The 72,089-nt window shown below is 36.0% G+C and overlaps 2 protein-coding genes across 2 annotated transcripts; both read right to left on the minus strand.

Annotated features, from left to right (window-relative positions):
- Window positions 1-19,871: 19,871 nt before the first annotated feature.
- LOC131032052 (disease resistance RPP13-like protein 4) lies at window positions 19,872-22,707 on the minus strand. The gene has a single exon (XM_057962962.2). It carries the CDS (start codon window positions 22,641-22,643, stop codon window positions 19,920-19,922), a length of 2,724 nt encoding a protein of 907 aa, XP_057818945.2. The 5' UTR covers window positions 22,644-22,707; the 3' UTR covers window positions 19,872-19,919.
- A 4,815-nt stretch (window positions 22,708-27,522) lies between these two features.
- Window positions 27,523-40,219, minus strand: LOC131032072 (selenium-binding protein 1). Its single transcript, XM_057962995.2, has 7 exons — window positions 39,632-40,219; window positions 33,292-33,487; window positions 32,754-32,981; window positions 29,449-29,680; window positions 29,176-29,283; window positions 28,724-28,996; window positions 27,523-28,095 (listed from the first exon to the last, which is right to left on the minus strand). Exons 1-7 carry the CDS (start codon window positions 39,747-39,749, stop codon window positions 27,814-27,816), a joined length of 1,437 nt encoding a protein of 478 aa, XP_057818978.2. The 5' UTR covers window positions 39,750-40,219; the 3' UTR covers window positions 27,523-27,813.
- Window positions 40,220-72,089: the final 31,870 nt, after the last annotated feature.

Below are 72,089 nucleotides of genomic sequence, written 5' to 3' on the forward strand. Positions count from 1 at the left end.
ATGTTCTAGAAAGCCTTTTGGTTACCGGTAAGGGTTCTACCATCAGTGCTTTGATGAAGATCTTTTGGTGAATCTGATAAGTGGTGTTGGTGCGGCTTCTAGAAGGTTATCAAGATGCTGATGGTTATCATGTTCGTGTTCCAGTTGATCATGGTGTTTCATTTGGCTTATGGCGACCTATTTTGGGTTTGGTGTTATTTTGTTAGGTTATGGAGTGGTTTATGTAACGTGTTGGTTGATTCTCTCGATGCATCACTGGTTGGATTTATTGTTTGGTTTATTTTGTTACGTTCTTAGGCCAGCTTGGTTTATCATTAGTTTGCAGGATTATGTAACGGATCTATTGTATTATCTTTTAGGTGTCCGACCTAATTGTTTAGGTCCCGAGTTGGTATAAATATGATGTAAGATCTCTTTGTAGATCGTGGGATTAAAGTTACAGGATTATCTATGTGCGAATAAAGTTGTAATCATATGCAGAGGTTTTGGTTGATCATAGGTGATCGAATTGGGTTTGGGAAAGAGGTTTAAGAACTCCGGTATTGAGCTTAACTGGAACTGTACTCAAGCATTGGAGATGTTATTCTTGTAGTTCATTCATCTTTCCAGATTGTAGTCCAGATTTATTTCGTAGTTAGTGAGGCTCCTTTTGTGATGAGTAGTGCGCTCTAGGCTATTGACCTTCCTGCATGTGCATGCCCCTCTTATTGTAATCACATACTTGTTGCAAAAGTATTATCTGACTATGAGTAGGCTTCCCACCATGGTTTTTCCCTTTACCGGGTTTTCCATGTACAAATCATGGTGTTATGTGCTATGGATGGTTGGTAATTGTTCTGTGATTTATGTTTATGCTTAATTGTTATATTTTATATTTTGGTATTGGTTTGTGCATTTTGGTAAAAGATTTTGTGTGCTTAAAGTTTTATAATCTATTGACACCTGATTCACCCCCCCGCAGTTGTCCACCGATTATCCTAACATACTCAATGTAATCAAAACAATGTGGGGAATTGGACAGAGGATGAGAAGAAGTATGTTATGGACTGCATCAAGAAGACGGGTGAAGGGGTTGATTAGCTAAAGAAAAGGCTGGAGGATCACATTACCCATGTTGAGGAAGGCTATAACAAGATCTAGGACACCCTCAAAACTATAATGGCAAGTAGTCACAAGATTGTCAAACAGGCTGTGGCTATTATGAACACTATGGTGAATAGTCTGGAGCAGTAGGATAGGGTTGTTGTCATTATTGGGGATGATATTGAGGCGACTCAGGGTGGAGAAGGAACCTGCAAAAGGATCTGTGGGAATATGATGAAAAAGGCGGCTATTCAGAATGTGGATTACAAAGCTATGAAGACTGTTGTTTATATAATGAATGTCCTTGAGGCTGAGGTCACTGAGACCCTCAAAAGCCTTCTATAATTGGGTCTGTGTTGTTTTCTAGTTGTTGGTTTTGTCTATGTCTGGGTTCGGTATCCTTGTTGTCTTTTTGTGCCCAGCTGGGCTTTTGTTGTCTCTTTGATAGTTGTTTCTAATGCTTTTCCATGCATCTCGTTTTGTTTTGGATGTTAATCTCTGATTCTATTCCTCTTAGAATCATTTTGTAAAGGGTTTCGAGGTCCCTTCAAAAGTTGTTTTTGCCTTAATCCAAAACATCATTTGTTGAAAACATTAGTTTGGGTAGGTTGTGCTCTCATGGATCTAGTGTTACATTTGCAATCATTGATGTAGTAGATTATTTTAAGGGGTGAGGTCATGATGGCAAGGATGAAGTATGTTTTATTCTTTGAACAAGAAGAAATGATAAATACCATTATTGAGATTTTAGGTAGATATCTTGTTGAGAGTGAGCTATGTGTTAATTAATTTCTAAGTTATCTTCTATCTTCATTCATATTTTGTTAATATTAACAAGTGATACATATCTCATGAAAGGTTTAAGTAGATGCTTCATTTGGGAGAATTTTGGAGTTGATTTGGAGTAGGAGATGGATAAATGTCATTTGAAAACCTAATCTCCCTTCTAGTTTTGGGTTATGAATTTCATGGGCTTGCCTCCATTAGTTTTGTTAGGTAGGAGAATTGAATCAAGTTTGAGAAGCTAGTTTGTGAAGTGAATACAATTCAAGGTTTTCTCATTTGTGTGAATGAGTTGAAGGAGTATTGGACTAGTTTCTATATGCTCAAGATCCTTCAACCAATTAAAGTCTCTCCTCAATAGGAAAGATTCAATGTGGCCAAGGATGAGAACTTGGTCATTTTTTTAGTAATGAGGGAAATGCTAGTAAAAATGGTGGATGGTTCTTATAGGGTTGATGTTGTAGTTCAAACTTTTTGGGTGCTTTAGATTGAAAAGTGTAGCATCGTAAATTGTACGCACTTGCTAGGGTGGTACAATTTCATACTTGGTTTAGCTCTCGCCTTGGCGCATCTTGCACTTTGCATCGCATTTTCCCTTTAGCACTTAATTAATTAAATTAATTAGGTCTAAGGTTCTATTTTATCATAAAGTTGGGTCCTTTTCATTAAAGTGTGCCCTTTTCATTTTATTCTTCCAATACATCATTTAATCAAAAACCCTAATTAGGTCCTATTTTGAACTTTAAGGCTTGATTTCGGGGGTCAAAACATCTCGAAATCACCTGTAACTTCGGGATTCGCTCTAAAATCATCATATCCGACGGCCTTGAAAATTTGGTGAAAATTTGTCGGGACCATGGCGCCCGGAGTGCACACGGTCCCAGACATTTTTCCCAAAATTTTAGGAGCGCGATCCAATCATAAAATAAAGCTTAACCCCAAGAAATTGGCAAGAGATTCAATCTCTAGGTCGGCCAAAAGTTGAAATTAAGACCTAGGGTTTCATATATAAGAGCTCTCTTTCTTCATTTGAAGGGATCCGAATTTTGGTTTCAGGGATCCGAATTTTGGTTTCAGGGACCTTCTATGCAGCGAAAGAGCAGATCTTTGAAGACTTCAACAACATTCGACATCCACCCATCAAGCATTCATCAATTTCATTCATCCATTTAGGGCTTTGAAGACATTGAAGAGCAATAGGGGATCACCGACTGAAGATTGCCTTGTACCCCTCCCTTGGGGTTGGGTATGATTTCATGTTGTTTCCATGTCTTTGCATAAGCCTCATTATATCATTTGTATTCATGCTTTAGATCACTTTCCATCTTGATTTGGAGCATTTACATTATCATTTACAAGCAATTAGGGTTTACTTTCTAGGTTGCTCTAGTTTGCTGACTTGCATTTTAGGATCTTGCACACACACTACTTTTACAATACAACTTGGCTATTCGTGGAGGTGGAAATCACCAAAGCGGGGGTTTTACTAAGGCAAAACCCTATATAGCCGCCCACCATACCTTTTCAGATATAAGTGCAGATTTCGAGATTCAGACAACGCCGCAAGTTGCAGATCCGGTAGAAGCAGACGGAAACTGAGCTACACACCAAATTTTAGGGCAAAAGACCAGGACAGGGGTTTGGGGCGCCCTAGTCCTACCAGGACAGGGGCACTGGGCGCCCTGGTCCTTCTGTCAAACAACAAGTTTCAGCATTTCCGACAGCTTTTCAGGTTGCAAAACAGCAGTTTCAGGAGCAGAATCAGGACAGTGGCGCCTGCGCCCCCATCTCGAACATTTTCACTCAGATTTTAACTCCGGGTACACATCTGCATTCTTATCTTGTCCTTGTATTTACAACTTTCCATTGTTTAATCTCAATTCTGCAATCTTGTTATTAGTTCATACTTGTACTTTGGGGTTAGGAATTGAACTTGCATTGCTCTATCTTTCAATTACAACAAAGGAATAGAAACCCTAATAGGTAGCCCATGGCTCTCTCTTCCACAAAAAGAAGTAGCCAATTGTGTGATACCTCTAGGCTCTTTCGTATTCCACAATGTGTGTCAAAAGGTAGGATTAGGGCACGTTAGCCTAGTCTCGCTTTTTCCCCTACACATTTTGGTGAACCTGACGTGAACCTATTATTGCTTTCTCTTGCATTGCATTTGTTAGATCTAGATCTAGATTTAGTGTGTTTCATTTAAGTTTCATTTTCATTAAAAAAAAGAAAAAAAAAAAAAAAGGGAAAAGAAAGAGTGTGTTTCTTTGTTTCTTTGCATTGTGTGTTTAAGTTTTATGCAACTTTTATTTCAAAATGTCGGATTTTTATTTGCAAGATGTTCATATTTATGATGATGTATGCAATTATGTTGATTATGAGTATAGCCAAGATGAATTAGATGAAGCTCTAGATGAGTTTTTGAACCCTAAAGATACCAAACCTTCATTTTACCAAAAACTCATAAACATTGTGATGTCATAGAAATGGGGACAAGGCAACAACAAAGTTCAATGTTAATAAGTTAGTTTCAACCATAAAAACAAAACAAAGAACTAAAAACCATTCCAAACATATCAAGAGAGATTTCAAAAAGCATGAAAGAAGTTTAACAAAATAAAAGAAAGGAGAAGAGCCTCCCTAAGATGCTTCCATGATGCCTTTTGATGCTTCTCCCTTGTTTCTCTCCTCTCCAAGTCTCAAATGAGTGTAGCTCTCAGCTTTTAGCACTAGCCATGGATGCCATATGGAGATTCAAGATGGTTGAATATGATAAGCAAATACTATGCAAGAGTAGATAGTGATGCTATGAAAAAGCTCTATGCTAATGCCAGTATAACAACAATACTCTAAAATGCTTTTCTTTTGCTTGAGGAGAAGGGTTCTATTTATAGAAGAAATGGGGAAATGAAGGGTTAAGATTGAATGGTTTAATCAAGAGCCAAGTTTGAAAGTTGGGGATCCATGTGCACAATTGGCACCAATAAAATGGTGACAAGTGTCAACATAGGATTGGGTTGAGAGAAGAGGTTGGAGGCATTAAAGGCCTGAGAAGACCTCATGGTTATCTAGAAGGTAAGGGTCAAGTCTAAATTAAGATTACCCATTGGATTAAGAGTTAATCCAAGGATAAACCTTTGTGCAAATGTTTAAGAGATAATCATGGTCAAAGCATTAATGGCCTGATGAGACCTTTGGGTTGGGTAGAGGTTGAGTCAAAACAAATGTTTTAACCATGTGGGAGGGTTGAATTAACCATTAATGGTTATTGGAGACTTTGGAGATTAAGTGGTTGAAGGTTGAAAGCTTTCAAAGGTTATCCAAGACTTTGAGGGTTAATTTGTTGAGCACACAAAGCATTAATTGCTTTTCAAAGACTTTGGAGTCTTTGAGAAGTGACTCCAATTTGCTTAGGAATGTGACAATATTTAGGGGATGGATTAGGCTAATTAGGAAGGGTTTAGAAGAATCTAGAAGGGGTTTAGGCATACAAATGGATTTTGTAGGAAAATGCAAGTGGGAGAAATTTTGGTATTTTCAATTAAAATAAAATCATTTATTTCAATTAAATGGTGTAATTTGCATTTGGATAAATATTCAAATAAATATTAATTTATTTAAATGAGAAAAATGAAGATAAAACATTAAAATGCTTGAAGACTTTGAGGGAAACCATTAAAGGCTTGAAGACTTTAAGGAAAACCATTAAAGTCTTAAGAAGACTATAGAAAGAAGCCATCAAGTTTGAAGACTTTAAAGCCATCAAGTTTGAATACTTTAAGGGAAACCATTAAAGGTTTCAAGTGGGTGAGGATAAATAGGATTTTAAATAAATAATTTATTTAAAATAGTTGTGCAACTTGCTTTTGTAGGAAAATACAAGTGGGTGGAGGATAAAGGTGATTTAAATAAATTATTTATTTAAAATAATTGTGCAACTTGTATTTGTAGGAAAATACAAGTGGGTGGAGGATAAAGGTGATTTAAATAAATGTTAATTTATTTAAATGTGAGAGGTGGGATTTTGGGGGATTTAAATAAATATTAATTTATTTAAATGTGAGAGGTGGGATTTTGGGGGATTTAAATAAATATTAATTTATTTAAATGTTAGAGAAGATTTAATTAAACAAATATGATTTATTTATTTAATTAATGGTATGAATTTGGTTAAGTGAATTAAATCAAATAAATTGAATAATTTATTTAATTAATAGGAGAAGAGGGTTAAGATGAATTAATTAAATATTAATTTAATTAATTATTGATTGATGGTTAAATAATCAAATAAATACTAAATATTCATTTAATTAAGTGGACAGATTTATGTGACTACACATTGTTACTATGCCATTTCGGTGTGATGAGAAAGATAAGTCGAATGATTCCTCTCAAGGGTACATTCCTATCAACTCTTCCACTAAATCTAGTAACATGGTTGTTTTCAATAATCCCCTCTATGAAGAAATGTCTCCTTTTGAATCTAAAGATAAACCTTTTAATAGATATGATCATGCTTTGTTGGATGATGCTCTTGATGACTTTGTGGCTTTATCGAAATCTTTAAACAAGAACAAAACTTCTAAATTAGTTAACATGATAAACCTGAAAGAGCATAATAAGCCTCTCTTTGAAGTCCAAGGTGCTTATCCTTCTCCCGCCTTTCAAGTTCCTAAATCACCTCTCCTTACTGTCCAAGGAGGGTATGGTCATGATTCCTTTCTTACTCCGAATAAACCTATCATCACTGTGCAAGGAAGAAAACCTATAAGTCCTTATAGTTATGCCAAGCAATTAACTAGAGAGAGTTATCATGCGGTTGCCCATACTTATAATACTAGAAATAATAGGCAGCCTAATCCTCCTCTTATTACTCCAGTTTCTCTTCCTAATCCTCAACCAATTCTTCCGCAAGCTCCACGTATTTCACAAGTTCTTGGTAAGGAATATGATCTCATAGAACAACTTAAAGCTACCCCTGCTAAGATATCCCTTTGGGATTTGATTCAAACTTCTTCCGCTCATCATGGAATGTTACAAGATGCCTTGAAAGATTTGAATGTTCCTCCATCTAGTAATATAGTGTCTTTGGTTAACTCTGTGATGAATCCTAAAGCTCAAATTGTGTTCACTCAAGATGAGTTGTCCACTAGTGAAATTCAACATCAATATGATCCCTTGATGATTGTGGTTATCATAAATGACACTGCTATAAGACGAACACTGGTAGATAATGGTTTTGGCCTTAATGTGTGTAGCATTAATCTATTGCATAAGATGAATGTGGATACATCCCTTATTGAGCTTGACTCTCATCCCATTCGAGGCTTTGATAATGTGGCTAAGTCTTCATTAGGTATTATCACCTTACCCATCACAGTGGGACCTGTTACTTTGCCTACTCCTATCCATGTTATGTCGGGAAATCTAACATACAACTTGTTATTAGGGAGACCTTGGATTCACCGTATGCAAGCTGTCCCCTCTACATTGCATAGACAAGTTAAATTTATTTATAACAATAAGACATATACCTTGATAGGTGATACTAATTTTCAAGCTTGTTTGCAAACATCTACTTCCAAAGGGAGTTCTTCTAAGCCTTCCTCTTCTAGTGATGACTCTTTAAACAAGATACCTATGGATGAATCATCACCCTCTGATAATCAAAATTCTTTGGATGAGTCTGAAGTTCCTGAAGAAGATTCTTCTCAACTTTAATCTACACATGAAAAGGCTTTTGATCCTGAGAAAGTTCTCGCAGAAGATGATTGGGGATCTCTTGATTTTAATCCCACCTTTGTAGGTGAGTATAGGGTTCCTCCTAGAGAGATTAAAGTTAAAGAGAAGGAAGAAACTAAAGATCAATCAACCTTACCTGAACCTATGAGCAATAATTTTGTGGCCGCTTCTCAAACTTCTTCTCCTCACACCTCTAATTCTGAAGAATTTGATTCTTTGTCTTATGAAAAACCACCTTCTCTTTCTGAAATGGCTAATCGTTATGGTCGTGGTTTTCATATTTTAGCTAAGTATGGGTATAATGGAAATGGTTGTGGCACTCACGAACAAGGGATAAAGGTTCCCCTAGGGAATGATCTTTATGATGAGACCTTTGGACTTGGTTATAATCCCTACAAGCGCACTAAAGCTTCTAAGAGACCATGTATTAGTGTTAATGTTATTTCTACGTCTCTACCTATGAGACACCCTGAGTATATTGATGGGGATCCTTCATGTGCCTATGCTTTGGATGTCTTTCCTACCGATGATGCTTTAGCTGAGTTTTTGGGAGCATATGACACTCTTCCTCGTTATCATCACAATAGGGGATTTCCTTATTGTTTGAACACTGAAGCTTATTTTGGAAGAGAGATTGATAATGATGAGATTGTGGAAGAATTCCCTCAGTTAAAGGATATTCCTCAACAAAGTAATCTTCTCATAAGTGACACCATTGATGTTAAGATGGATCCTTGCAATGAAGAAAAAGTTATTAAAATTGGAAAGTGTTTGGATGAAGAAGAACAAAAACAATATGCAGATCTATTGCATGAATTCCCTGAGATCTTTGCTTGGACATACTTTGACATGCCTGGTATAGATCCTAAGATTGTTACTCATAATATTGTCTTAGTTCCCAATGCTAAGCCTATGAAACAAAAGATTCAAAAAATGAATCCTAAGGTAGCGTTGCTTGTTAAGGCTGAGATTGAAAAATTATTGGAGGCTAGATTTATCCGCCCTATTGATTATTCCCCGTGGATTTCAAATATTGTCGCTATGGCTAAATCAGATAATAAAATAAGAATGTGTACCAACTTTCGAGATTTAAATAAGGCTTCTCTAAAAGATGATTTCCCTCTCCCAAACATTGACATGATAGTTGATTCTACAACAGGACATGCTTTGTTATCCTTCATGGATGGTTTTTCAGGATACAATCAAATTTTCATTAATCCTCAAGATCAATTCAAAACTGCTTTCACCACTCCTTGGGGTACGTTTTGTTGGGTGATGATGCCTTTTGGACTTATAAATGTCAGCGCAACTTATCAACGAGCGATGACCCTTATCTTTCATGATTATATGCATAAGATTTTAGAAGATTATGTTGATGATATTTTAGCCAAATCCATTCTTCGTATAGATCATATTAAGATCCTTCATCAAATCTTTGAAAGAATTCATAAATATCACATGCGCTTGAATCCCCAAAAATGTGTTTTTGGTGTGGATAGTGGAAAACTATTAGGATTCATAGTTTCACATCGTGGGATTGAGGTGGACACTAAGAAAATAGATGCTATTGTCAACATGCCACCTCCTAGAAATGTGTCTCAACTCAAAAGCTTACAAGGAAAGATTCAAGCTATTCGTAGGTTCGTATCTCAACTTGCGGATCGTACCTTTCCTTTTACTCAACTCCTCAAAAAGAATATCACTTTTCAATGGAACGAAGATTGTCAGCAAGCATTTGAAGATTTAAAAGTATATTTGGCTAATCCTCCTATCCTTCAACCCGCCGAACCTTCTAAGCCCTTTCTTCTTTATACAGCTGCTTCCTCTCATGCTCTCGCAGCATTATTGGCACAACATGATAAAGATGGTAAGGAATGTCTAGTTTATTATATAAGTCGTACCTTACTCGATTATGAGACCCGATATTCTGCGATAGAAAGACAATGCTTGACTGTGGTGTTTGCGACTCAAAAATTGAGACATTATCTTTTGAATTCAGAAGTCCACGTCATGGTAAAGTTTGATCCATTGAAGCATCTTTTCTCTAAAACTGATTTATCAGAACGCCTAGCTAAGTGGGTTATGATGTTAACTGAATTTGACCTTAAATTTGTTTCACAAAGAGCAATTAAAGGGCAAGCGTTGACCGATCACTTAGTTGAGGCCCCTTCACCTTTCTCTTTCCCTAACCCTGAGTCTTTTCCCGATGACTTCATTCTTTGTATAGAGAAAGATGAAACTTGGGAGTTATACTTTGATGGCTCTAAGTGTCGTACGGGATCGGGGGTAGGTGTTGTTCTAATTTCTCCTACAAAGAAATCCATTCCCTTATCTTATCGTCTCAATTTCCTATGTACCAATAACATTGCTGAGTATGAGGCTCTTATAGCAGGAATAAAGGCAGCCTTGGCTTTGAATATAAAGCACATACATATTTATGGAGATTCTCAATTGATTATAAGACAAGTAACAAGACTGTATCAAGCAAAACAAGACAAATTATCACAATATAAAGACCTTGCTATCTCTTTGTTACAAAAATTCAATTCTTATACCATGGAACCTGTTCCTCGAAAAGATAATCGACATGCAGACGCAATGGCATGTGTGGCTTCTCTTGTATCTTTAGAGGACCCTCTGGTTGATCTTAAATTTATTATTCACAACCTTATTTCTCCAGCTATTGTAGATGATTCTAGCTTGGTGACATGTTGTGACTTTATAGACTCAGATGAATGGTATTCGCATATCGTAAGATACTTGACCGATGGTACCTTTCCTGATTCTGCCAATAGGAACACTAGGGCTAGAATCCGTAAGCTGTCTGCTAGATATATCATTCTTTCTAATGTTCTTTATCGAAGGGGTTATAATGGTCTTCTCCTTCGCTGTCTTAACAAATCAGAAATCCCTATTGCTCTTGAAGAGGCAAATTCAGGTGCCTGTGGGGGGCATTTTGGAGGCAAATCCTTGGTTTAAAGATTGCTTCGTATGGGATATTACTGGCAAACTATGCAGAAGGATTCTTTTTCATTTGTTAAGAAATGTCATCAATCTCAACAACACAATAATCTGATTCATGCTCCTGCCCAAGAACTTCGTTCTCATGTAGTTTCTTGGCCTTTCTCTGCATGGGGGTTGGATCTCATCGGTAAAATCTCTCCTCCTTCATCTCAAGGACACACTTTCATTATAACCGCAACAGATTACTTTACAAAGTGGGTAGAAGTTGTTCCCCTTCGCTCTCCTACTACTAAAGTGATTTGTCAATTTCTTTTAAAAAACATTATTTCTCGATTCGGGATACCTTCCACTATAATCTCAGATAATGGGACATCATTTAAGAACAAGGATGTGAAGAAATTCCTCGAGAAATATCATATCAAACATCGATTTTCTACACCATACTATCCTCAATCAAATGGTCAAGCCGAATCATCCAATAAGATAATTGAACAAATTCTTTGCAAAACCGTGAATAAGCATGGTAAGGATTGGAGTACTCAGCTAATCTATGCTCTTTGGGCCTACCGAACGAGTGTACGAATTGCTACAGGAACTACCCCTTATAATCTTGTTTATGGTGCTGATGCTATTATGCCTTTAGAATTATAAATTCCATCACTTAGAGTTTCTCTCAAAGGTATAGCAGATGATGACTCTTATAGAGAACAAAGACTTCAACAGCTTGAGATGCTTGATGAATAGCATATAAATGCTCTTGAGCATATTCAAGCGTATCACAAAACTCTACAACGAAACTATAATGATAAGGTTATTCAACGTTCCTTCTCAGTAGGTGACTTAGTTCTCTATGAGAATCAACGCAATGTGAATACCTTACTTGAAGAAAAGGGAAAATTTAGTCCTAATTGGCTTGGACCGTATATTGTTATTGAAGATTATGGATCAGGTGCTTACAAAATAGCGGATGTAGACGGTACGCCTCATAAAGAACCTATAAGTGCTATGCACTTGCATAGATACTAGGCTTAATTTCTCATTCCTTACCTTTCATCTATCTCCTTTTCACTTCTTCAAAATTGGATAATATGTTAGCATATCTTTGTTAGAGCAAATAGAATGATATTTTGTTTAGTCTATATTGCTTTGTTCTTGACAAGCGCACTTCTTTATTCTATAGTTTGTCTTGAATTCGTTTATGTAAATTGCAAAAGATTTACATTTCCATTATGCTGGCATATTATACAATGTCTTTATGTGTTAAGTAGAATTGTATCATGTTGTGTTTAAGTTTAAATTAAATCACATTAGTTATATGATTCTTAGGCTTAACACATATTTCTTCTCTATCATCAATGTAGTACTTGATTAAATATTTTATTTAAGTCACACATGTATCAATTTAATCATGGAGCATTGAAAAATCAATCACATGGAAATTAAATTCAGAACATACATGTACATCTACCAAATGTATTAACTTTAATCAAAATATACATTGTTTTAGGCATTAAAGATAACACGTTTGAGACAAAGAGAAGCATGTGTATATATATATATATATATATATATATATATATATATATATATATATATATATATATATATATATATATATATATGTGGATCATGTTTTCGTATACAAAAGTAGGTCACTATACATCCAAAATGTGACCTATCCTACATCATGAGATCATCTCCTATCCCTAGGGCTAGTGGCTGGAGAATGACGACTAGACGCTCCCTCCTGATCCGGCCGTGAAGGTGGACCCATAGGTGTATAGCATGATATAGACCGTGAATGACTCTGAGAGGAACTCCTACGATTCCTATCCATAAGGATTGCGCGATACGAGGTAGCCTCGACTTGAGCTGCTGCTAGGTCACGCTATGCCCGCTGAAGGTTCTCTGATAGAACTCTCTCTCTCTCCCTCCATATTTCCACCTATACTCAAAATGGGGAAAACAAGTCCTCATGTCGACCCGCGTTCCCCTAAGGACTATAAGCAACCTGTGAGGAACTAGGGATCTGTGCCATCATGGAAATATCTATCATTGCTTGCTGGATCAAGGAGCGCCACTCCTGCACATTAGCTGTAGCAGTAGAATAGATTTTGTATTAGTACCATTCTATATCATCAAAACATTAATCAATCAATATAAACCTACTATACCTGGATCTCCCTCGTGCCAGTAGGGATTGTGATATGGTAGCATCTGTGACTGGGAACTACTAGGCTTCCCACGCTCAAATGATCTGTGCACGATGGGTACAGGTCTTCGTATCGCCTCGTGTTCTCCCTTTTGGGGAATATGAGGAGGATCCAAGGCTATGGTATCATCTCCTGAATGGTGGGGAGCTGCATCTGACTCCTCCTCATCATCTCTATCCTCCTCCTCCTCATCATCCTCATCCTCATCCGCATCCTCGTTCTCCTCATCATTATCTCTATTTGTGTCATCCTCCTCTCCTTCCTCCTCCTCCTTGGCACTAGGCTGATCTCCTATGGGTGGATCAGGATCTCCTGCCTCCTCATGACCCTCTCCCTCCTCTGGCTCCTCCGATCTGGATCCCTGATCCTCATCTCGGTCTCCATGTCTCCATGGACCTGGATGGCCTGTCGGGTAATCTGGTGGAAAGATAGGCCCTGGGTATGCCCTCACAAACCATGAGAGATACCTGCGCTGTGCTCTAGGATCTGCGGAGTAATCAATGACCACATCCTGATCAGACCCCTCTATATCTGTAATCTCGATATCATCTGTCGTAGGTCTCGCTACTGCTCTGGGTCTGGGAAGGACTCGTGAGTGTCGAGTATAGATAGGTACATCGGCTGGAACACACTGCTCTAGCCCAAACTGCCTCCGTACTCGGTCAAAGTAGAATGGGACTATGATATGTGAGTATCGTCCTCTCAGTAGGCGGTTCCTCTGTAAGCATGCTAGCTGCCTCTCCATTCCATCCCATCTGTGCATCCGCAGATATGGTCTCCATACTGTCACCTCAGCTGTCAATCTATCGAATGTCACTCTCCAATATAGTAGATCCCCAAATCTCCACTCGCCGGTAAGTGGATAAGCAAACACCCTAGGTCGCTCGCTAGCCGCACTCATCGGATAGCCGACAGGCCTGGTGCATGTGAAGTGCTCAAATATCCACACCTGCAGAAGTGTGCATGTCATCAAGCTACAACCCTGGCCAAACACATACTCCTCGAGGTCGTGATAGAGATGTGCAAGCATACTCCGACCCCAAGCATATACTCTCCTATGTCTCTCCATAGCCCTGATGCACCATGTGAGACCCCCATGCATGTGCGTACCTCACCCATTAGGGCAGACGGCTAGTGCAATGATGGCAATCATAAGACGTCTCACGAGGGGCACCTCTCCTGTAGGATGTAAGAGCCAACTGACCATGATGCGACCTCTCATCTCATTCGGCATGACTCTCCCTATGCAGTACACCTGCTCCCTTTGATGGTCCTCCGCTGACCGATCGGTCGCGTATGTCACGGTAGCTCCTCTGATAGGTAGGCGAAGTATGCGGTACACATCCTCAAGTGTAACCATCATCTCTCCTACTGGGAGATGGAATGTACATGCGTCAGGATCCCATCGCTCCATAAGCACCATCAACATCGCAGGATGGAATCGAATGGTCGGCATGAGGATCGCATACCATAAACCAACTATAGATAATGTATCCCTCTCTGCTTGGGTTAGTCGGGGAATCTGATCTCGCAGACTGCGAAGAATCTGCCCCACAGTATGCTCTCTCATGTATGGGAGACCCTGCAATGCAAAAACATCAGTGTAATCAGTACTCAATCATCAAAATCATCTACGCGAAAAACAAAAACTGTCGAACATCGAAAGCTAACCCTGACACCCCTTGCCAAGTCCTGATTGGGACCATGGCGCTCTGTCAGGGACCATGGCGCCCATCGGGGACCATGGCGCCTTGGGTGGGACCCAGGGTCAGATTCTAGGGCCCGCATTCGATCACAGAAACTCAAAGTCAATAGAAATGCAGAAAGTCAAAGTCAAAGTTCAGTCAACTCACCTCGTCCAGTGGCTCGTCACCGATCACGGCCTGTCGCATTATCTCCATCCTAGTGGGACGCTCCAGTCATCGTGAAGGCATGATGATGGCTATGTGGGCTCCGCTGCAATGAACAATACTCAGAAATCAACAAAGTGGCAAATGCAATAGTCACTTTCAAGGTATATATTTTCACTTTGGTTTCAAAACCCTAATTTTCCTCTATCACTCATTCCATCATAACTTGGGTTTGGGAGATGCGATTTCTGAACCGTTTGTTGCGTAGGAATCGTATTTTTGTTCCCTTACTCCCTGGATGTTCCAAAACGTGCTCTGATGAAGCCTCTTCGGTGAACATCTCTCATCAATAATCTCTCACACAATTTGTCGTAAGTAAACATGCTATCCTGTTTCACCTCCCTAATAAGCAAGCCGAAACAGGGGGGCATATAGCTACTCGTAAATTTCATCACTTTCCTTAGTAAGCATTAGGTGATTTTGTGATCTAACATGTGTTTTGCAGGGTGCGGTTCCTAACTGTGTACTGCAGATACCGCTGGGGGCTTCGTTTGACAGACTTATGGATATATCCTTTTTCAAATAATGTTTACTTTCCTGTACTTTAGCTTGCATATGCACGTAGTACTCATATGACCGCTAAAGTGGGGGCTAAATGTAGCGTCATAAATTGTACGCACTTGCTAGGGTGGTACAATTTCATACTTGGTTTAGCTCTCGCCTTGGTGCATCTTGCACTTTGCATCGCATTTTCCCTTTAGCACTTAATTAATTAAATTAATTAGGTCTAAGGTTCTATTTTATCATAAAGTTGGGCCCTTTTCATTAAAGTGTGCCCTTTTCATTTTATTCTTCCAATACATCATTTAATCAAAAACCCTAATTAGGTCCTATTTTGAACTTTAAGGCTTGATTTCGGGGGTCAAAACATCTCGAAATCACTTGTAACTTCGGGATTCGCTCTAAAATCATCATATCCGACGGCCCTGAAAATTTGGTGAAAATTTGTCGGGACCATGGTACCCGGAGTACACACGGTCCCGGACATTTTTCCCAAAATTTTAGGGGCGCGATCCAATCATAAAATAAAGCTTAACCCCAAGAAATTGGCGGGAGATTCAATCTCTAGGTCGGCTAAAAGTTGAAATTAAGACCTAGAGTTTCATATATAAGAGCTCTCTTTCTTCATTTGAAGGGATCCGAATTTTGGTTTCAGGGATCCGAATTTTGGTTTCAGAGACCTTCTATGCAGCGAAAGAGCAGATCTTTGAAGACTTCAACAACATTCGACATCCACCCATCAAGCATTCATCAATTTCATTCATCCATTTAGGGCTTTGAAGACATTGAAGAGCAATAAGGGATCACCGACTGAAGATTGCCTTGTACCCCTCCCTTGGGGTTGGGTATGATTTCATGTTGTTTCCATGTCTTTGCATAAGCCTCATTATATCATTTGTATTCATGCTTTAGATCACTTTGCATCTTGATTTGGAGCATTTACATTATCATTTACAAGCAATTAGGGTTTACTTTCTAGGTTGCTCTAGTTTGCTTACTTGCATTTTAGGATCTTGCACACACACAAGGTCTGCACACACACTACTTTTACAATACAACTTGGCTATTCGTGGAGGTGGAAATCACCAAAGTGGGGGTTTGACTAAGGCAAAACCCTATATAGCCGCCCACCATACCTTTTCAGATATAAGTGCAGATTTCGGGATTCGGACGACGCCGCAATTTGCAGATCCAACAGAAGCAGACGGAAACTGAGCTACACACCAAATTTTAGGGCAAAAGACCAGGATAGGGGCGTGGGGCACCCTGGTCCTGCCAGGACAGGGGCGTTGGGCGCCCTGGTCCTTCTGTCAGACAGCAAGTTTCAACATTTCCGACAGCTTTTCAGGTTGCAAAACAACAGTTTCAGGAGCAGAATCAGGACAGTGGTGCCTGCGCCCCCATCCCAAACATTTTCACTCATATTTTAACTCCGGGTATGCATCTGCATTCTTATCTTGTCCTTGTGTTTATAGCTTTCCATTGTTTAATCTCAATTCTGCAATCTTGTTATTAGTTCATACTTGTACTTTGGGGTTAGGAATTGAACTTGCATCGCTCTATCTTTCAATTACAACAAAGGAATAGAAACCCTAATAGGTAGCCCGTGGCTCTCTCTTCCACAAAAAGAAGTAGCCAATTGTGTGATACCTCTAGGCTCTTTCGCATTCCACAATGTGTGTCAAAAGGTAGGATTAGGGCACGTTAGCCTAGTCTCGCTTTTTCCCCTACACAAAAAGTTTTTTGTAGACTAGTTTAATGATTTTGTAAATTTTATATATGAGATTTTTTCATTTTATAATGTTTAAGTTGGCCCTATGGTAGATAATCGAGTTGATAGTCAATCTTTTGCATTCAATTATGGTCTATTTTTTCCACTAACTAGGATATACTATGTTAATAATATTATATATTTTATAATTAATATATGGGAGAGGGCACAAACTCCTCACTTGAATGATCAAAAAAATATTGAGATCTATATCTAAGAAATTATGAATCAATCTTATTTTAAAAAGAAGTTACATATGATATAAAATATCACTCATTCAAAATACTAAATGTATAAGAAATAAGTTATACTTTGTTAACAATGAAATAAAATATTAAATATTTGTAAATATATATATTTAGAGTCTACACATGAAATCTCAACAATTAATAGTTTACATTGTCTTTGAATTCTTAAAGGTTTACTTGCTATTAGAGATAGAAAGTAAAAAAATGACAAATGCATATTTGACAACCCTACTTAAATCAAATAGAGGAACACACCTTTATGTTTTCAACCTTTTATTTAATGAAATATATTTTGTATTAGATAATTTTTTACAAAAATATTAGAAGGTTATTTGAATGAAATAGGAAAATTTGACAAATTTCCAAACACATGTAGCAACATTAAAATGAATATCTTCTAATGAAATCTATCTAACATCATACTTTTGAATCATAAATAAAACAAATTGAATTGAATTTAGAAATTGAATCATAAATAAAACAAATTGAATTGAATTTAGAAAGGTTAACACTCAAACATTAGACTATTACATATTAATAAATTTATTTGAATTTTAAATACATGACCAGATTAAACTTAAAATCAAATGAAAGTTTAGCTTCTCAATATGGATAACAAACAAACCACTGGAAGACTAGGCATCTCAAAATGTATAAAAAATGCCTTTATTTTCTAGCTTTAGAAGATTTAAAGATGATTGATCTCAATCATTGAAACCTCATTGATGACAGTATTTTGAATAACATAGGATAGGAACTAAATAATAAATGAAGTTTATAAATAAACAAGGCTTTCAATTACAACCACATGACAATGACTTGTGACAGGAACTAGAACTCAAAAATACAACATTCCAAATCTATTCTAGATTCATAAGAAACAAAATCAGAATCTTATTCGCTATTAACTCAAGTTTGTTTACAAAGAAAATCAACCCTTCAAAGGATTGAACTTTTTTCTCCAATCAGTCTTGTCATTGACCCTTCAAGGCTCTGCTTTCTTCTTCTCTTCAATCAACTTGTTGTACCATATTGTATTCCTCCCCATTTTATCATCGGCTTTGTAATTGATCAATTATGCTTGGTCTCAAATTGGTTATGGTCAATCTATAACTGTTGACCAACTAATTTAGGAACCAAGTGTTTGCCTTCTTGCCCAATGGAGATAGGAAGCCTATTCCATGATTCACCAAGGTTAAAATGACACTCATTATGGAGAGTGAGTGCCGACAAACTAAGAGAAACTAATAAACCTCAAACCAAAATTAAAGGATTGCTTAATATATAACAAACAAAACACAACATAAGAATAAACCAAAAATTAGAAAGAGCAATGCTCCTACATCACTCATAGATATTACTTCCTTAAAATTCTTTGGAGACCAAAAGAAGCCACCATGTAGTGTTCATCAAGCATGAAAAATGAAATCCTTAATGCACCATTGGCCACTTGTAGATTTTTAGATGGACCTTTTTAATTTTTTAATTTTAGACTTGATGCAAGAACATCATGTTGTTTCTCAAAAGGAGAACTTCTAGACAATTGAATAACATATAAATCAACCTTTAAAACACCATAATAAAAGAACATGAAAATCAATATATCTATGTAATTATAGAAAACAATGGTAACACCTTCTATATAAATCTACTTTATAAATTGTAGGAGCATTGACTTTCCTTGACAATAGGAATTTGAATATCTTTATTGCCAAATTCTCAAATTTGAAATGAAGGTTCATTACATATAATTTTATTCTAATTCTATGAATATGAATTTGCAATATTTGACTATATGATATATCCAAACATAGTAAAGCACAAAAAATACATTTGTAAGACACGCTAGCTCTATTTTCCAACTATATTTCAAACAATGATTGTAATTAGATATCCATGTGTGTCCATATAAGCCCACAAACCCATAAAGAAATTGTAATAGAATATAAAAAATAATATAAATACAAAAAAAGAAACTATATAAAGCATTTATTGCATTGCAAACAAAGAGAATATAAATAAATATCATAGGCATCTTTGGATCATCTACTTAAACAATAAAAATATCGAACTCGACTATATGACTATGCAACTTGTGGGAATTCACCTATTAGACCATTTGACTATGCTATATTAATGACATAGATATTGGTAATTTATTTTTTCCAAAATCTTGTTGTAGGTAGCAGTTGAAAACACAAAGAGGCCAAGTGTAACTAGGGCACGTCTATTCTCGCTCCAAAAAGTGGTATGGCGCGACGAGCACGCGATGTTAGTCGTAAATGTCAACCGTAGATTTTTTATCTGACGACGAAGAATGCATAACACGTCTTGTTAGTCTAACATATTCGTCTTTTTTGACACAGTTGTGTAACTATGTGGAGTCTTCATTCTATAATCTTTGTTTTCTTAGTCTTTGTTTAGACATTTTGGGTTTCTTCTTACAATCTTTTAATGGAGTGCTATTTTTTAATGTAATTCAACTTTGATCAATGAAAAAAAAATATTAATGACAGCAAAATTTCTTAAAAAAAAAAAGATGAAACTAAAACCTAACTTCTTACCTACTTGTAGAAACAAATATATACTTGAATAATTTTATTTAGATCAAACATTTGATAATAAAGTGGGAATCTACACTGTTAAAACGAAATTATTAAAAAAATCCATTTTGAATTTCATTGTTGTTCACTTAGCAACTAGGCTAACCCAGATAGATGCTCTCACTGGAATTATTGACTTTAATTTTATTCCATAATTCCTCATCCTCCTCTCGAATACTGGGTATACTTATTCCCGTCCATATAAACTCACACTCTTTCAGACTTTTCAGGAGCCCTAATCCAGATGGAACTTTCTTCAGATAGGGACATTGAAATACCTCTAGTATCTCTAAATGTGGCATCGCTCCATCCTCTAAATCTGGCAACTCCTCTAACACTGGAAAGTTCAAAATTTTAAAAACATGCAGTTGAAGGAATCCCCTGCGCTTCCCAAACCCTTTTGGCAATGCCTTGCAATTGTCATTAAAATTTAACTCCAAATTTATCAAGCTGGGCATCAATTCTAGTGCTGGATATTCAGCACAGTGGCAATTGTATAACCTCAACTGCATCAGATTTGAGAAACCACATATCCAATTTGACACTGCAAAGCTATCTAGACAAAGGAATTCAAGGTTCTTCATAGCTAACATTTCCTCTGGTAGAGATGGAAGATTGCATTCATCAACATGGCCTTCACTTGCATTGCATATGTTCAGACTACGCATCTTCACTAACACAGCAAAGATCCGGCCTTTTTCCATAGTTTTCAATTCAGCCTCGTGATGAATAACTATTGACACTTCACGGAGATTGATCAAATAGACATAATCTTCCAGCTGGAAGAACTCATTCTTCTCAATAGATAGTTTACAGTTGTTGAAATCTAATCTGAGTACCTGTAAAGACACAAGATTTGATATTCCCTTAGGCATGCTATTGATCCCACTTATGTCTAGATGTTCCAGACAATTAAGTTCACCAATCCATTGAGGCAACTGCTGTAGACAATGGCAACTAGAAATGTCTAGGAAGCGGAGATTCTTATTACTTCTAATACATTTTGGTACCTTGGTAATTTTGGTCCCCCTTAGATTCAAAACTTTGAGGAGCCTCAAATTTCCTACACAGGTGGGCAATGATGAGATGTTAGTGTCACTCAAGTCAAGAATGCGTAGAACTCTCACGTCGCTAAGCAACATTGCAGGAATATTTTGAATCCCTATATCTTGTGAGAATGATAGAGTGCGAAGACATGATGCAGAGTATCCCCTGTTTCTTGCCATTACTTCTACATCATCATCACCAATGCTTTTCTTGCCCAGTAAAATCCTGCGGTACCTGCTACTTGTTTGCATGCTTGGACCTCTGTTCAAAGTTTCCTCCACACTAAAAGCACATTTACTTTCCCTTGATATACTAATAGCCAAATCAAGCATTAAATCATTCAATTTGAACCTTTTATCTACTTGATCATAAATGTCACCTGTTCTCTCAACCAAACATAGATTGTAAAGATCATATATATAACTTAACCCAATGTCTAGCTGGTCCTCCCCTTGAGGAACATATCCCTCTGCTGCCCACAAGTTTATGAGATAATGGGGGTCTATTTCTTCATTTTCAGGAAAGAAAGAAAGAAATGCAAAACAGGGTTTGAGATGAGCAGGGAGAGAATCATAACTTAATTTGAGAACCTGCATAATTGGATCTTTGGTATAAGATGGCACCCTTATCTGCCCCAATTTGGATTCCCACACCGTTAAGGATCGCTTGCGTGCCAGAGATGCTGCCACTGTTTTGACAACCAAGGGCAATCTCCCACATTCCTCTTCAATTTGTCTTGCAATCCCTTCCAGTTGCTCTGGTGGTTGATTTTGGTGGCAGTCGGGGAAGGCAAAAGCACAAAACAGGGTCCAGCTCTCTTCCTCTGACAAAGTGTGCACCTCATAGACATGGGCATTCATGTTTCTGCACACAAGTCTGCTTCTTGTGGAGATCAGAATTTTACACTGGCTATTTTTCCCTCTTGGAAGGCCAAGTGAAGATATCAAATTATCTTCCTCAGTTGCCCTCCACACATCATCCAGCACAATGAGAGCTCTTGTGCTTGCTAAACGCTCATGAATTAACTCTGTTGCCTGTATCTCACTTACCCCTTTAACAACCTCATTCAACTTTATATTTGAGGCTAAATCAGCCTGCAACTCTCTAAGGGAGTAAGTCTGAGAAATCTCAAGCCAAATTGAATTCTCAAACTTATCCTTCACTCTATTGAAAACATTTTGCAGTAGAAAAGTCTTCCCAACCCCGCCCATTCCAACTAGGGCAATGACAGGGGCAGCAGAGTTGTCTAGCAGGCGGAGGATTTCTTTAACCTTGGGCTCAATACCCACTGGTTTTGAATCCTTCTCCATTAGATTTGTCCTCTTCCACTTTACATTCCTAGATGTACTTGTCGAGGGTTGGTCTGAATGAATCAGATCATGAAACAGCTTCAGCTCTGCTGCAGCTTCCATTATGGACCTCAATCTATCTTTCACTCCCTTAATCCTATGTGCCATTTTAAAACGAAAGACTAACTGGGAATAACTGAAAGCACAGAGACAAGACAATTGGGAGATTTCATAGTTAGTACCTTTAGATTCAACAGCACATTCGTCTAGTATGTCCTCTGCATCCAAAGCAAGCTCTTCAACATCCAGCAGCCAGCTTTTGGCATTCCCATTTTGTGCACTTTGGATATCTATTTCTCTGAGATAGCTTCTTAATCTTCTGAGCTTCTGCTTCAGCCATTCAAGCTCCTTTCTGAAGTTAAGGGCAATTGAAGCCTGGTTATATTCACCAAACTTTCCAACAACAACATTAACCAATCCATGTTCCATACTTGATTTGTGAAACCAGAGAAACTGAAGCTTGCTACTGAGTTATTGACCAGTTTAAACCAAATGCAACTGACTAAACTGCAATGAATATGAGTAGAGCAGAGAAAGAAGTAAATATATAAGAGTGCAGATAGAACTTGTTAGGAAGGATTCCCAGACTTCTGAGGGCCAAAGGTATTCTAATTACTTCTAGATTAAGTATTCTGTTCTTCTTTTTGATTCAGACTATTTAAAGTAGTTGAATAATTCTCTTCTCCATCATCTGGTTTAAGAGTTATTCCCTCACCTGTGGCTTTACAAGCTTCAATGTTATGGGCAGAACACAGTAGGCCATCTAAATCGACTTGTCTGAGTGCCTTCTTCTTTTGTCAAACTCAAGGAATGAATGAATTCTCATAGTTTTCTTCTTCATACAACCTTCACTTATTCTTCATGTGAAATGTATTAAAAGTTAATCTTAGCTTTTACTTCTCCGTGGACTTCATCAATTCAGATACTATGTTTATCTATTATGACAATCTTATTCATATGCTTTCTTCGAGCATCTTTTTCTTATTAATTTAATTTCTTTTATACATTTATTAGTATTTTATTTATTTATTTTTTATTTCATTGTAAGGTTATTGGTTGAACATAATAGATGAAGATGATGGTATGTTGTTTAATTACACTTTCCACCATAGTTCAACGTTCTTGAAGATACACTAATAAAAAATGAGATTGGTATTCTACCCCAAACAACATTAGTGAAATGGATATCCCTCAATTATTAGCTCTAAATTGAAGAGGCGTCAACATAGACTCATGCTCTCATATTGAGTTGTAAAAAGATCTAGGTTTGACATAAAACCCTCCAACTAAAAAAAAATCTTATTTTTCCATGTGCTCAATAAACATCTTTAATAATAAAAGATAATACTTGTAATGGTTTAAAATGGATAGCCTTCACTTTTTCACTTTATTTTAGGCTTTTTTTAGTAGGTTTATCCTTTGTGTGATGATTAGTGTACAAGTGTATTTTAGCATAAAAGTTAGCAAAAACCATGAATTTAATGTAATGCCATCTACACACATTTTTAAAATTGATTCAAATTCTTGAGTCTTTCATTACTTTATCAAGTTAGTTTGATAAAAGATAGAAATGACCCAAAAAATTCAAAAATCCAAACATAAATTTGAGTCATTATTAACTCCCTCCAACTAGCTATTATGTGGTGACTTAATCACAGAATTAATTAACTTTGTTTATTAGGGTGTTGCATTAAATAGCATATTGTAATTCACTTTAGACCTTCAAACATCAACCTACAAGCTCATATTCACATTGCATCATCACATAGAGCACATCATAGAGAAACAACATTACATCATCAATTTACATCAACATCCTAGCATTAATTCATGCTTGTTTGTTATCTTCAATCTTTTTTACCAAACCATTGAATTGATAATATATAAGGGCTTGACCAAAGGAGAATATTTATTGTCTAAAAAAATCTTAAATGATGTCAATCAACACTACCACTTTTATAGATGTTGTAGACATCAAGGCAAGTAGACTCCATCCATCTAGAATTAAGATCCACGAAAAAATATTAAATTTATAGACCCAAAGATTATTTCCTTACATATAAAACTAAACTTAATGAATTGGATATGGAAGATTTAAACTAATTTGAGGTGGTTATCTTATAAATGATTTAACCAAAATAGGTTCCTAGAGTTGTGTCAAAATGATCAACTGGAAGGGGGGATTGCAATGAGGCAATTGATTGATGGGTTAAAAACTAGCCTAGACATTTTTCCTTATAGATATACCCTATAAGAAGATTTTACAAATTGAATTGAAAAATTCTCCTTAGTTTTGGAGAAATCTAGCCTAGAATTCACAAATTGAAAAACTATACGTGAGTCAAACATGTTAATATGACTAGCATAAAATTAGTAACGTATGTTTCAAATAATGTTGTGTTTTGTTTGACTAATGTTTTACAATAAAACTACATGTATTTCAATTGATCTATACATATATCTCAAATTCAAATTGCCTATACTTAGATTAGTGTATAGTGAGGAAAAAGGGCAATGCTAGGCTAGGGTGTGTTTGGTATGTGGGCTCTCAAATATACTTGTCTCATTTGTGAACAATGAATTGATCTGGTATTTTAATACTCTAACTACTAAGGATTCCACCATCTTGTACCCACTCTATCTTGTCTCCAAGGTATGATGAGAGTAACTTCATCATGCTAACTACTATTAAGTGCACTATAGATTTCAAATAGTTGACGACTTCCTATGGTGAGGCTTCTCCTAAACCTAAAAGGTTCTTTCAACAATATAATTGAAGGTGCATCAAAGTTTAAATCCATATACAAATGTAGTCTAAGGCCTAGGTATTGGAGTCAAAATACCACTCACTTCACTAGCACATTTATGGGGAATCTAGCTCAATAAAGTATGATAGTTGTTTTAAAACTTGACATAGGGCTTTTAACCTAGACAATCTACTATAGAGATTTTTTTTTTGAAAAAGAGTATGCACCCCACTACTTTCACTATTTTCTAAGCATAAAGATCCCATAAAGGTGAGGTGAGAGCATATGGTGGGTAGTTGTACTTAGCTACTAACTCCTATTATTGAACATAGCCTAACCTCTAACACCACTTGCAAGGAACCTACAATGAAATAAAGGCAATACATGTATATGTGCAAAAAACAAGAGTAATATAAGGCTTGTATATTAGCTCACATTGCCACTTTGAGGGGGCAATCCCTCCAATAGAGCATAAACTCTAGTTACAATATTCAATATAATTTACATTTGATAAGCCATTACAATATATAGAGTTGTGGTAAAAATAATTACTACTATTTCATACATCTTGGACAAATAGTATTCTAATTTACCATATGAGTGAATTACAAAGCATGTGCACCCAACCTAATCCTAACCAAAGCCTAATTCATCGTAATGGGGTACCTAACATAGTAGTTGTTAGCATCTCCCTAGGTTCTTCTATTGGATTAAGAAAGTTGTGGTGGAGGTAGACTCTTTGAATGTTATCAATGGTTTTGACAAAGGTGATTGTTTTAAGTGAAAACTTTAGTTTTTTCTTGGAACCAGTGAACACATAATTATCTTCCTTTCAAAGAATGTCTCTTTGCATTGTTGGACATAAAGGTGGATTCAATAATGGACCTATCAGTCAATTCGAGTGCAGAGTATACAAGTCACTTGCTAAAGCTTGGCTAGGCCTCCCAGATAGGTTGACCTTTAAGACACCTTGAAGCTCCTTATTCTGTCATTGGGGTATAAAGATGTTTTTGATTTATTTCTAATTTATAGTAGTTAACGTTGGTGGCTTATGTGGTGATTCTTTATTGGAGTGGTGGGTGGTGGATAGACTTATGTACAAAGGATTCTCACATTTATTTCATGTCATAATTAGAGATGGCACACTCAAATTTGAAGCAAATGGTAAGGTTCTTGGTCTATTTATGCTATGTGTTATCATTTAGGTGTTATGTTAGTAACGTGTTTTTTAATTGCGAATTGATGGTGGTAGATGTTGATTAGTTGAGTGGTCATAAGAATTGTGTGAATTTGTTAAATTGTGTTGTATGTGTTAATTTTCATGGTCACACATCCCAACTTGGTTAAGATGGATCTCTTTTTAAAAGGGAAATAATTTGATAATAGATTGTGTGCTATCTTCAAATGTAATGATCATGCAAACTCCTGGTTTCATCAAGTGAATATTGAATGTTGAAGGCATAAGAAGATGGCCACCAAAATCAAATGCTTCCATTCATAATGATTTTGTTCAAAAACTAGCATTTGTAATTTGAACTATGACATCACTCCTAATTTTCAAACTTGTGAGAATGCATTGGGGTGATTTCAATAATAAAGGGGAAGTGAACTTTGGCATTTAAGGAACAAAATTGTCACTATGCGCAAGGATCAAGGAGTGCAATATGGTTCAAGGCTTTCTTTAGACCTTAGTTATGTAGTGAAAACTTGATGGTCATCCATAATTAACACTCCTTAAAGGTATATCTGATATGTATATTAGGTCCACTCTGGATGTTGCTTGGCTAGTTTGGGTCAAACAATGGGCACAAATCTTCCATGTGCTAAAGTTTTCCGATCTTGTTGCTTTATGTTCATCTTTACTGAAGCAGTTTTAGTTGCCACTTCAAAAACATTCTGATGTCCTGCCGACTATTTCGAATCCAGCAGATGTTCCATGGCTGCCCTAATTCTCGCTAAGGAATCTTCGTCCATTTCTTTGGTGAGTGCCCACATGCGAAGCATCCAAATTCTCATAGCAAGGTTGATGATTTCGTTGGAAATGTATTCTGCAAAGTATACAGACACATTTGTTGCATTCAGTATCACCAAGTGTTTCGCTCTATTCTCCTCTTCAAATACAAACAGCTTCTTCCCATCTTTCCCAAGTTCTATCTTTGAACTTGCCACCATGCTTCCGCTTCGCAGTTCGCAGAGTGTAGAGATGCTACCAGTCTAATAGAGCAAAACCCGAGCAGTAGCTTAGCCAAATGCATTTACCAAAAAAACCTAAACCTAAACCCCATTAGTGAGCTACAATCCGAAGTTTCAAATACATTGCTTTATTTCACAATGTACCGTAGGAATGATTAAGACATCCATTTATCATTAATCTACTAGCGCTGTGAAATAATATTGATAAAATCATTATTAACCATTAGCCCCTTCTGGGGCCACACATAAGAATGATTTTAATTTACTCATTTTGTACTAAACTGGAAATTACAGTGGATTGTTGTAGAATCTACCTCATACGATAATATAAATCATAACAGATTCCAATCCTCCAAGAAAAACAAAGATTCTAGGGAATTGCCAGCAAGGCTTATCAACCGTGTAGTGCTCACACGGAAGAAACTTAGTACATTTTTTTTATTCACCACATAAAATATAACAGTTCATTTGGAATATCAGTTCATTTATTTATACAATAATTATTATGAATTTGATCGGTGACTGAATGGTTATGACCATTCTTTACATTTCAAATTTATTGGTAAAGAGTCACCAGTATTGGATGTGTAAGCCATCTTTGCATACCGTTGAACCACAGCCTTCATATTCAAAAACAATTATTGAGATGCGGGAGAGACTTAAAGCCATATGTCTGATGTGCAGTCTCCACCAGGATACCTCATCTCATGAGCAAGAGCAGGGCCTTGTGGCTCCTCTCCAAAGTCAACCAGGAAGTCTGGATTAATTGATAGCCCACCCTTATGAGTATCACAATCCATAACAAGCATGTGGGCACCTTTCTCAATCAGTTCAGGGTAGAATTGATTGTCCCAACTACTGAACAAGGAATTCGTAACATAAAGCCGCTTCCCATCCAAACTTAGCTGGATCATTTGTGGTCCTCCTCTCAACTTCTTTCCCTAAGAAATATGTATTCAAACAATATGTCATTGCCATATATACACATACTCAAGCCATAAAGCAAAACAATGAAAAAAAACCTTTCTTAGACACTTGTTGAAAACCTCTTTCGTTAGATCTTGATATTCTGTATTCTAAGGAAGAGTCACTTACCTAAAACTTGTGAAATTTTTTAGATAAATGTGGTATGAAACCCCAACTTTGTGGTCCGTCATCAAGATGAGGCGGATTTACAACAGATTGAACATTTTATATTTGTTTTTCTAAGGAGCATAGGGCTCAAACATTATCCCAGATTCCCAAGAATATTAGGTTGCCTGAGTTCAAAGATTGTCTGTGGAAGATGTCCAAGTATGGTCTAGATAGCTACTGGTTCTTTAAAGTCAAGCAATTGTGATGATTAAGGATTACACCTAATTGCAGGAAGAATCACCCCAATTATGCAAAGTAGTCTCGAATCACCCCAACTATGCAAATTAGTCCACCTTATGTATCTAGCAAGAATGTTTTCACCGCCCATTTGCTCAATTATTCTACCAAAAAGTTAGTAATCACTTAGATCTGAATCTCCATGTTCATGATCAGTTAATGAAGATGTATTCTAGATAGAGAAAAAAGTGTAATCACCAGAACATCAGGAACATCAGATTGCCATGTATGTCCATCATCCTTCTCAACAACCACTGGGCTTCCCCTTCTTACAAGACCACCTACCCAAACTTGACCAGTCAAGACAGGATTTGTAGGATCTTCAATGTTGTATTGTCTAATATCTCCATGCAACCAGTTGACAAAATAAAGGAATCGATCATCCAAGGAAATAAGGAAATCGGTTATCAATCCAGGCATCTCAGGCAGAATCCAATTTTTGACCTTCAAGTTTGGTACTGATACTGCAACCTAACAATGCCAGCTAAACCAATGTGTATAAACCTCGAGTATAAATGGCAAAAGAAATCAGATTTAAAAGCATATTCAACTTCCATAATGAAACCCCAAACACCACTAAATCATATTATTCGATTGACAAACAAAAAATTTATTGAAATTCATGAGATTAGAAAAAGAAAATATTATACCTCGTGGTTCCATGTTCCATCAGATGACTTGAAAAAACGCACCAATGTGCTACTTAAAGCACATGCTACATATCCTATGTCTTTGGAAGGATCATGGAGAAACCTCACCTAATTGCCAGGAAGTTAGAATTTGCATCAAAAGTTATCTGATTAGCTGCAATTACTTTCTGTCATAATATTTTTCTACTTACAAAACTGACGTGAGTTCAACTTTGATTAATTTGTGCTTCTTAGTCCAATTGGTATAGAAAAAAGAGCAGCAAACAAGCATACCTCCAATGGTATGAGTCCCGTGTTTCCCAAGTCCAATGTTTGTTTTAATATACCTTCACCCCAGCTATAAACAAACAAATGTCTTCCGTATAAGCCATCTGCAACATCTTGAAGACTGAAACCTTTTGAAAATGCTGCAGGTGCTCCCCATGATGAACTGATTAATGTATCATGTCGTGGTTGGTACCAGAAATCATAGCCAAAGCTAGGACTTTGACCTGGCTTCTCCCATCTGAAAACACATATGTAGAAAATTAAACATGCTAAATGCTTCTAAAGGTCTTAGTTTAGAAGTCATAAGCAATGTCCCATAAACAATCTCGACCCTGCATATAAATAAGCTTATTAAAGATCTGAGTAACTACTGTCAGATTTTTGTAATGTCCCATTTCTAGCACATGTTGTATGATGTTGCCGTTAGCCTATTTCTCCATGGTCCCATAGGCTAACCAAGACATTTAAGGGATCTTGAGAATATTTGGCCTAGACAGTTTTAGTTTCAGGCGATTCTGAGGTGTTTCGGTGTGGTTTTGGGATACTTACTATTTATAGTAAGTCAGTTGGGCCAGGTTAGGATCATCAATTATTCATGGATAATATCTTGTCGATGGTAATTGTTGATATCCACTAGACATTTTAATAATCTTTTGTGATTATTAACGTATTTATCAATAAAGTTGAGTTATAAAGTTAAAATTAAAATATTTAACTTTATTGATATGGGGACTTAAGTTAAAGGAAAAGTTATTTAAATAGTAAATGTTCCCCGTACTTGGAGACTTAAATGTAAAAAAGGAAATATTTCAATTTATCCTACATTGGCTGGAAAAGTGTGTAGGCTCTCTTGGAAATGTTATAAAAGACTCTTAAGAGTTCATTTTCAGTATGCTTGGTTGGAGAATTTGTGAGTCTATTTGTTGGAGATAATTTCTTTGAGGTTTTTAGGACAAAATAACATTCTTCACACTATTGAGAGATAGTGTATGAAGAAGAAACACATTGTGCTTCATAGAGATTAAAACTTGCAGTTAGAGGATTTGATTGGCAACCTTTTCGAGACTATAGAAGGCCGATTGAGGAAGCTCGATGAAGCCGTCCCATTTTATGCATTTATTTCAGTAAAAAGGGCTCAAATCTACTGTTGTTGAATGTTTTCTTTGTTGCTATGATTGTTTAGTTCTAGCCATACTATTGTTGGGTTGCTGCTGTGAGCGCCTAGGGTTTGGTGCACTATTATTGTGATATTTGTTAAGGAAAAACCTTTTTTTCCAGCACAGCTCTTCTGGGTATGTAAGAAATTGTTATGTAATCTCTTTCTAATATAAATAATGTTAGAGTGTTTCTTCTGAGTTTTATGAAGTTTAATGTATTCAAAGAGCTGCAGTTATTTATGTATTTGCATCACTATTATGGTTGAATGGACTAACAAACAGTATATCAAAACATTACTCGAAAAATCAGAAAAAAAATGTATCAAACTAGACTGCATATTACAATTTTCCTGATATAAGATAGGAAAACCATTTATATGAAATGCAAATTAAATTTCAAATAATTATATCAAAACGGTACCCTTTACATGTTTAATTCGGCCTTCAGAAAACCTTCCCAAAGTTTGCAGGAATTTATCTTATTTTAAAACAGATTAATGTGCTGATTCTAATAGAGCTAGAATATAACTAAGAAGACAGCTAATAGAGAGGAGGTCTTCGTGGTGATAGAGGCCCATTGTCCTCATCCATAAATGCATTTCTTCGTATTACAGCCCAAACTGGAAGATATCATACGATCAACATATCAGGTTGTGCTATCATGGCAGCAATACCATGTTGAATGGTCAAGGTGTTATAGGATCAATATATGTCAAGGCAATAATCATACCATATGCTATTCATCCATTGATGCTTCATAAAATCCATTTCAAGAACACTTCAGAAAGTTAATGTCACACATACTACACTTGATCCATCTAGAGTTTTATAGCTTGGAAGATTTCATCTTAATGTCCAAAATCTTTTAATGGTTGGAAAGTGAATCATTTCATCTTCCCCACCAGTTATACCTCTCTTTTGTAATGGACAAGAACTGTGAAGATAAATACTCAGTTTAAATAAGAGATAAGGGCTTTAAGATTGGACATTTTGAAATTTGTAAAGGGGAAGATTTAAATGGAGTGAGTGAGTGCAGCTTGCATGATAGATTACCATAAAAATTCCAGAGTCAAGATTGCTGTTGTGTTTGTAATTTTAGTTTGACAGTAGATCTAAAAAGAATGACGTGTTTATATGTTTCTGCCAAATACTTGTTGTATTGAGTTTTTCTATGAAATAATGAAGAATCCCATATTTTTCCTTCTAAATGTAATCATGTTTTCTCTTCAATATTGCAGCTGTGAACGTTGATTATTTGAGTAATTGATGATTGTTCCCATAGGATTAAAATGATTATTGTGGTCTACAAATTAAAAGGTTTCTCTAAAGCTGACTATTTCATTGGCTGATAAGTGCTACTGCTAGCGACTCCAAAAACACATCTTTCAACTGTCTTTTCAAGCTTGCATCTAGTCAGAAGGTTGCCTTATTTTGAAGGATAAAACATGGAAGAATAATCAGTTGGCAGCATCAAGATCTACCTGCCAGAATACTTTCTCTGTTTTCTCTCTCATTTCCATCTGATTACCCTGCAAAAGACAAAAGATGGCATATGGTACAAGCTACAGCTGCTACACACAATCACTCAATCCTAGATCACTCTGTCTGTTTACAAGTCTGTGAGTTGAACATCATAATTTCATGTCAAACAAATGTCAAATTTGTATTTCAATATTCTAAAATGGTAAAAGTAGTTCCACATTTTCTAATAGCTCTTATTTGTAGTCTTGTAATTCCATTGTCAATTTGTATGCTATGTGAATTATTTCCTCTTGTATCGAATAGGCTTACCACAATTCATATTTTGTTTTCTGATTAGATTCAAGTTTCTCAAATACTACTAGATACTAATGTCCAAGCAATGTCAGGGGATCTATGCAGAGAATTTTTGCTTCGACTTGTACTACATAATTCCTGAATTTTCATGATGCATAATTTTTTCAAATATAAAATAAAATAGTCTGAAAAATGGCAATGACAAATATTGATGCATAGAAGAGCATACCTAAAATCAATTTTGTGTACTCCATATGTCATATAAAGTACTTCAGAAATTGAAAACTAGATTTTGGACTGTGATTAATCCTAAACCTAGAATGAATTGCAATGCATATATGTTTATGATAGGTAAAATTCTGACACTGGATGTACTACCTTCCTTTCACATTAAAATCTGAATCCAAAAGCAAGAAACCGGCACCTTCTGCATTGCCATCTTTGTCACCCATACATGAGATCAAAATGTCTCCAGATGCAAGGCAGTGAGCAGTATGAGGAAAAGCCAAATTTGTTTTATCCAAGATAGTCTCTGGCTCAATGGCTTTGTGAAGGACTGGTGCCCTTGGATTGCCTCCTGTATCAACAATATAGATACGAGAGGACCTGCACATGAAGTTTCATGTTACTCATGAATTCCGAAGACTAAAATTTTTATATTATCCATGTAAAGTAATATTCTGCATCATTGAAACTAGGTTCATATATGAACTGAAAACCAAAACATTAGCAATCAGATTCTCAAAGCAAATTGTTGTATAACCTTTCTAAGATATAATCAAAACAATAAGAAATCAGAAAGGGGAATTCCATTTCTTAAATGTTTTGACAAATCTTTTTACAGTCTCTTCACAAGTTCACACAAAAATACTTATGGGAACACGAGTTGCACTATGTCCCATGAGAAGCCACTTACAATAGCGATGGTAAAATGAGGTAACGCCTTTGAGCAGAAGGATCCCCATGGCAAGAGCTGCATGCATTCCATCCAGAATGATGCAACTCATCACCTAGATGAGTTACAGGCAAACGATGGACTACCTTAGAAAAAGAGGATGACTTTGGATCCACATCTATTGTAGCTAAGTAGTCAGGATTTGCCCTTCCAGTACCTAAACCACAACCAATGTAAAAATACAATTATAAGTTCATAATTCAATCAATATTTCATACTTCAATAAGTAAGACCAATACTTTAGGGAATCCCATAGCATGTTGGAAGCAAGAAGCAGACCTAAATTTAGAGCCCAAACTAGAATTCCAACCCACATCCTTCTAATTCAAATTGACTCATCAATTCAATAATTGGAGTTATCCGGCCATTTATCTATAATTTCCTCTTTTTAGCTTATTATTCTTACTGGGTCAGTATATACTATAGGCCATGGAGATCATACTAGAGCTGGATTCCAATAGTTATAATTTATGTACATACTAAAATCAAAAGTAATTGGCAGGGCGAGAAAAGGGCAATGTGGCTTCTCCCGTATATTTTTAGTTTGGATTTATATTTTAGCAGCAAGCTGTAACCTTTAGAAGCAAGAAACAAACTAAAATCTTAATCCTCCTCTAGAATTAGAAGGGCCAGATGTCTGTTATGGGAATTTATTGATGGATAATGATTAAATCGTTATTAAATTTGGTATGATCGAGGGAGATACCTGTGGTTTTGAGATCATGTGCAGCTAAGAAGAGTAAACAGTTAAGTGGAATCAACAATATACCTTCTATAATGTTCATCAATGAGAAAAAGGTAGCCATTTTTTCAGGATTTCAAAGGCTTGATAATCTACAATAATATTTTGAATTTAGGAGCAGAGAAATGTTACTTATATTATATCAAGAGAAAATTGATAAATTTATCCTCAACAGGGGTTACATGAATCAACCTAAAATTGCGCCTTTCAGAATTCCTTCTTGATGTGTAATAGACAAATTAATGCTGAATATTTCCCACTTTCTTGTCAGTTTTAAAAATAGGATTTTTGTTTTGTCTTCCATTTTTGGGAAATGTAGCTGTTGTAGGTAATGAAGAGGGTTTGCCCATTTTAGAGTAGGGGCTATTTGTTTATTAGCAGTGAGGGGTTGCTGGAGGAGAGGACTGGGTTGGGGAAAGACATTGTAAGAGAATGCATGCAGAACATATTTCATAATTCAGCGCAGAAATGAAGAGTTTGTTTATTTTTTGTGGAAATCTGTATGTTTTTTTTTGTTTTTAGTGTTTATCATTCACTGTTTTTGAGGCAACTAAAAGTTTTCACTGCAGAACAGACTAATCTGTAGTCTGTATCAGTTTTTGATTTCAGAGAAGCCTAAAAATTGACCATTTCGAATTGGGGAAGGAGAGCTAGTAGAGGAGCTGGACATAGATGGAATACTGGAGATGAATTACTCAGGAGATTAGAAGCAATTAGAGCCAATTCTGTCAACATGAATCTGAAGACAAACAGGAGAATGAGGGAGCTCCTGTTGGAGCAAATGGAGCAATAGATCCATGCAACGGTTGATCAAAAACTATTTAAAAACAGGGGACTAGAGTTAAGGCCAAGGTTATGGATTTTCAAAGGTGATCTATTTGCTGATTGGCTACAAGAACTAGAGAAATATTTTGACATGGTGAACATGGATGTAGAGGACCCTAGGAGAATAGAGTTTGTAGTGACAAAGGTGAAATCTCACACTGCCTTATGGTGGGATAACCTCCAAAATAACAGGCAATTGAGATCCAAATTCTTACCTACAGATTATCAATAGAAATTTTTTAGATAGTTTCAAAGCATGAGAAAAAAAGAGATGTTTGTGTTAGAATACTTAAAACAGTTTATGAAGTTGCAAATATGGGCAGATTTGCAAGAAGATGGTGAGCAGGTTGTTGCCAGATACCTCAATGAGCTGTGATTCCTAGTATGTGATGAGCTCGCCCTACTCAAACTCCATACCATTGGTGAAGCATATCAATATGTTGTAAGATTTGAGGAGAACTCAATTGGGCTAAGGGTAAATTGTTGATCAAGAAGGGAGACCACACTTGCTTTAGAGTAAAAATTAACCTCCTCAAAACCTGCCAAAATGCAGAGCTTGAGGAAATGAAGGAGGTGAAATTCAATTCTAGAGGAAGAGGAAACTTCAAAGGAATGGAAAGAGGACAATTTTTGGTGATAGAAAACTGTTTGGATGTTTCAAATGTAATGAGCCCATAAAGTCAAAGACTACCCTCAAAAGCTCAAAGGAACAATGGTATTACAAGAGGAAGCTTAAACGCAAAAGGTTTGAGTTGAGACAGCAAAGAACTTGATGCTCCAAAGAACCTTAATATCAGGAAACAAAGAGATTCCAGAAGTTGATTGGAAAAGAAAGAAGTTTAAGGACAAAGTGCGCATGGTGATTGGAGAGGGTGGATTGACCAATAGTTTAGTAATACAGTAACGGTAAACAAAGTATATCTTGGTTGATTTCCAAAATCAAACCATATAAGATTCCTTGGTTAGAAAAGGACTATAATGTACTTGTGGGTCAATCTTGTTGTATTGCTTCAAAACTGGTCCTTATGAAAATAAAGTGCTAGGTAATATGATGCTAGTTGATGCCTGTCATTTGTGGTTGAGAAGGCCCTAGCAGTATGATTGGAAAGTATATCTCATGGTAGGTAGAACACTTATGCAGGAAAACATGAGGAGAAGAGACATCTCCCAAAACCATGGAAAGAAAAAAGGGCTTTCAAAATGCCAGCGTTGTCTCTTGTAGCAATGAGCTATAAAAAATTATTAAACCAAAGAAGAACCTTGTTATCTACTATGCTTGAAAGAAGCAACGAAGTTGGAAGAATCCAACTGAAACAAGAGGTGCAAAAATTATTGATTAACTATCCTAATGTGACTCCAACAAAATTGCCAATTGGCTTCCCCCCCTTGCATGGCATTACACAATATTGTACAGCCTGAGTTGGCCTAGTGGTGGAGAACTTGTGCTCTTGAAAGAGAGGTCACAAGTTCAAATCCCACAAGGGGGTAAGGTATGTACGCCTCGTTTGTAGTGCAGTTGGGTATCTCCCGCAAGAAGTACGAGGTAGTCCCATATTGCTCTAACCCATCTGTAGACCCATACACAGATGGTTGGCATCATGGACTATAAAAGCTCCTTTCCTTTCCTTTCCTTTCTTTCTCTAGGATCAAAGCTTCCTAATCGAGTGCAAATTTTCTCCTACAAAAATAGGAAATGAGACAAAATTTATGAGTTGTTAGAGAAAAAGTTCATAAAGGAAAGCAAGATTCCTTATGCCACACTAACTTTACTCTCACCTAAGAAAGGAGGAAATGGAGAATGCATGTGGACTCTAGATCCATTAACAAGATTACCGTAAAATACAAGGATCCACTACCAAGAATGGATGATATATTTGATTGCTTAGCTAGTGCTAAGATTTTCTACAAGATTGCTTTGAGAAGTAGCTATCATTAGATCCGAATTTGGGAAGGAGACAAATGGAAGACAACATTCGAGGCCAAGGATGGTTTGTATCAGTGGTTGGTACTTGGGAAATTTACTATAATTTATTTTGATGACATTATGATTTTCTGTAGAAACATGGAAGAGAATTTAAGACAGTTGCAAGTTGTGTTTGACATATTTACAGTGGAAAGATTGTTTGTAAATAATGAAAAGAGTGAATTTTGTAGAGACAAGTTGGTTTTTCGTCAGGGTAGCAACTTTCGTATGGAGTGTCTTGTTTGGTAAACCTTAAAAATAGAAAAAATGGATTTACTAATAAACAATGATAATAAATGTGAAAAAAGCAATTAATTATGTATTTAAATATTATATTAACAAAAATATGGAAAATATAATTAAAATATTTTTATTGTAAGAGACATCCCAAAGAAAAATAATAATTAGGATAATATGTTTTGGTATGTGGTGACTCTTCATGAACCATTTAAATTTAACATTAGACCAGGGACCACTTGACAAATTTACAAAGTAAAAATAAATAAAGTAGGAGTTGGACCCAAAGGTTCAATGGGCATTCTGATAGAAAGTGTACTCTAAAATCTTGTTTCTACTTTTTTGTTTTTCTTTTAAGTGAGATTTTTTAGCTTTCCCTTTCTTTCTTCCTTGTTCTTTTCTCTTTGAGTGGATGGTATTTCTAGTCAAATAAAGCTGAATTGTCTTTTAATTTTTTTCCAAGGATAATATCTATTATATTTAATAGTAATTTCATATTAAAAAAATGAAATAATAAGGGTGGGGCCTCTAGTTTGATTGGATAAAGAATTCTATTGAAGGCAAGAGGTCATGAGGTCTGTTTCCCTCATTCGTGTAGTATCAGATTGCGTGCCATGCCAACATTGACAGTCACATTAAAAAGCTTTCCTAACACTTTGCAGGTTATAGGGGGCCTAAGCCAATTCTTGCTTACAATTTGATAAGTTTTTGGCCTTAGTTAAGGAGAGATATAAATAAGTTTGTTTCTACATGTAAAGTATGCTAAGTTCCTAAAGACCGACAACAAAACACTGCTTTGTATAAAACCTTCCTAGTACTTGAAGAACCATGGATTTTGTCTTGGGATTGCCTCATACTCTAAGTGGTAATGATTCTATTTTTATGGTTGTGGACCAATTTTCTAAATGGCCCACTTCCTTCTATGTATGGAGAATACTTCAGCAAATAAGATTTTTTATTTGGTTTTTAAGAGGTTGCGCGCTTAGATGGATTGCCTAAGAATATGACAAGTGACTAGGATGCAAGGTTTCTTAATCACTTTTGGACGACTTTGTAGAGAAAACTTGACAGTAATCTGTAGTATAATTCATCCTGTCACCCCTTAAACAGAGAGGCAATGGAGGTGGTAAACAAAAGTTTGAACAATTTTCTTCAAAGCCTAGATGATGAGAATCCAAGGCAATGGAATTTAATTTTCGCACAGACAAAATTCGCTTTCAATTCCAGCATCAATATGTCTACTATTAAGTCTCTCTTAAATTTGTTTTTGAAAACAATCCTAAGGAAGTAGTTGATTTAATTGATCTTCTAGGGGGAAGATGGGTTAGCCAAGATGGATTGGACTTTTGTGAGGCATATAGAAGATGTGCATCAACAGGTTGGGCAAAAGCTGCAAATAATCAATGAGTGGTATAAAAGAAATGCAGATTTGGATCAAAGAGAAAGGATGCATCAAGTGGGTGAACAGGGCATGGTTTACTTGCATAGATAAAAATTTCGTAAGGCACTTACAGTAAATTGAAGTCGAAGAAAATTAACCCTTGCAAGATACTAAAGCAAATTAATGAAAACATCTATTTGATGGAACTGCATGACGAATTGGATATTTATCCTATAATTTGTGTCAGATCTTTATACCTATCATTTAGGTAGTGAGAAAATTCAAGATGACATTGTGCTGTGAGAATGGGCCAGACATTTGCCAACGAAAAAAAGATGCAGATTGGGAAGGTAGTAGACACTAAGGCTGATACAACAAAGTCCAAGAATTATAAAATGTATTTGGTAAAATGCCCCAGGTTATTTGATTCCAACAACAACTGAGCCATTGAAGAGTAACTCATGATGTTTTTAAAATCGCAGACCAAAATTTTAAAAAGATGGGGAGGAGCATGCATAATTGTCAAATTAATGCTGAATATTTCTCACTTTCCCATCAGTTCTAAAAATGAGATTCTCGTCGTGTCTTCCATTTCTGAGGAACGAAACTGCTGGGTGATAAATAGGGTTTGCCAATTTTTAAAGAGGGTTTTTTTATTTTTCAGCAGTGGTGGGTTGCTGTAGGAGATGGCTGGGTTGGGGAAAGACACTGTAAGAGAATGCATGCAGTACATATGCCATAATTCAACTCAGCTATGGAAAGCTTGTTTACTTTTTGTGGTATGTTTTCTACTGTTTTTTAGTATTTACTGCTCACTATTTTTGTGGCAGCCTAAAGTTCTCACTGCAGAACAGAGTAAGTCTATATCATTTCTCTGACTAAAAAATCTTCATATCCTATGTTAAAAAAAAGCTTATTTATCTGAAAAATTTGTTTGTTTTTTTCAAATAATTGTGACACAAAGCATTGTTATTGCTACTGCCCAAGCTTTATAAGGTTTACTCAATTTCTAAAGGTCTTTACTCACTTTACTTACATATTCATGAAGTGATTCGTTCACCAACTAAATTCTCAAAACTCCAGAAACATCACTTTAATAGAAAGGAAAAAACTTTTTTAGAAGCAAATAATTCACTATACTGGTAAAACTAACCAGTATAAACAGCAGTGACATATAAAAGCTTTTCCCGAGGCCCGTTCATTGCTTCGATGGGAGTTTTATAACCAGGCCCACCATTACCAGTCCCGCAGCATCCTTTCCCTGTGGCCATTTTACACTCTTCAACAGCTTAAATGAAGAATTGTCCAGTGCTAATCACAGATACCATCAAACTTCTTCTACATCCTGAAGTAAACATACGGTATTTATAGAAAAGAGCTTCCATCATAGACTATTGTTTTTCCCCCTTTTATTGCATTTAAAATAGTTCACGCGATTCACACGACCGTAAATGCTGATATAAAAATAACGCTCTGGATGTTGGCCATGTGGGTTACATTAATAATTCATGAATTGTATATTCAGATGGAAGGAGAGGATATGTATAATCTTTATGTTATCTATATTAGGATGGAAGGAGAGGATATGTATAATCTTCATGTTATCTGGGGATTTGCTCACAAAAGCAATCAGAAACTAGAAAATCATTTGGCAATGATTCAATTGGTTCTAAAATAATGCTCTGGATCACATGCTTACATCAATAATTCATAAATTCTATTAGGCTTAGCACTCAGATGGGAGGAGACAAAAGTCTGAAAATCGTAATGTAATCTGGGCATTTGCTCACTAAAGTAACTTGCCATTGAAAAATCATTTAGCTGTTATTAAATTGGTTCAATTTGTTCAGATGATCATCTGTTCGCTTTGCTTAAGATAGACGTTCTGATTTCTCACTACATTTTAAAATTGTGCGATTTTGACTTTTGTTTAGGTGCTTTTGAGGGTCAAAAGCCTCATCAGGATTGGCCTTGCTATTGGTTAGTTTCATTTAATGATGGGTCCCTTTTCGTTAGGAAATATATAGTTAGTGGCCTGTGGGAAGCAATAGTAGGTGAAACACTATTTTGTTGAACATTCTCATTAGTTGTTGAATCTTCAAATCAATAGCTCATAAGAGCCAAAGACAAACACCAATTGATCATTTAATTAAATTTTTTATTCGATTAGTTATTAATGATCTTTTGAAGCTAAAGTTTGGTTGTGATGTAGAGGGAAGAGTGATGATCATTATTTATTTGGTCTAGCGATCTATGAATCTGTAAGAGAGTATGCCAAAGAGAATTGGTTGTGGATTGAAGCCAAGGTCATATTCTAAAGATCAAATAATTAATGATGCATGCAAATCATCATCCATTTCTTTGTATGTTTCTAGGGTATGCAACAACTCCTTTGATGATAGTCATAAGTTCTAATGGTTGCATGCACCCAATGGGATATACTTTTGGATCCAAATTTCTCATATTTTGTGATTTGTTGGGAAAAGCTTTGATGCAATGGATAGAACATTGATTGCCACTATTGTTTTGGTTTCGCATCTCTCCCATTGTTTAGCAAGATGGGATGTTGCAAGCTTATGCTTAGCAACAAGCCTTGACTATAAAACTTTTCTCAATATATTTTCTATTTGTTAAGTCTAGATTTCAAACCTTATCTCATGTGTCGAGGACTTCAAATGTTTTCTAGTATACAAATGTGTGCTGATTTGGAATGCTAAGATATGAAGTTGTGTCTATCTTATTTTTGTTGTAATTTTGTGTTATGTATGAATGAATGCTTACCTCTTGTATTTATTGTATTGTGTTTGATTGGTTTTCTAGAGATTGTTAGGTCATATATTTTATTTTATACTAGCAACAAATAGAGGATATCTAAATCTTGGCACGTCTTTGTTAAATGCATATTTTATTTGAAGCATTTCTCTTTTCCCTTTTCCATGTAAGTGAATAGTAAGAGTTCATTGAAAATATTACAAGGATTTAGCCTTTAAAATATTGTAAGTTAACACATGAATCAAGTTATTGTAGAACTTTCTATTATTGCACTTCCTATGTAGCATAGGTTCAAGGCACAACTAGCATAATGCAAATGGTTGCAATATTTGAGAGACAACAATCTTTGGCATACCAATGGAACTGTTGTCCCATCTGATTGAGTCTAGTGTAAATCTTAATCTTCTACTTGTTAAAGCATTACTTTTTCACTTGGAGACTCTACTCAAGCGTAAATCTAAAGGCTTATGAGCATGAGACTTGGTTCAACTATTTTTCAATGGTGTCAAGTGTAGGAGAAGAGTTAGAGCTAGCATGTGTCCGTTGTCTCCTAATGGAGATAAGACTTTGCAATCTTATAGACTACAATTCAATAGTTCAAACAATGTGGTAGAATGAGACCTTAGATCATGGCCTCCAACTTCTAGAAAAAATGAGCATTAAGTTGCTACAAATCTTTGGTGAAATTTAACTAGTGACTAAGTACCTATAAGATCTTAATGTCTATTTAAGAACTATTTAATGAAATCATATAGACATAGGGTCTAGGATTTAATTGATTTTTTTGACTTCAAGTTATTTCTAAAACTTGAACATAGGTTTTGACCACTTGGTAGTAGTAGAGCCCCAATTTGATCATGTCGATGACTTGCTACACAATAAACATGTTAATCTAGTTGTAAGACCAATGGCTCCAAACAATACCACACATCAAAAAGTATTTAAGACTAACAATCACATCATCCTTTTTATTTGAAATTAAACTAAGTTTATATAGGATATAGGCCCTATGATTGAAGAAGCCTATGAATGACCAAATTCAACAACTCGAGTCCAACAACTTTCCTAAGGGACTTGCTACCCTAGAATCTATTTTAGTCTCAATAATCAATATAGGGAAAAAAACATGATTGCAAATAAAGAGGCCTACCATGGTGTTGAAGTAGCTTTAGGTTGCACTATAAAATTGGGTAAAATATGCACTAAAGAAGAGAGGGCTTAGATGTTTTATCTCTACAATAAATATGAGGACTTGAAGGGATATGAAAACGTATCATTCAACTTAAAATGGAGTTGAATAATAATGTTAAGTTGATCAAGAAAAAACAATGATTGGTCAACCCCAAAGTGGAGCCATTGATGAAGAAAGAATTTCTCAAGCTAGTTACTAACCCTAGGCCTCTATGAAGAATTAATAACCCTTGCCATCCATGGAGCGAATTTTGGAGATAGATACTAGCTCTAAGAGGTTTTTCCTATCAAATGGTTTCTCACATTATAACCAAGTATTGATAAGGGATGAAGAATAGTACAAGACTATTTTCACCACCAAATGAGGAATGTGTATCTACCAAAGTATTCCCTTCGGTGTTTGAAATGTTCATGCAACATTCTAGATGGTCATGGATATTGCATTCAAGGATCTTTTATATGAGATTATCTTAATTTACTTAGAAGATTTAACTATTTTTCTCAAGAAGAAAGAAGACCATTTTGTGCATTTGGAGAAAGTTTTCCAACATTTCTAGGAATTTCAAATCTATCTAAATCTCAGTAAATGAGTTTTTTATGTTCCATAAGGGAATCTCTTAGGACACAATGTTAAAGGAAGGTGTGACAATTGATCTTGACAAGATTAAAGCCATATTATACTAATCACTTCCCCAACACATGAACATTTGCAATCTTTTCTTGGACAAGCCAAATTTAGGATCCTTATATCAAATTTGTAGGGATTGTGAAGCATTTAGCTCTCCTACTCTAGAAGGACCAAAAGCTTAAATGGTGGAGGAGTGAAATAAGGCTTTTTAATACATCAAGTTTTTGTAAAGGCCCCAACTTTAGTGAATCTATATTTCTAAAATGATTTTATCATCTACGTAAATGCAAGCAAGTTCAACACTTGTGGTTGATCTTGCATAGAAATATGATTATGACCAAGAGGAGCATCACATTCTTTTTTGTAATGATAACATGAAGGATTATGAGGTTAAATATAATTATTTTAAAAAACAAGTATATTCTCTTGTAAAAGGTCTAAAGGAATTTAGACATTTTGGTCTCTAATAATAAAATTGTATCTCATATGATCCACGTGGCATAAAAGAGTATATAGTGGTTATTAAATAAGGGAAATTAGAGGAAGCTAGATCACAAAGATATTGGACTATGATATTATGATCAAGCCTATAAAACTGATTAGAGGGAGAGCCATGTGCCAAATCTTGTTGATTACCTAATAAAAGAAAAGGGCAATGAAGAAATTTGTTTCACTTAAATATATGGTTATGTGAAAATGAATAGAAGAAAGGGAAAATTTATGTTATAGTTCAATATCCTTGTAATTTGAGTGCAACCAAAAGAAGAGAGTTCAAAATTTTAAATACCCCTTATGTATGGAATCATATTCAAGACAAATACTTTGATGGCATCCTTTGACAATACATTGAACCAAAAAGACCCCTTTGACAGTGTATTGAACCAAAAAGACCATTTCCTTGTTCTAGCAATTTCACCAAAAGATTTTTATGTGGTTTCTATTCACCCCAAACCACTATTGCCAAGATCGTGAGGAATGGTTAATGAGGTGTGATAAGTGCCAAATTTTCATTATAAAGAAAGGTGTGGCGTCATAAATTGTATCCCTATACAATTTTCATCCTCACTTAGGCCTCAATTTGGAATTTTTGGCCTTCCATGTTTTGACCACATTGTTTGATTCTACTCACACCGGCTTCAAATTACAATCTTCACCTAGCATCTAGTCTATGGACCATTGTTCAGCCCTAATAAGCTAGACAAAGGCACCCCATGTACCCTTTTCGTTGGACAATGGTGCCCCAAATGCCCTTGTCCTTCTTAAATAGGCTAGATTTTGATCCCAACAATGGTCATAAAATTTGGGCAAGAATTCCCTTCTCATGTCGGCTTGTCTCAAAATTTCACATTAGTTTGATGTAGTGGGGTATAAAAGAAAGCCTTACCCCTCACTTGAAAAAGTCCATCTATACTCTCCACGTGATTCAAATTAAAATTCAATCCAATTCAAGTGAGCAAGTAATCAAGTATTTTCAAGGCATTAAAAGGAGATGTCAAGTATTCAAGCTTCGAGCATTCAAGATGGTATCCATGATCAAGACTTCATGAAGACATCCTACATCCTACATGGCAACATCAACCTTTGCATGAAAAATTCAAGGCAACATTCATCAAGGTATTATTGTCCAATATTCATCATTTTAATTCAGATCCAGCCTCTAACCCTTTTACGACATGCTTTACATTTCAATCCAATTCAAGTTCAATTCAATTATAGAGTTAATTCCAAACCCAAGGTTTGAATCAAGTAAACCCCTATTCCTAGTACATATTCTCTTCTTTTGTGTGCAAGTGACATGTTCAAAAGTTGTAATTGTAGAATTAGGCAGAGTAAACAGAGATGATCATATCTAGCTTTTGTAGGAGTGAAAAGAAGAGGATAGGGTATCCCCACGCATCTATGTCCAAGAATTTTTTGATGAAACTTTTGGGGTAGATTCTAAACATCATTCTGGTTCTAGAAAAGTTAGTTTTATTTGCATCCGACATTCTAAGGGCAAGGTCATCTGGAGCATCCTCATCCCACATTTTCAAGCTCAAATTCTAGTCACAAGTTCTACTCATCTTCCTCATTCCAAATCTATGTTTACAGCTTCATATCAAATCTATAACTATATATTATGCTAATTTATGCCAATTTTCCATCTTTAGCCCTAGGCCTAGTATTCACTTTACACCTTTGCAATATCCAATTCAACACAAACAAAGAAAGGAGTGGAATCCAATCAGCATTCAGCCCTTTTCACACAATTGAAGTTGAATCTATTGAGATTTTATCTCCTTAATATAATGTTGCTATGAAATAGGTCTAGTTCCTAGTTTTGCACGCCTAAGCTTGTGAACCCCTATCTCACCACATTACACAAGGAAATAAAAACAAATCAACCATTTGCCTAGTGGTCTTAGAACTTATTAGCATGACCAACCCATCATCTAGTAGAGGGTATAAGTGGATCCTTGTGGCCACTAATACATTAACAAGATAAGCAAAATTAGTATTATTTAAGGGGAATACATAAAGAGATATTAATAATTTTGTAGAAAGATAATACTAGGTTTTCCATCCTAAGCACCATCATCATTAATAATGTAATGATATCTACTCAAACTAAGATCATTAATTTCGTCTTGCAATTTGGGATCTATTTAAAATCGTTTTCTAATTACTATTCATAGGGAAATATGTTGGTGAGTGCACACATACGAATTTGACTAGAATAATTAAATGAATTGACTTATAAATTTAGAGGTAATGGCACATGAATCTTGGAAAAGAAATATGGGAAAATAAAATCACTCTAAAGAAAGTTGAAAGATATGTTGGTGAGTGCACACATGAGAAGTTGATTAGAATTATCAAATGAATTGAATTACAAATTTAGAGGCAATGACACATTAATCTCAGGAAACCCTTATGGGAAAATAAAATCTCTCTAAAGAAGGTTGTAAGATGTTCCCCTTTAACATTAGTGTACAATATGGAAACTAAGTTGTCCATATCCATAGAGTTGTCAACATTAGCATCATAATTTTAGTTATAATTGCTATAAAATAACACCATCTCTATAAGCATGGTTCAAAATTCTCCAACTAGAGGAGCACAAAAAAAAGGCAAGGACCTAGTTTTAAGGTCATTGCGAGATAGTGAAAATGTGTTTGATAAGTGTTCAACTTCATAGAATTTCAAGGTTGGTGATGTTTTATTGGGATGAAGTTAGAAATAAATCATGCCGCCATATCAAATTCGATACATTATGGAGTAGTGCATATATGATTCCTACTTAAAAGCAAGATAATTTCTTTCAATTATCCACTTTTAATGAGCATGCTCTATCTACCCCATTGAAGAGAATTTTTTGAAGCACATGTGTAATTATCTATGCAATGAATTGTATGCATATAATTATGTTTGTTTTCAACTTTCTCTTCCATGTAAACTATGTACTATAGTATTTAAATTCACTTTAGGTTGTACATAAACCATTCCTCTATTCAAGATTCCGCAGTAAAATTATGGAGCAATTATAATTTAAAATAATTATTTCTCACTATAGGCTAAGTGGAGAAAACTTGATAACTCTGTTAGCCATATCATCAAACAAAGGGTCAATCTAATGCCATATGGATTATCAAAGATGTAAATGATAAAAAGTGTCAATGCCTCACCAACAATCAAATCAAATAGGTGAGTAAGTTATGGCCATCAAAGGAGCCTTAAGTAAACAATGTAGATGTTTTGTGAGAAAATCAAGTTAGGTACACAATGATGTCACTTTGAACACATCTTTTCTAGAGTGGGAAAGAATAGTAAGTTATAAAGGAATAATTAATTATAATAGCTTGTGGAATTTTTGGGTTTAAAAAGGATAAAATATTAATAGCTCTCATGTACCATGAGATTAAATGGATGGTTTGATTTGAGCCATCATTTGTTAATGTAAGAATTTTCCAATTACAACCAAGATCTAGAGGCCAATGAATATCACAAACACACAAGAGACAAAGATAGACAAGAACAAATTGTATTCTCATCAAGATACAAAAATCAATCAACTATACAATGAACATGAGCTTGCTTATAAAGGCAAGGCCATATGGAAATGAGAGCACATGATTATGACAAGTGGTCCAATGAGGTACAAGGGTTGGTAGGCGTAGGTAGGAAAAATAATAGATAATTCCACTAAAGGTGGATCACCCACCCAAATGTGGAAATATCATTCCACTATAAGTGGACATGAAAATGTGTTAACAAGATAACACCACCAAAGGTGGAATTTCTCCTACAACCATATTCCCTAGATGTGCAATTCCATTAGTGTCTTATATGCAAATTACAATGAATGCATTATCTTAAGTCAACTTAAGTAAAGTGTAAATATGAGATATAATTTACACCAACACTCCCCTTTAAGTGCAACAAAGGGGAAGGCAGACTCAACCTGATAATGCAAGATGGGTCTCGCCTACTAGGCCATGTTAGGTACCCATGTACAAAGAAATGCAATCTCTCACAAATGAAGAAAGGGAGAAAACTAGTGGTAAAAAAGTACCCCCAAAAGAGAGATGAAAAAATAAAAATAACTCTCAAAGGAGAAGGACAAAAACTTGAGAGGAAAAAGTCCCCCCCCCCATAAGAGAGAATGGAGAAGTCAACTAACCCCCCTAATAAAATATCTTGCATGCCCAAGAGAGCTCGCAACTAATGAAACGTACTCTCGGTGAAGGGTTTGGTGAAGATGTTTGCAACCTAAACTATTGTAGGACAATACTGCAAATCAATGACCCACTCTTGTAACTTAAAGTGGACTTACGATCATCAAGATCATCAGCCCAATCAAAGTCTATGTAACCAACCAAGGTGAGTCTTGTGCCTACTGCATAGTGAATCCCAAAGTGATGTGTTCCCTGAATATAGTGCAAGATGCGTGTGGAAGATTTCTAATGAACCTCATGTGGTTCCTGTATCAAGCATGAAACCATGCCAACCATAAAGGAAATATCAAGATGTGTGTGATTCAACTAGATGAGACTTCTAATAAGATGACAATACAATGTGGCATCAACAAGTGGAGTAAAATACAGCCTCAATATTGACTCCTAAAAGAAAGGGAGTTGGCGTAGGATTGTACAATTAGCCATGCAGAACTATGCTAGAAGATCAAGAGCATACTTGGTATGAGCAAGTGTAATCCTAGAAGAAGACAAAGATATTTCAATCTTGAGAAAGTAGTGCAAAAGGCCCAAGTCATTCATAGCAAATCTCTCATGCAAAATACTTTTGACACTATCAATGATGGATAAGGTACTCCTTGCAATGATCAAGTAATTAACATAGAGCACAAGTATCGAATGAGAGTCATCTTGTCGCAAAATGTAAACATTCGGATCAGAATGACACCTAGTGAATCCTATGGAGAGAAGAAAGGAATTCATCTTGGCATACCAAGCCCTAGGGGTCTATTTGAGGCCATAAATAAACTTGCTCAATCTGCAAACCAAAGAAGAATCTTGAATGAATCCCTACAACTGCTCCATGTAAATCTCCTCTTTGAGATCCTTGTGAAGAAACACACTCTTCACATACATCTGATGTACATCCCAACCATGAGATATGACAATAGAAAGTGTCAAGTGAATGGAGTTCATCTTAGCTACCGATCTTGGAGGAGATGAAGGACGGTCTTCCTCAACTGCAAGTGCACCTTGTGGAAGCGTGAACCTATGAGTTAGAGTGGAGGGAGAATCATCATCTAAGTCACTATCATTAGTACTGAAGCAGTCACCGGTGAGGAGGTACCTCAAAGAGATCAATCTGGACCGGTCAGCAAGAGTAAACACAACGGAAACACAAAGATATGATGGAGGAAATGCATAACAAATTGTTTTATTTCATGAAAATTAATTACAACCAACTGGTAAACATCCGAGTTACAGAAATCAGCTCACAGGCCTGGCAGAACATACATAATAGGTCACAACCAGGACCTTGAATCTTAAGATCTATCTTCTATGCATAGTCTCGCTACTTCATTCTTCTCCCCCCTACATTCTAATGTGCAATTACAATTATATATGTGATCCAAGGGATCAGGTTGGCCCAAAAAGGGATCAAAACCCAAAGAACAAGACCTAACGTGTAAAATTAACTAGGTCGCCCTCCGCCAAGAGATTCCTCCAGAAAATCCAAAGGATAAAGTGTAGATCGCGGGAAAAGGTTAGCCACATGCCAAGGAACATCAAAATCAATGCCCAAGGCTCCGAAAGCTTTAGAAGGGTTCCAGTAGATCACCGAAATAGGTCCAGGTAACCAGTAACAAGAGTTGTCAACCGGTAATAGGAAACAATCAAGGAAACCGATAGTGATATCTTGCCGGAAAATGATCCAAATGCATTGTGGTCTGGAAACAAGAAAGATGATAAAGTCTTCAAGTAGAATCCAACTCCACAAGATTCGGTGAGCCAAAACTGAGACACACAAAAAGAAAATTTGAAACTACAAACAAAAAGAAAATGTTTTGGGTTGATGCAAGATTGCTATGAACCGGGGATGCTCCTGCATCAAGTACCCACAATGGAGCAAGAATGAGGAGGATGAGAGGCCAAGCTCGGAGATCTTTCATCAAAGTGAACACTCCTCTTAATGAATACCTCTATGTCTCTGGATCCATAACTCTATATGCCTTAACACCCTCTAGATATCCAACAAATATTATACAAGGCCCACTCTAAGGTTCCAATGCCTTGTGCTTTTGTGGATGAATGTGAGCCCATGCTAGATACCCAAAGATCCTGAAAAGTCTCACAATCGATTTCCTACCACACCAAGCCTCAAAAGGAGTAATAGCCTTCAAAAACTTGTGGGGAACCTGATTTTGGATGTGTATGGCACAACTAATAGCTTCTACCCAAAAAGTTGGACTAAGAGAATGAGCATGAATCATACAACTAGCCATCTCCTTAAGGGTTCTATTCTTCCTTTCTGCAACACCATTTTGTTGTCGAGTGTAGGAAAACTGCATTGAAGATCAATCCCCTCAAGAGTACAAAATTCCTCAAGTCTATTGTTCACATATATCCCCTCCATTGTTTGTGTGAAGAATCTTGACTAGCTTCCTCGATGGCTTCTCAACATGAGCCTTGAAGGTGATAAATCTGTCAAACAATTCACTCTTGTGAACAAGAAAGTAGACCCAAGTGAAGCGGGAGTAGTCATCAATGAAGGTGAGTACATAGTGGGCCTTGCTAAATGATGACACTGGAAATGGATCTACTACATCGTTGTGAAACAATTGAAGAACTTACAAAGCTCTCCAAGACTTTCCCTTATCAAACTTCTCTTCGGGGTGTTTTCCCATGAAACACCTTGAACATTCACCATCTGAAAATCTGATTTGAGGTAGACTTGTGACCATTTCCTTAGAGCTTAGCTATTGAAGATAACAATAGTTGAGGTGTCCAAACTGCTCATGCTATAACTTACTTTCTGAATTTGAATGAGTGAGCAAGGAGATAGAAGGAGTGCTAGGCACAAATTGGGAGAATAAATAAAGTTGTTAGTTGTGATTGTCTTGTCTCATTTCTACCAAGACATCATTCTTAAGTTCTTTTACCACAACTGAATCAGGTGTAAATTCAACTTTCATTCCATTTCCATAGTGGGTGATTTGGTATATTGAAAGAAGGTTAGTGTTCAAGTTAGGAACATAAAGAACATTCTCAAATGTTCCATCATCCATGGCAACCAAACCTTTCCCTTCAACTTCCACTTTTGTGTCATCGCTAATGAAAATGTGAGGTACCTTAGATGGCTCCAATGAGGAAAATTGCTCCCTTGTAGAACTCATGTGATGATAGGCACTCGAGTCAAGTATCTGTTGGAGTTATTCCATTGATGAAGGAGAATGTTATATTGGCTACTAGTTGTCATTGATGTCAACATACTTCTATTAACTTGTCTGTTGCTGCTCCAATATTTTGGCGATTCTATCTATCATGTTTTGCTCTACATTTCTCAACAGTTGCAGATAGAGAGTTGCGATTTGGGTAGTACACTTGTGTATATCAGATGCACCTATATTCTATATTTCACATGTTTTGAATCTCCAAAAGATGAGATGATTGGTCCAACAATTCAGTCTGTTAGTTGCTCTGTTCCTCCGAATTGAATGAGTGGTTTTGGCATCCGCATTTCTTTGATTAAATTATTTTGATCTTGTAGTTTTTGGGACAAGGTAAAGCATTAAGGATAACATGTATATCGTAGTTGGCTTTAATATATGTTATATCCTTGGCTGACCTATGCAAGTAAAATGTATGATGTATGTTGTAATAGTGTGTAAGGCATGTATGGCCAACTTTATATATATATATATATATATATATATATATGAGATGTATTTTTTGATGAGTGCAACACACATGGATGTAAGCAAGAGAGAGATATAGAAGGAAATCAAGTAGAGAGACAAAGGTGGAGTAATCAAATGTGATGGAAGCGGATATTGGAAAGAAAATGAAGTTTGTATAACTGAGCTTAATTGGAATTGTATATCATGCATATGTAAGATGCAACCTTAGTAGTTCATTTTGTTTATACTATTTTGGCACTGAGCCTCTTGGAAGTGAGCCCTTTTTCCTTTTGGCAGTGAGCCTTGAAGTGAGCACTTGTAATATTTTATAACTAGTTATATTATATTGAGAGCTAACCCTCTTCATGGTTTTTCCCTAACGGGTTTCCACTCAAAAATCTAGTGTTCTCTTATATGTGTTGTTGTTGATGATACCTTTGTTATAGTATTCATTTAATCACTCATTTTATTTTATTGAAATAAATATGCAAAGTAGTAATAACAAGATTGGCTTAGAGAGTTTTAGGGAATACTGATTCACCCCCCCTCTTAGTATTCCAGCTGATCAACAATTGGTATAAGAGCTTTGGTCCCTTGTTTCTAGCCTAACTGCTCGAGGGAGATTTTGTTGGTTGGATAGATGGATCCTAAGCTAAGTGCAGAGGAAATTCTTATGGATGGAGAGTTGCAGATTGTTCTTGAAGATCTTGAGAACATGGAAAGTGAAAACAAAGATTTGAAAGAAAATATCAAGGAAGCAAACGAATGCATCAGAAAGCTAAGAGATCAAATCAAGAAATTCAGAGAAAGATACAAGGAGGTCAACAAGGAGTTGAAGAAATAAAATGAAACAATTATCAATATGAAGGTACAAGTTTAGATATTTAGAGTGAATTTCCAATGCTAATCGACGAGGAAGTGGTGAAGATTGTACTAAGAATAATTCACGATCACTAAATTTGGCTAGATAGACCATATCAAATCACTAAGGAATATTTGAATGCGGTTACTAGTCTTTGTTCACTTGGAACCGTACCTGGGAAGAAATTAGTAAGGAACGAAGAGGTTGAAGCTTTGACAGGTGTAATTGGAGATCAAAGAGCCTTACGAATTGACACCATTTTAGATCCTCTGGTAAGATATATTGCTATGGGAATTACTTATAAGATTTATTTTTAGAATAGAGAAGGTTCTACTTCGACCATTATTGTATATGTTGCTTATCAAATGACTAAGGCAGGAATGAACTATGATTTGTGTGAACTATTGAGACAACAAGTGCTGAGTAATATTGAGTTAACTAAGAATGACGGTTATCCATTTTGGTTTGGATTGTTGATAATATTCCTAGCTTCCTACTTTTTAAATTCTTTTTCATTGAAGGAGAATGTTGCTTGGGATGTGAGCTTACCGGCTGGAAAGTAAATTAAAAGATATTTAGACAATCTGAATGACAAAGATAGTGCATGCAAGAAATACTTTCATGAACTCTGGAATAACTTAATTTTGAGATATAAGATCCCAGAAAGATGTATTGAGAAGTATAAAGATACTATTACCATTTTGGTAGATATTGACCATTGCATTATGGAATTTGTGTTGCCCCAGAAGGTCAGGTTATCAAAATTTGGATATGAAATCACTAATGAAGAATGTGTGACGTACACAGATGAATTCCTTAGGCTTCAAGTAGACTTAATTGAAGATAATTTTGGGACTTATGAATAAAATTTTGGGTCAAATGTTATTGAACAGGTGGCTTCAGAAGGACGCTCCTCTAGTAGGAAGAAAAGCAAAAAATCAATTGAGAACCCTACTTTGGTCATTAAGAAGAGGAAGTTAGTTAGAAAAGATAAGGCCGAAATTATTATTATTGATGATGTTGAAAATGTTGAAGTTGATGTTAAGAAGAAGGAAATTTTTGTATTAGTAGAAGAAGCAGTGCAGAAGGAGCCCTCTGGTTCTCTTGATGAAGATCCCTTTGAAGCTGACAAAATTTTGAAGTTACTTGAGGAACCTGATGAAATTAAAGATGCATGGTTATTGCAACCATCACTTGATCAGGACAAGATTGAAGAAGCTTTGACTATCTATTTTCTTTGAAATGATATAGCTATTGGTTCAATTGAGAATGTGCTCCTAGAAGAACTGTTTGAACAATTGAGTGAGCAGTTAGCCCTTAGGGCCTTTGAAAAAGGTAAACAAGATATTGAAGATGAAGTGCAAAGACCAATGAGCAAAAAGTGTGTTGCTGCATAGAAGAAGTTGACTGAATGCATAAAGGATATGAGGAAGTGCATAAGTGAATTTTCCAATGTCTACAAGTCTCGCATTAGGTGGCAGGTGAACTCACAATACTGGTTCCCACTTTTTGACCACTTTTGACACTTATATGAATATTTTGACAAAAACCTTCACTTTCCGACACCTATAATTTTTAAATCGTTAAGAATTTGAAGATGATATAAACTAGTGATTTTTAACATCTTGTTTGTAGATTCTAAATATATTTTTTTCAAATTTGTTTGAATAAAATTTTATTGATTTTTCCATCTCCCTCAAAAAGTAGTTTTTTACAGCAAACAACATTTTTTAAGAGTGATGTGTATCCCGAAACGCATAATTTTTTTTCTATAAATGATAAAAGATTAATTCTTTTGAATTTTGGTTTGTAACATCAATACCCAGGGCATGCAGTTGGTTTGATAGTGATATGTTGAATATTTTTCATTTTATTAAGTTTTGAAGTTCAACTAATTATAATTTAGATATAGGTGTACATTTGAACACATAACTTGTTCTATATATATCAAAATTCAATTTTCTTTTTTTTGTTAGAAAGAAAACATCAATACCTAGTGCATAGATATTTTTTAGAATTTATTTGAATAAGTTTACTATTTTTCCCAATGCATTGAACAAAGAAGTTCATGTTTGGTGAAAAACCTACATTCATTAGAAATAAAATAAAAATATATTAATAAAATTAAATATATTAATTGTTATACTACTTGGAAATCTTATAATAAGGACTAAATACTTTTAAAAAAAAACCTTTTAAATGAATTAATTTGACCCCCCAAAAGCTAATGTAAAATTGGTTTTTTAATCAGCATTTGATAGATGCAAAGGAGACTCCATTGCAAGTATGATTTAGAAGTAGAAAGGTTCTATCTAACAAATTTTGATCTAAGAGCCTTTGATTTAACTCTCTTCAATTAATTACTTAAAATGGGACCTCTTAAAGCTTAAATCGTTATTATTTTTTTAAAATGTACGATTTCAGCAAAAATCAGGTTGTACCAAAAAGTGGGAACTAGCTTTGTGAGTTCACCCTGCCAGCCTACTGCCACAACATATCATAAGGCAAAATTTGATTCCCTTGAATTTGAATTGAATAGTTTAGCTAGGTCTTTCAATATTTTCAATGATAAGGATGGTGCTTTGAGAAAAGATCAATTACGTATAGTTGGAATTATCCTTGGTGCAGAGACAAAGAGATGACTTTTGCATGAAGCTTTTAACTATTAAGGAGATTGTTGAAACCAAGATGAAACATTATAGTTGTCTATTGGAAGATGCAGAGAAGACAAAGTTGAGCCTGGTAGTCCCAGATGATTTGATTGGTGTCATTGATTTGTTTATGCAATGTAATTGTTAGTGCACAACATTGACATTTGCTATTAGTTCTTTTAACTCTTTTCTCCTAGAACTCAAAGAAAAATATAAGGAGATTTTTTCGGAGAAAGGTAATTGATATTTTTTTTTCATTTTGTGTTCAGATGTGTATAGATATCCTTTTGTTATCCTAGAATGAGAAGTTAATATATCTGGCAAAGGGTGAGAGAATAATAAAATGGGATGTTTTTCTAAAGGGGAGAGATTGTAGAAGATAAAATTTTGAGAATTTTTTAAGTTTCTTTTTATGTCGTCATCAATGACAAAGGGGGAGATTGTTGGAGTTTTGTCTTTGATGAAGGAGAATGTTGTATTGGCTACCAGTTGTCATTGATGTCAACAACTCTGTTGACTTGTCCGTTGTTGCTCCGATATTTTGGTGATTATGTCTATTATGTTTTTCTTCGTAGTTGTAGATATAGAGTGCGGTTTGGGTAGTACACCTGTGTATATTAGATGCACTTGTATTCCATATTTCACATGTTTTGGATCTCTGAAAGATGAGATTCCTGGTCCGACAATTTAGTTTGTCAGTTGCTTTGTTCCTTCAAAATAGAACGAGTGGTTTTGGCATCCATATTTATTTGATTAAATGATTTTTTATCTTGCAATTTTTGAGACATGGTTAAGCATTAAGTATAACATGTATATCCTAGTTGGCTTTAATTTTTATTATATCCTTGGCCGACTTATGCAAGTAAAATGTATGATGTATTTTGTAATGGTGTGTAAGGCATGTATGACTGACTTGATATATATATATATATATATATATATATATATATATATATATATATATATATATATATATATATATATATATATATATATATATGGCCAACTTATGCAAGTAAAATGTATGATGTATTTTGTAATAGTGTGTGAGGCATGCATGTTCGACTTGATATATGAATCATATATATATATATATATATATATATATATATATATATATATATATATATATATATGACATGTATTTTTTTATGAGCTTGGAACACATGGATGTATGCAAGAGAGAGATTTAGAAGGTGATCAAGGTACAAAGACAAAGGTGTAGTAATCAAATTTGATGGAAGCAGATAGTTGAAAAGTGAATGAAGTTTGTCTAATTGAGCTTGATTGGAACTATATATCATGCATATGTATGATGCAACCTTAGCAATCATTTTGTTTATACTCTTTTGGTAGTGAGCCCTTTTCCTTTTGGTAGTGAGCTAGGCAATGAGCACTTGTAATATTCTATAAGTAGTTGTAACTCAATAAAATTCATCATTGTTTAACTAGAATTAAAGGGAAATCATGAATCCCTATCTAATTAAATAATCCTAACAAATATCAATGAAATAATGCAAACAAGACAATGGGGTTTTATAATCTTCAATCAAAACTCCCTATTCTAGGATCGCATGTAGCTTTCATTGTTCTTCTGCTTCTTGTGGTATGATGACTCTCAGATTGTACTGCTAACTTGCAAGTGACACAAGATTTTGAAGTTTGTGATTGTTGAAAATGGAGAATTGATCCCAAATTTATAAATTTTTGGAGAGGATTGATTGAGAGGTGGAACTCAAGTGAGCTAAAACGTTGATTGATAGTTAAATTTCTGATTTGGAGGTGGAATAGATTGGATTGAATAAATAAAAGAGTTAACTGATTGATAAAAAAGATGATTGAAAGATGAAAAAGAATGATTGGAGGAAATTGAAGAAATGATTAATTAATCAATTAATTGAAATAATCAATTAGATAGATTGAATTGTTAACTGATTGAATGCTTTTTAGAAAAAAACAAATTAGAAGATATAAATAAATGACTGGAGAGAATTTGAAGGAATGAATTAATTAATCAATTAACTGAATTGATCAATTAATTATTAATTTATTATGTGTTGTAGGATATTTGATTGAAATTCAATTCCATTTTGCATGCTTTTGAACTTGATTTAGAAATTCAATTTAATCTTTGCATGATATTGAATTCTCATAATTCAATTTAATATTTGAATACATTTAGAACTTGACTTAGAAATTCAATTTGATTTTTGAAATCATGAAATTGAAATGCACATGCAACAAAATTAAATAAAATTAGAAGAATGTGAATTTGAATTAGAAGAATTAATGAAATTAAATGAAATTACAATTTGGGGATTTGGAATTTGAATTAGAGGAATGAATTAGCTAATTAAATAATTTAAAGAAACTATTTAATTACTTAGAAATGGACTTTAATTAAATAATAAAGATGATTGAATTAAAGGAATTAAATCACAATTAATTATTTAATTAATATTAAGAAAAGGGTTTAAATGATTAAATGATGATAGAATTGGAAATGAATAATTAGTAAGAAAATAGAAGAAATTGAGGGAATAAGATTAATTAATTTAATTAAAGAATTAAAGAATTATTTAATCAATTAGAGGAATAATTAGTACATGATCAATGAGACATTTTTAGGTGTATACAATAGCTATATTATATTGAGATTTAATCCTCTTCGTGGTTTTTCCCTAATGGGCTTCCACGCAAAAAACTGGTGTTCTCTTATATATGTTGATGTGGATGATATCTATGTTCTTATGTTCATTGAATCACTCATTTTATTTGATTGAAATAAATTTGCAAATTAGTAATGACAAGATTAGCTTAGAGAGTTTTAGGGAATACTTATTCACCTTGCCTTCTCAGCATTTCAAATGTTCAACATTATTCATTGTTGTGAAGAACTTATTTTTGCCACAAATGCTTGCCCTTTTCCTTTTGACTGTGAGGAAGTGGAAGGAGATGAATACTTCTTCTTGTAGGTGAATGTTAAATTGATGTTGTTCTTCTTAAATATATTTGTCAACTCATCAATTTTGTTTTGAGTGGCAATGCTGCTCATCATGACCAAATTTCTTGCAATATGAAAAAGTTGGCTTCTCCTTTGTGTTTTTCCCTTCTTGGAAGAGAATGAAGTATTGCCTTGTTGTGGAGAGGATGATTATTCTATATCTTGTTGTGTCTTTTGCTTGGACTACTTCTACTTCTCGTTGGGACCCTTTCCTTGAATCCCTTGATTCCCTTGATTAGCCATCAAAGCTTTGGACTTTGAAGACGTGAGAATCTCCATGCTCATCAACTTTGATTGATCTAACATCAACATTTTTGTGAATGCATCAAATGATGGTATAATGAAAGAACTACCCATTGTCAAGCGATGGGTTTGGAAGCTAGAAATAAATGTTGCATATTCTGATGGAAGCTTTCCCAACAAATTGTATACCAAATGTGCATCCTTCTTGTCAATGCCACAATCCTTGAGTTGTGCTCTTAGCTTAATGGCTTTAGTGATAGTCTTGGATTGTATCAAAATTCTTGGGATCCAACATTATGATATCATTGTCAAGCTGATAGCCCCTAATCTCATCGACTTGGCCATATAATTTACCAAAGATGTCCCAAGCATATTTAACTGTTTTACACTTTTTCAATGTGAAAGATGAGATCCTTTAATACATATTTCCTTAAAGTTCCAAGAGCCATAGCATTTTTAGTGAGTCATTCCATTTGAGAATTAGGATCATATTTAGGATTAGTTGATGCCACAACAGTTCTATCAATATAATGAGTTAATCCTTTTTTCCATTAACTTACTCCAAGTTTCAATTTTCCAAGAAGCATAGTTATGTGGAGTTAGAAGTGGAAATTTAGAAGAACCCATAGCAACAAAATCAAAGAGAACAAGATAGAGAGAGGTACAATCACACAAGACACCCCCTCAAATTCACTCAATCAAAGAACTCCCCTCCCTCTCCCCAAAATGATGATTTGACACTTTATACTTAGTGCATGCACAATGGGCCACTTGCAAATAAGGGTAAAGTGGGCTTCTGATTTTTAGATTACAACTACCTTAAATAGGGTATAGTAGACTCAAACCAATAAAGCATAAGATCTAAACTGAGATCCAAGCAAGTACATGTGCCAAATAGGCCAAAAAAGACCAAATTATGAAAGTGATATTTCTACTCAAAATGGTGGAAACCGATAGCACCAAACGAAAGCAGACGGAAAATTATAAACTTTAAAAAAAATAGTACATGAAAAGGAGGTCATATGAACTTGAACGGAGCCTGAGAATTTGTAGAATCGAGGATTGGATAGGTACAGTTGTGAAAATTTAAATTTTCTAAAAAACTTGTCCACCAAAATAAAAACCTAACCATACCACTATGGAGAGCACAAAAAATTAGCCAAAATGAAAAAAAATTACATTGAAAAAGGCCTCAAAATGACCAAGTTAAGAGCCTTCAAAATTGGACTGCAAAATAAAAAAGCTCAATGGTGTGGGGTCAAAATTTTGTCAAAAAATGTTGACGTAGTGCTAACGTCAAAAAATGATGGCCTTAAATTTGACAATCGTATGGCCATCGTGCCAAAACCCCTTTGCCTGTGTGGTAGTCCGCATGGTACGAACTACTGACATGTTCGTACGGAAATGTCGATACGACTGCTAATGTGTCAGTATGGATGTTGATGTGGCACTGTACAAATGATGGCATGGTAGGCTGGTTGGATAGTATAGATGATGGTATGGTAGGCTGACTGGACATGTTGACTATGCTACTTGTATGGTGACGTGGCACTAACTTGGTGTATGATGGGTTAATGTGCAGTGTTGACTGGGCTACTGAGTCACTGTGCAGATTTAACGTAGTGTTGACTAGATGTACGACCATTGAAAATTATGCTAATTCAATGTTTGGATATGACATGGCGCTCAGTGAATGATAAAGGGACATGTGGCAGTTTCGTGGGCCAGTTAGAAATCATCATGTGGCAGCCTGTGCTTGTGATGCGTGGTAGGGTATTCAAACTTGCGAGTCAGTGGCCTCCTCCCACATTGCGGGTGTGGGGAGTGTCGAGTTGGATTTGATGGTTAGCTAATGATGATAGTGGTTGCAAGAAGGAGCCTGATGGCGTGGGGAGTTGCTAGGATTGGTGGCCACATGGTGGAGGTGGACAAGAGCGATGCAGGAAAAACCCGGTGGCTAGTAGAGGAGCAGTAGTGTGTAGACACCCATGAACAAATGGCATCAGTAGCAAGGAGAATGGGCTGGCAACAACAACAATGGTACAACGGGAGCAAAAAAAAACTATGTGGTACGACCTTGCAATCACTGCAAGTGCCGACAATAAGAAAAGGAGCGTGGTCTATGGACCCCCCTACAAAATATATATTTTTTGATATATTTTTAAAACTTTTCAATGAATTAAAAAACTATGAAAAAATAAATAAAAAATATTTTGAATTAATAAACTCCATAATTTGTTTTTTGAAAAAATCAGTACCATCGGGTAGGCCGCAAAAAACAATTTGCCCCAAAAATTACTTTTGCCCAATATAGGAAAATTTCCACTCAAAATTTATGGGTAAGTGCACAAAGGTGGTGGTCAAAAAGGGGGTATAAGTGAACGCTTTTTTTTCTGAAATCAGGTGAACCTGAACTTGGAGGCAAAATTTGAAAGTCATCCACTCAAGATATGAAGATAAACAAAGAACAAATATTGTATTACTCTGAATCTAGTTTCCAAACTACTAAACTTTTTCAAAATTGGTTAAGATTAAGGGGGTCAAATCCTTTGCGCACGAAAAACTGACCCTGATTTTTTCTGAAAAACATAACATAGTGTCCGACGTGCGCATCAAAAAAGTCATAGTTAGATTTAGTCTTTTGACAAATCCTTTGGCAGAAATATAATTAAGAGTGAGCACTAGAAGATGTTTATTTTTTTGTAATTTTTTTATGATTTTGTTGAGTATTTTTTTTTTTAATGATTTTTCCAATCGAGCACATCCTGAAAATTAGGTACCTGTTCATGCGCAAAGCATAAGTTGCACTAAACAAATCGAAAATACAATTTTTTTTAAAATTGTAAAGAATCAAGTGCACTACAATAATATATAAAGTTTTTAAAATTTGGATAAGTATATCAAAAGTTATTCAAAAAATGGTGCACCTATGTCTGTGAGAACTATGGAGACACTAGTAAAAAAAATTCAATAATAATATGTTATTGTTGTTCAAATTGAAAACAAATTATATGGTTAGAAAGCTCAGAAGATGGGTGAAAATATGGTAGCAATTTTAGAAATACCCACTTTATGAAGTGTAAACCTGATGATGACAAAGTTGATAAAATAAAACACGTCAAAAATGAGAGAAATGGAGGGAAATCAAACTTCCAATCCGTAGCTTTGTCATCCAAGCCTATTTCCAAGCCTAAATGGTTTAAAAAGCGCGTACGGGGTACTTATAGTGTAAGCAGCGCGTACGTGCTACCTTTACTATAAATAGCGCATATGCGCTATTGTATAATATGATATTCTATGTATAATGTGTATATACATATAATATATGTAATATATAATGTGTATATACATATAATATATGTAATATATAATATGTGTATAATATGACATTGTATATATAATATGTTTATATGCATATAATATATTAAACATATATATATATATATATATATATATATATATATATATATATATATATATATATATATATATATATAAGTGTATCGTCTCTCCCTCTCAAACGCATACAAGGTCTCTCTCTCTCTCTCTCTATCTCTCTATCTCTCTCCATACCCCATCCCTCTTTCTCTTCTCTCCCTCCATACCCCACTACAACTGTGTCTGCACTTCTATAGAAGTAAGTGAATTTATTTCTTGTTTGCAACTTCCTCTTTGATTTTTATCATGTATCCTCTCCTAAAAAAATTGACTGATGGATTTTTGTGTGTATATTGAATAGGAGGAATAGGGTTTGAAATTGAACCACGGGTGTATTACCATGACAAACAAGGAAACCTGTAGCAATATTCTTCTTGAATGTGTTTTTAATGAGCAGAGCAGATGTGGAAAATAGTGTCAACAAAGCAACATGATGAGTCAGAGTACCTGCAATATGTTTTTTAGAAGAAAACAACAGGTAGGAAGAGAAAGAGGGAGAGTAACACAGATGATGTCCTGTAGAATGAGAGTGGTGGGTATGCTTGCCACCTAAAGAAATTAAAGTTTGTTGTATGCATCGCAGTGGTAGTATATGATGATCATCACTTGTCAAACAACTTGGAATGATACATACCCATGAAAGAAATCAAGTGTGTAATTCTTATAGTCACAATCGAGATCAGTCTTATAACCTTGCAAATTTAATAGCATCATATGTTTTAGAACTTAGGTGTTACTCTTAGGGTTAGTCAAGCTATTACACTTGCTTTTTAGTGAAGCCTCGTTGTTTGTTCGCTTGGAGTCTCGCTATATGATGTTTTATTCATAACTTTAAATTTAATATATCATTTTATTAGCCCACCATATGACCCCTTAGGTGTCATTAGAGGTCATATTGTTTCCTAAGAGGTCATATGGTATCTTGTGACCCCTTAAGATCCCTCCTCTTTCCCTCCCCCCTACTCTCCCCCCTCTCCTTCTCCCTCTCTCTCTCTCCCTCTCCCTCCCTCTCTCTCTCTCTCTCTCTCTCTCTCTCTCTCTCTCCCTCTCCCTCCCTCTTTCTCTCTCCCTCTCTCTACCTTCCCTCCCCCCTCTTCTCTCCCTCCCTCTACCTCTCCCTTTCCCCACTCTTCTCTCCCTCTCTCCCTCTCTCTTCCTCTCCCCTCTCCTCTCCCTCCCTCTCCCTCCCTTCCCCCCTCTTCTCTCCCTCTCTCCATCTCTCTCCCTCTCCCTCCTTCCCTCTCTCCCTCTCCCTTCCTCCATACCCCTTCTCTCCCACCCCCCCTCTCTCTCTCTCTCTCTCTCTCTCTCTCTCTCTCTCTCTCTCTCTCCCTCCCTCTCCCTTCCTCCATACCCCTTTTTCTCTCCCACCCCCCCTCTTCTCTCACTCTCTCCCTCCCTCTACCTCTCTCCCTCTCTCTACCTTCACTCCCTCCTCCCTCCTCTCTCTCTCTCTCTCTCTCTCTCCATCTCTCTCTCCCTCCCTACCTCTCCCTCCTTCCCTCTCTCCCTCTCCCTTCCTCCATACCCTCTCTCTCTCTCTTTCTCTCTCTCTCTCTCTCTCTCTCTCCCCCTCCCTTCCTCCATATCCCTTCTTCTCTCCCACCCTCTCTCCTTCTCTCTACCTTCCCTCCCCCCTCTTCTCTCCCTCTCTCCCTCCCTCTCCCTCCCCCTTCCCCACTCTTCTCTCCCTCTCCTCTCCCTCCCTCTCCCTCCCCCCTCTCTCTTCTCTCCATCTCTCTCTCTCCTCTCCCTCCCTACTCTAGCTCTCTCTCTCCCTTCCTCTACCTCTCTCTCTCTCTCTCCCCCTCCCTCTACCTCTCTCCCTCTCTCTCCCTTCCCCCCTCTTCTCTCCCTCTCTCCCTCTCCCTTCCTCCATACCCCTTCTCTCCCACCCCCCTCTTCTCTCTCTCTCTCTCTCTCTCTCTCCCACCCCACCCTCTTCTCTCACTCTCTCCCTCCCTCTACCTCTCTCCCTCTCTCTCCCTCTCCTCTCCCTCCCTCTCCCTCCCCCCTCTCTCTTCTCTCCATCTCTCTCTCCTCTCCCTCCCTCCTCTATCTATCTATCTCTCTCTCTCTCTCCTCTCTCACACACACCCTCCCTCTACCTCTCACCCTCTCTCTCCCTTCCCCCTGTTCTCTCCCTCTCTCCCTCTCTCCCTTCCCCCCCTCTTCTCTCCCTCTCTCCCTCTCTCCCTTCCCTCCCTCTTCTATCCCTCTCTCCCTCTCTCTCCCTCTCCCTCCTTCCCTCCTTCCCTCTCTCCCTCTCTCTCTCCCTCTCCCTCTCCTCTCTCTCCCTTCCCCCCTCTTCTCTCCCTCTCTCTCTCTCCCTTCCTCCATGCCCCCTCTTCCTTCTCTCTCTCTCTCTCTCTCTCTCTCTCTCTCTCTCTCTTCCTCTCCCTCCTGCCCTCTCTTCCTCTCTCTCTCCCTTCCCCCCCTCTTCTCTCCCTTTATCCCTCTCCCTTCCTCCATACCCCTTCTTCTCTCCCACCCCCCTCTACCTCTCTCAAGAGTGCGTACGAGGTAGTTCCTTGCCCTACCATAATTTTTTTAAGGCTTAGTAGCGCGTACGCGGTACTTATTACTCATAAGCGTGTATAGGGTACTATTATCATTATGCGTTACCCTGCAATAACATTTTTAGGCTTAGTAGCGCGTATGCGCTACTTATCAACCCAAAATGGGAAAAAAGAATACCGTTGGGCTTGTCAACATTTTATGGTCTAATAGCGTGTACGCGGTTTATAGACATAGTTTTAGTTGCCCAAGAGCCTCAACAACCTCAAAAGAAGTTTTTGAGGTCGTTGAAGGCCCCATTGGAACTGTCTACACTTCTATCACTATTGTATACATAAAAGTAAGTGAATTTTTTGTTTTTGCATGATTTCAAATGATTGAATTGTTGTTTTTATTAGTTTTTTAATTTTTGCATGGTTTCAAATGATTGAATTGTGATTGTTTAATAGTTTGATTCCAAAAAATAGTGATAAGATGCATATTTATGGTTATTTATTTATTTTTGAACTTTTCTTTACATATATATGTAATATGATTCTATTTAGGTCAACTGATATCAACCATGGGAAAGAACAAGTGAGGAACGATGGAACAACGAGAGGTTCAAAAGGAAAGACAAAGGCAACGTATGAAGAAATTGTGTGACATAAGAACAATGGGAGAAGAAGGTATGTCATCCTCAACATCTCAATTCAATTTACCAAATGAATATAATGCACCTAATGCAATTGAAGAAGAAACATTTGATAATTTACCATTTGAACCTAATGCAATTGAAGAAGATACCGCATTGAATAATCAATTAAATGATGAACATATTACACCTTCTCTACTTGATGAATTGAATGTACATAATGCACTGATGTTAACACCTCCTAGAATCATTCATAGCAAACCAAAGTATCTAATTGACATTGATAAGAATATATTGAAGTCAATGCCCAATAAAATGAATGAACGAACTTGTAGGAGAATGGTTAAAAGAATATGGCAAAACTATTTTAAAAACTTAAATCAAACTGCAAGATGTCAATTAATTGTTCAAATGATTAAAAATTTGAATTTTAGAGAGACAGTGAAAATTCTAGGCCTTAGATCATCTAAAAGTAACAGTGAAAGAACTACTGTGAGAAATCTATTTGATGCATATCAATCTGTTGGTTCAAAATCACATAGTAAAGATTCTAATGCTACTCGACGTGTCATTACATCAACCATAATGAGCAAGAAAATAAAAAAAACATCGTTTGATAAGCAAAACAAGTAAGTCATTAAACGTTAGTAGAACAATATTAAGTAAAGCATTAAAGAGGCGAGAACAAATAGAGGAACCTAACAATAATTCTCTTTGGTCATTCTCTGGTAGACTACCATGCAAAGACAAGGTTGTTGTAGATGCACTAAAAATATTAATTGAAAATTTTTGGCATGACAACACAAGAGTATCACCCAACCAAAGAGATGTTGTTAGAAGATGAATTGGGTCCAAAAATCATGAGCCAGATGCAAAACACTATTTGGATATGACTCAAACTAAATTTTATGAAAGATTCCTTCAAAAGTTTCTTCAAATGAAATTTTCTCAAAGATTAATCATGTACGCACCACGTGTTGTTGTAGGATGCATATTGAATTTTCCATGCATTATGATATTTTTTGTCATATTTGTTCTACTTTGCACACTAACGATGTTTTGCAGGAATGTAATATACAAGCACCTCCTAAGTCGGCAAGAGAATTTATTTCAAGTGTGCTATGTAATAGACATGATGGTTGCATTTATTATAAGATGCCTTGTTTGGAAGGTTCTTGTGATATATGTGGTGGTTTGCAATGTTTACCAAGATGCATACATTTGGAGAGCACACATGAAATTGGTATGAAACTAGTTTCTTTCAGAAAATACAAGACAATCACATATGGAGTTAAAGATGGAAAAGATTTGAAGAGATGTGAGCTAGTGAAAAATGATATATGTGTAGCTCAATTTATGAAATTTTTTCAAGAGAAACTAGTTTATGAGTACATAATGCATACACATAGAGCTTGATGGTTAGATGAGCAATTCAAGTTATGTAAGGAGACATTTCCTCTTGGCACCATTGTCTCTATCGTTGATTTCGCTGAAAATTATACACTACAACCTCAAAATGAAGTGCAATCCATGTATTATCACTCTACACAAGTTTCTATTTTTGTACACATAGCATTCATGCATGCAGATGATAGCACAGAGGAGGATAGAAAGGTTGTAAGAGAGTATCACTTCTACATAAGTGATGATCGTACTCATTCATCGGAGTTTGTACAAGGATGCTTTAAAGTTTTCTATGATAGTTTAAGGGAAGGAACCTACGATACATTCGACACTTAATATGGTCAAATAATTGTACCACACAATTCAAGAATGTAAGGATGTTTTATTGGTTGACAAGGATGCATGTGACAAGTGGTGTACAACATTTTTGGAATTTCAGTAAGGCTGGACATGGTAAGGGAGAGCACGATGGTACGGTAGCATATGTGAAAAGAGCCCTAGCCAGGGAAGAATTGAAGTACGAAGGTGGTGCTGAGTTGGTAGATGTAGAAACAATTGTGCAATGGTGTAAGTCTATGATGGGTCCAGGTTGTCCAAGTACGTCATTGGTTCATAGATATTTTTGGTTGATCACTGAATCTAACATTGAAAACTATGTAGATTGTTGTATAGTTGCAGGATCGAGTGACATGCACTCATTTATGAGTTCAAGTTCAAGTTTAAGTTCACTGGTAATTTATATGCGACAGATGGTATGTTTTTTTTCTTCATGCATGTATTATTTGTGGGAAGAATGTGAATCAGAAGAGTGGGTTGACAAATGGTCTTGTAGACCGTTGGTTCCCATTGATTCATATCAAATTCCCAAAGCACTACAATTGAGCCAGATGGAGACATCAGTAGATTTTGACCATGTATCCGACCTAGTGGATTCAAGTGATTTTTTGAGTTAATTTTTTTGCAAGTATTCTTTTTGGTTCATTTTGTTGTACATCATACTTTATTTTTGGTATTAATTAACACTTTATAAAATGCAGGTCATGTGTATGCAGTTGTTGCAGAAGAGAACAATGAAGAAGGAACAAATTACTATTTGTGTCGTGTTGAGCCTAAAATAAAATTGACAACCACAATCATTGACGGAGAGGGTATTGAGTACCCAATAGGGTTTGTTGTCATGACAACAACATGGCTTGAAACACACAGACATATTTTGCATTTCTCTAACCTTGTTATTGCAAAAAATATTTATTTGATGAAGTATCGTGGTAGACCTCATAACAAGATTTTATGGAAAGTTCATGAATCTGATCACGAGGCAATACTTGACGCAATACGGGTTAGAGTCGATCCTGAAGGCTCACTTGATTGATTCTACGGTTCAGAGTAGAATGTTTTTGAGAATTTTGTATAAATCGTCGATGAATTGTTCTATATTCATTTTTTGTATATATAAATGCCCATGAGCTGATTTTTACATGTTTAGGGGCATAATTTTGTATATTTAAGTGGCAATGAGCTGATTTGTACATATGTACATGCCAAATTTTGTATATTAAAATGGCGATGAGCTATATCGCACATATTGTAATGCCAAATTTTGTATAAAAGCCCATGAGTTGATTTGTATATTCAAATGGCGATGAGCTGAATTGCACATATTGTAATGCCAAATTTTTGTATAAAATCCCATGAGATGATTTGTAATACAATTTTTTGTATAATCAAATAGCCAAGAGCTGATCTGACCATGTTTAGAGGCAAATTTTTGAATAATATGTGACAATGTTTTGTGACTATTTTATGTGTCAATGTTTTGAGTATATGTGATGTGTCCTTGGTCAATCATGAGCATTCTTGATTCTTGTATAATCATGGATAATTATTTGAGTCATTATCAGGTCATAGGGGTCATAGATTGAGACTAGATACAATTTGAGCAAAAATTGTCATTGTTGTAAAAAAAATGTCAAAAAAGTTGTGAAGCAACTTCTACATTGCGTCGGTAGGGTATGACTCTCAAAGTTTTGGTGCTTTGGGATGCACGATAGGGGCATGCCTAGCGTAAACCTACCCACCCGAATGCGCTCACGACGTCAGTTTGTGCATACGAAAAACCGAATCAATTTTAGCCAATCTTGCAACTTTTCCTTGCAAGCAACTGACGGTTTTTGGAGCAGGCGAAAAAATGCTACTAATTGAAAATGGCTCTGAGTCATAAAAAACTGAGATAGACCATTGTAGAGGAGCCTCACGCGAACCCATGGGATCAAACAGATTGATCGTATGTGTCGTGGATTGGAAGAAACAGTCCGTCAAATTTTGACAATTTTTTGGACTCAAGGAACTTGAGAGATCACACCGGTAGGGTATGACTCTCGACGTTCTGGTGCTTTGGGATGCATGATAGGGGCATGCCTAGCGTAAAATTGCTCGCCCCAATGCACTCGCGACGTCGGTTTGTGCATACGACGAACCGAATCAATTCTAGCCAATCTTGCAACTTTTCCTTGCAAGCAACTGATGGTTTTTGTAGCAAACGAAAAAATGCTACTAATTGAAAATGGCTTGGAGTCGTCGAAAATTGAGATAGACCATTGTAGAGGAGCCTCACGCAACCCCACGGGATCAAACAAATCAATCGTATGTGTCGTGGATTGGAAGAAATAGTTCGTCAACTTTTGACAATTTTTTGGACTCGGGGCACTTGAGAGATCGCACCGGTAGGGTATGACTCTCGATGTTCTGGTGCTTTGGGATGCACGATAGGGGCATGCCTAGCGTAAACCTTCCCACCCAAACGTGCTCGTGATGTCGGTTTGTGCATACGACAAACCGAATCAATTCTAGCCAATCTTGCAACTTTTCCTTGCAAGCAACTGACAGTTTTTGGAGCAGGCAAAAAAATGCTACTAATTGAAAATGGCTCCGAGTCATCAAAAATCAAGATAGGCCTTTGTAGAGGAGCCTCACGTGACCCCATGGGATCAAACAGATCGACTGTATGTGTCGTGGTTTGGAAGAAACAGTCCGTCAAATTTTGACAATTTTTTGGACTTAGGGCACTTAAGAGATCGCACTGGTAGGGTATGACTCTCGATGTTCTAGTGCTTTGGGATGCATGATAGGGGTATGCCTAGCGTAAAAATACCCACCCAAATGCGCTCGTGACGTCGATTTGTGCATAAGACAAATCAAATCAATTCTAGCCAATCTTGCAACTTTTCCTTGCAAGCAACTGATGGTTTTTGGAGCAGGCAAAAAAATGCTACTCATTGAAAATGGCTCCGAGTCATCAAAAACCAAGATAGGCCATTGTAGAGGAGCCTCACATGACCCCACAGGATCAAACAGATCGACTGTATGTATCATGGATTGGAAGAAATAGTCCGTCAAATTTTGATAATTTTTTGGACTTAGGGCACTTGAGAGATTGCACCGGTAGGGTATGACTCTCGACGTTCTGGTGCTTTGGGATGCACGAAAGGGGCATGCCTAGCATAAAACTATCCACCCGGACGTGCTCGCGATGTCGGTTTGTGCACACGACAAACAAAATCAATTCTAGCCAATCTTTCAACTTTTCCTTGCAAGCAACTAACGGTTTTTGGAGTAGGCGAAAAAATGCTACTAATTGAAAATGGCTTCGATTCATCAAAAATTGAGATAGGCCATTGTAGAGGAGCCTCACACGACCCCATGAGATAAAATAGATCAACTGCATGTGTGATGGATTGGAAGAAACAGTCCGTCAAATTTTGACAATTTTTTGGACTCGGGGCACTTGAGAGATCGCACCGGTAGGGTATGACTCTTGACGTTCTGGTGCTTTGGGATGCACGAGATGGGCATGCCTAGCGTAAAATTGCCCACCTGAACACGCTCACGACATTGGTTTGTGCATACGACGAATGAAATCAATTCTAGCCAATCTTGCAACTTTTCCTTGCAAGCAACTAACGATTTTTGGAGCAGGCAAAAAAATGCTACTAATTGAAAATGACTCCGAGTCATCAAAAACCGAGATAGGCCATTGTAGAGGAGCCTCATGCAACCCCACGAGATCAAACAGATCGACCGTATGTGTCGTGGATTGGAAGAAACAGTCCGTCAAATTTTGACAATTTTTTGGACTCAAGGCACTTGAGAGATCGCACCGGTAGGGTATGAATCTTGACGTTCTGGTGGTTTGGGATACACGACAGGGGTATGCCTTGCGTAAACCTTCCCACTCAAACATGCTCGCGATGTTGGTTTGTGCATATGATTAACTGAATCAATTCTAGCTAATCTTGCAACTTTTCCTTACAAGCAACTGACGATTTTTGGAGCAGGCGAAAAAATGCTACTAATTGAAAATGGCTCCTGTATGCAGGGAAAGCAGGCCAATGAAACTTAAAATGTGAAAAATGAAGTATCAAAGAGTCTTTCTCACACACCCACAGGACTTCTTGGTGCAAGTTATGGAGTCATGAAGAATGACTCAACTTCTCAAGGTTGGTTCCATGGTTCTCTATCTCACAAGGTCCCTCAAACCAATGCCTTTGCTCTCAGATCATTGATCAAGGTGGTTTAGGGATGACAAATGAAAGAACGAGGGATGCTTTTGATAGATTTTAATGCATCCTATTTATGCATGATTCTACAAATGAGTTAAACTAGATTATTAAGATGACAGGGTTAGTATAAATACTATCCTAACATGATATACTAGTTAATGATTTAAGCTAATGATAAAGGAAATAGTCTAAGATGCTTATTAGATTAATTCCTATTACAAAGAGAGACTAGATGTATTGATAAAATTGAGCATAAATGAGATACTAAAAGCTTGCATGGATCCATAAAATGAAGGAAGGAGAGCTCTATTTATAGCAAAAATAGGGCAATGGATGGTCAAGATTGAAAGAGTTGATCAAGGGTCAAGATTGAAAGTTGTCAATCCATGTTTTCAATTTTTACCAATGAAATGGTGACAATTGTCAACATAAGGTTGGTTGAGAGGAGAGGTAAGAAGCATTAAATGCTTGAGAAGACATGAAGGTTACCTTAGGAGGTAAGGGTTAAAGTTAGGTTAAGGTTATCCATTGGATAAAGCTTTTACCCAAGGGGTAAACTCTTGTGCAAAGGTTAAAGAGATAACCATGGTCAAAGCAATAAATGCTTGATGAGACCCTTGGGTTAGATGGAGGTTGAGTTAGTAAAAAAGTCTCTAAACATGCCACAAAGGGTTAGTTAACCATTAATGGTTTGAAGACTTTGGGGACAAATTTGTAAGAGTCCTTCCTTATTTGGGGGCATTCAACAAGTTAGAGAAGGCTTTAATGCATTTTGAAGACTTTACTCCAAATTTGAGAAGTGGCCTCCTCAAATTTAGGGAAAGGGGATAATGAATAGGTTTGGGCTAATTGATTAGGATTAGATAGGTTCTAGAAGAATTCAGGAAGGAGATTTAGGAGGCAAGTGGGAGATGTAGGAAAATGCAAGCGGGTGAGAAATAATAGGATTTAATTAAAATAAATTGGGTTATTTCAATTTGGTTGTAATTTGTGAAATTGAATAAATTAGATTTATTCAATTTGGGGTGGACTATTAATTAAATGTAAATATAATTAAAAGTAGATAAAAAGGGGTTTAATTAAATAAAATAATTTATTCAATTAAATGATGCAAAAGGTTCTAGTGAATTTAACTAAATAAATTGAATAATTTACTTAATTAAATAGAGGAATGTGAGTGATTTAGTTAAATTAGAATTAACTAAAATAGAGGAATGAACATAAAATATTCATTTAGGAATATGGTCATTTTTATACGTTTACATTTTGCCCCTCTTTTAAGTGATGTGTGTGCACATGTTGATTCAAAGAAAATGATGTGTCTTTTTTATATAGTTATGATCAATTTTTATGTTGTG

The sequence above is a fragment of the Cryptomeria japonica genome, chromosome 4 (genome assembly GCF_030272615.1).
Source record: "Cryptomeria japonica chromosome 4, Sugi_1.0, whole genome shotgun sequence".
Taxonomy (NCBI): Eukaryota; Viridiplantae; Streptophyta; class Pinopsida; order Cupressales; family Cupressaceae; genus Cryptomeria; species Cryptomeria japonica.

What these genes read in the sequence shown, in the direction of transcription:
- LOC131032052 (XM_057962962.2), bottom strand. Translation starts at nt 22,643, where the DNA reads ATGGAACATGGATTGGTTAATGTTGTTGTTGGAAAGTTTGGTGAATAT.
- LOC131032072 (XM_057962995.2), bottom strand. Translation starts at nt 39,749, where the DNA reads ATGGCCACAGGGAAAGGATGCTGCGGGACTGGTAATGGTGGGCCTGGT. An exon ending in ATGGAACATGGAACCACGAG is followed by an intron (nt 28,997 to 29,175) that starts GTATAATATTTT and finishes TGGCATTGTTAG; the next exon opens with GTTGCAGTATCAGTACCAAA. An exon ending in CTGATGTTCCTGATGTTCTG is followed by an intron (nt 28,096 to 28,723) that starts GTGATTACACTT and finishes CATATTTCTTAG; the next exon opens with GGAAAGAAGTTGAGAGGAGG.